Source organism: Tenrec ecaudatus, chromosome X (genome assembly GCF_050624435.1).
Source record: "Tenrec ecaudatus isolate mTenEca1 chromosome X, mTenEca1.hap1, whole genome shotgun sequence".
In the NCBI taxonomy this organism is placed as follows: Eukaryota; Metazoa; Chordata; class Mammalia; order Afrosoricida; family Tenrecidae; genus Tenrec; species Tenrec ecaudatus.
The window spans coordinates 115,086,301-115,158,389 of NC_134548.1; positions in this window are offsets into that span (position 1 = coordinate 115,086,301).

The following is a 72,089-nucleotide window of genomic DNA, read 5'->3' on the forward strand; positions in this document are numbered from 1 at the left end:
AATGTTTCTATCACCAATTCTCCAATCTATTTTCCAATTATGAATCCTTCCTCTTCTTTTCTGGCTTTTTAAATCCTAATAACCAGTAATTTCCAATTCATCTTCAACATGTTTGATAAATTTCATACTAAAATGATAGAATTAATTAATTTACTCATCATTGACTTTAGGACTTGTAGCACTTTTGATAATAGACAAAAGTTTAAAACAATCCAAATATTTATAAACAGATGATCAGATTTGTAACATATATATATGATGAAATAATGTTCAACCATAAAGAAAAGGTTTTAATGCATGCTCAAAATGGATATACTTTGAAATCATATTGAATGAAATAATTCAGGCACAAAAGGACACATATTGTATGATTCCACATATCTGAAATATTTTTAATTAATAAATCTATTTATTGGGGCTCATACAACTCTTATCACAATCCATACATACATCAGTTGAGCAAAGCACCCTTATACATTCGTTTCACTCGTCATTCTCAAAATTCACCTTCCACTTGGGTTCCTGGAATTTAGCTCGGTTTCCCTTTTTTCCCCCTCCCCCTCTCCCCGCTACACCCTTCCCCCTGGTCCCTTAATCGTTTATAAATAATTATTTTATCTTACCTTACACTGCCCGGCGTCTCCCCTTACCCACCTTCCCATTGCCCATCTCCCAGAGAGGAGGTTATGCATAGATCTCCGAGATCGGTTCTCCCTTTCTACACCCCCTTCCCTCCTGGTGTCGCCACTTCCACTGCTGGTGTTGAGGGGGTTGTCCATCCTAGATTCCCTGTGTTTCCAGATCCCTACTGCACCGCTGTACATCCTCTGGTCTAACCAGGTCCGCAAGGTAGAATTGGGGTCATGATAATTAGGAGGGGAGGAAGCGTTCAGGAACTAGAGGACGGTTTTGAGTTTCATTGCTGCTACACTGAACCTTGAGTGACTCATCTCCTCCCCACTACCCCTCTGGAAGGGATGTCCAGCTGTCTACAGAAGAGCATTGGGTCCACATCACGCACTCCCCCTCATTCACGGTGATGCGATTCCCACCCCACCCCCCATCCCCCGCCTTTGTTGTTTGAGACCTGATCCCCTCTGCCCTTCACAATCACCCATGTTGGTGTGCTGCTTCCGTGTGGGCTTGGTTGCTTCTGGGCTCGATGGCCGCTTGTTTGCTTTCAAGCCTTTAAGTCCCAGACGCTATATCTCTCTTAAATAGATGAATGACTAGAAGTCAAAGTTTGTTAGAATTTACCACTTAGGGATGGTAGAGGAAGGGAAAGTTATTACGTAAGGAAAACTAAAGGGTGATGAAAAAATGGGAATAGATAGCGGTGATGATTGCATAAGAATGTCAGTGTAAGTAATGGTACTGAATTGTCCACATAAATTTGTATTGATGGAAAATTTTGTTATGTATACTTTACCGTGAAACAAAGAATAAACTGATAGATATTTCTCCTTTTTTGGATGAAATTACATAATAAAAGGTGCCTTAAGACTTGAAGTGAGAGCTCTTCTCTTTTTATTTTTATTGTAATGAAATAATGCACAAAACATTAGCCAATTTAGTTTCTATTTGTAGAATTCAGTGACATTATGAATTGTTGTGCAGGTCCATCATTAACTTAAAAAATTTTTAATACTATTAACATAAAATCAATGCTCTCCCATCCCCCAAGCAATAACTTACCTGTTCTTCCATTCCTGGTAACCACTAATAATCTTTGTTTTTCATATATAAGCTTATTTCATATAATTGAATCATCAAGTATATTTCCCTTTTAATAATAGATTTATTTTACTCCATATAATGCCTTCCAGGTTCCTACATACTGTGGCATGTGTCCAAATTTCATTCTCTTCATGGTGAGTTGTGTTCCATTGCTCCTCCATACTACATTTGATTTGTCCTTTCATCCGTGGATGAAAATTTTGACTGTTACCACTGTCTGGCCATTGTGAGCAGGGCTGCAATGAACACTGATGTACTGTTTGTGTCTCCCTTTTCACTTCTGGTAGCTTTTTACCTCATTGCGGAATAGGTGGGCCATATGGTAATTCTATGGCCAAACTTCAATTTCTCTACATCCTCTCCAACACTTAACATTCCATAATTTTTGCAGTCATTGTGATGGAGGTGAAGTATTATCTTATTGAGGTTTTGATTTTCATCTCCATGATACCTAATGACATTGACCCTCTTTTTCTTGTGCTCTTGGGTTATTTGAATATACTTTTGGTGAGATATCTGTTCATGTCCCTTGTTGATTTGTTGTTGTTGTTGTTGTTGGATTGTTTGTCTTCCCCACCCCACCCCCTGAAATGTAGCAGTCATTTTACATGTTGTGGATAAAAGAACCCTTTAAAGGGAGTTTCTGAGTAGCACAAATGCTTGATCATTTGACTACTAGTAAAAAAAAAATGGTGGCTCAAACCAATCCAGAAATACCACTGAGCAGTCCTGGTGATCTGTGATTCCAAAGGGTCACCACCTTAAAAGCTCTATAAACCATGGTGCTCCTGTGAAACACATGGATCACCACAGTCAGAGTAGACTTACAAGCCATTGATGGCAAAGACAACCCCTATCGAATATATGGTTCCTAAATATTTTCTGCCAAATCTCTAAGTTGTCTCTTCATTTTGTTAATAAATTACTGTGATGAACAAAATTATTGAGTTTTGTGAGATTTCAATGTTCCTCCTGCTTTTGTTGTCATGTGCGACAATCCATTGTTAAAAACTGGGTTGTACAATCACATTCCTATATTGTCTCCTAAGAATTTTAGTGTTTAAATGTTCACATTTAGATCTTTATTCCACTTAAAAATAGTTATTGTGTAAAGGTATGAGGCAAAAGGTACTGTTTCATTCTTCTGTATATGGATATTCAATGTGACTAGCATCATTTATTTAAGAGAAACTTCTTGAGAATTGTCTTTCTTCATTGAATGGATTTAGAACCATTGTTGAAAATAAATTAACCATAGGTGTTTGGACTAATTTCTGTACTCTCAATCTTATTCCACGGATCTTAGGGTCTAATATTACACCAAGGTCAGGCTATTTTTAGTCCTGTAGCTTTAGATTACAATTTGAAACCAGGAAATATGAACCCTTCGCCATTCCCTGCTTTATTCTCCTTCTTTAAGATTGTTTTAAGCATTTGAGGTCCCTGACCCAAGGCCAGCATTTCAAACCCCATAGCCTCACCATGGGAGTATCTGCTCCTGCAAAACTTTACAGTTTTGGAAAGGGTACTAGGAGTTGAAAGCCATTCAATGGAAGTGTGTTTTGCCCTTCCTTATGAATTGGAAGATCTACTTCTCCATTTCTACTGTGAATCCTAAACCCTGTACGTGCGTTTGTAATCTCATTTGGGAATAGGATTATCTTTGCTATGCTAATGAGGTCATTTCTGTCTAGAATGTGCCCTAAGTCTATCACTTTAGATGTATGAACGAATTGTATTAGACCAAGAAGCAAGCATGGATACACAAAAATATACAAGTATGCCTTTCCACAGGAAGATTGCCAAGGAACCTAGAAACTGAATCAGAAAAGACAACAGAGAGCGAATAGCCTTCCCCTGTAGGTAATCCCTGAATTTGAACTTCTGACCATCTAAACTATGAAAAAAACTCTTCATTAAAACATCCCACTTGTGGTGTTTCTGTTCCAGTAGAAGTAAGAATCTAGAGCTAGGGCTATTGAAATTTAATAGGAAGTGCTTTGAATTTACAGATTGCTTTGGGTAACATGGGTTTTTAAACTATAATCTAGTTTCTATCAGTTATATTTTATAGTTTTCTGTTCACTTTCCTGATTATATTTATTCCTAAGTGACTTATAATTTTAGTGGCTATTGTAATAGAGTAATGTTTCCTTAAATTCTTTTTTGGCATGTTCAATGATGTATAGGAATTTTTTTGTGATGTGTTATTCTCATTATTGATGCATGCCAAGTAGGAGTTTAGGGTCCACTTTCAGACTGGTTTTATTACTGATAGAGTTAAAGTTTATTTTGCCAACTTGGCCAATAAACACATGTGGAGCTAATTGAAGGGCAGAGAGATAAATGGCTCAGTAAGCCTCACCTTTCTAGTTCTCGGGTCTCTTGCTTTCTGATGGTCGGACAAGGATGCAGCTGCCTTAGTCAGTTTCCTGCTTCATCTGGCAAGGCTCACTTTCTGCAAGACATCCCTGAGGAGAAGCCGCATGGACCTACCCCGATGCAGCGCTGGGTGCTGGAGTAGCTGTGTGGAGACCCCCACCAGTGCTGAGATACTTACACATTCACTGACTCGGCTTTCCTCCTACAGTTGGCATCATGGCATGTGTTTTGTGAGATGGAGGAGGACTTTGTGGATTGGTGCCAGACATATGAGCTAATGTTGGGCTTGTGGGCTTGGATAGCACTGGATTGGGATGTTTTCTTGATGTGCATTTACCTTTTAAAACTCTCCCTCATACATATCAGTTTCTGTGGACTTGTTTCTCTAATGTACCCAGACTATCACAATTATAAACACCAAAAGCCTCTGATTTTAGACTCGCATCCATAACAGAATACTTTTTCATCTATACCCCTGGAAATTCAACATGTATTTATTTTGTGTTCACTAAAGTCCTAAATTGCTAATGTTGTACGCTTCATATTTAGATAGGAGTAGCTGGATATGAGCTTGATGAAAAGACAGTCATCCTTCTACTGACTAAAATGTATTTCCACCTTCAAGAGGAACTTATCTTCTTCCAAAGTATTTTGCACTTCACATTCTTCGTATAGAAAGTTTCCCTGATATCAATAGGCTGTTCAGAAATTCATCGCCACATTAAATTTTAGCATTGAAAATTACCGAAGGAAGTAATAAGTCTCTTAGTTTCCCACCAACAGGATTTTGAGCTGATAGCTTCCTAGTCAATGTCATCTTAAAAATGAATTGTGAGGAAGATTTTGCATTACATTGCTTCTCCTTAGAATGTGAGAAATGGATTATTACTGAAACACCACATAAAGTCTATCTGAAGGCCAAGAAACCAGAGCTGCCACTTTGAGTTATGCTGAAGCAAATGAATATTGCAACATCAGCCGAAGTTTATGGGCATAGAATTCACTTCTAATTTTACATGTTCTCTGCCTCAAGGATTATAAGGCAAAACCTTCGTTTTATAGTGTTCATTTCAATAAACCAACTAGTCTAGTTCCTGTCATCTCAGCTATTATAGCCCACTTTGTCTGGGTGAAATCATGTACTTTGATTTTAACCTATCGAAATCCAAGTTACTTGGGAGTCATCCTTTTTAGTGGGAAGTATTTTGGGGTCTTATTGCTTTTTTGACAACACACACAGCTAATTCATATAAATATAATGTATTTGTTATATTTCTCTGACTGTAGCTTTGCACACAAACCAATAACAGAAAAAAGCAAAGCATCTTTTAGAACCTCTTGAGGGCAGGAAATTAATATTATTTAGTGTTCATTCTCAGTGCCTAATATAGTACCTGACGCATGAGAATTCAAGAAATACATGTTTATTAAGTATATGTATTTATAACGATGAAGCCCTTGAATTTAACTGATGTTCCCACTCTGGTGTGTGTGTGTGTGTGTGTGTGTGTGTGTGTGTGTGTGTGTTTGAGAGAGGGAGAGAAAGAGATCAAAGATTTACAGAAAAAACTATAGTCTCAACTCTAACTATTACTACTGTTCTATTAAAATTCAACCAGTTGAAAACATAACTGAAGTGTTCTATACAATTTACATCTTTATCTCTGGAGAAACAATAATCATTTCCTTAAATCAAGCATGTAGTGGCAGTATTGTTTCCCAGTTACTTCCACACATTGAAAACATAACTCCATCTACTGCCACTGTTGTATCATTTCCCAAGCACTTCTTTCCTGTCACCACATCTATAGACACTCTTCGTGCTCTGCTTGCAAGATTCCGTGGCTACCACTTTCATTCGGATTTTCTTTGGCCTTCTGCCTGCTCTGCACAGTGTGATGAAATGGCCAGCACTAAACCTGGTGTATTTTCTTTCTTTCTGTTGACCTCATTTCACCTCTTTTTTGTGTTTTTGATATTGTCATAGTTTCTTATTATGCTATAGGATGTTCACATATTTTCCTTTTATATTCACTATTAGAAAAAATATGAAACAGAACAGGAGATGTACATATATGTGTTTATTTCACAATTGATTAGGAATATTGGCCCATTGGGATAGCAAACTCATTTTACAAATTCACCATACTGAAAGTGCATTACGAGCCTCTATTTATCTACTTCCCTAACTGATGTGTGTAGTTGTTGTTGTTAGTTGAGTCGGTTCTAACTCAAAGCAACCATATGTACAACAGAATGAAACATCCCTGGTCCTGCACCATCCTCACAATTGTTCTTCTGTTTGAGTCCATTGTTGCATCCACTATGTCCATCCATCTCCTTGAGAGTTTTCTTGTTTTTACTGCCCCTCTATCAAATATATTGTCCTTCTCCTGAGACATGAAATTAGTTTGCTCTCAGAGACTGGTTTTTCCAAAAGTCTTGAAGTTTTAAAAATCTATCTGGATCAAGATTGAAAAAAAATATATGTACAAAAGAATGAAAATTATTTATAAATCATATGATCACATTTGTCAAATTAATTCCAATATATATTAGATAGGAAGCATTTTAAACAGAAGCAACACAATAAGGTTAAGTTTTGACTTTGCCTGTGGTAAACTGATGTTAGGCTAGTTGCCTGGTGGTGGTGGTGGTGCCATCTAGTCAATTCTAACTCATAGCATCATATGTCCAACAGAAGAAAATATTGCCTAGTCCTGGGCTTTCCTCACTCACAATAGTTGCTATATTCTTGCAGTCACTGTTACCCATTTCATTGAGGGTGTTCTCTTTTTCATGAACAGTCTATGAACTACAATGTCCTTTTCAAGAGACTGGTCTCTCCTGATAATGTGTCTAAATCAAAGAATCTTCAGCCACTTATCTAAGAAGCAATTTAATTGTACTTCTTCCAAGATTCGTTTGTTTTCCTGGAAGACCATGGTACTTTCCATAATCTTCATCATCATTCAACTGCCTAATTTCTTCCTTATTCACTGTCCAGCTTTCCCATGCATATGATGTGATTAGAAATAGCATGGCTTGGTTCAAGGGTACCAAAACGACATCTTTGCTCTTTAATACTATAAACATTTCTTGTTTCAGATTTGTCCAGTGGCATGTGTCTTTTGATTTCTTGACTGGTGCTTCCATAAGCATTGATTTTGATTTCAAGTAAAATGAATTCTGTGACAACTTCAATTATTATCTCCCTTCATTATGATGGTACCAATTGGTCCAGTTGTTTTCTTTATAATGAGTTATAAACCACATTTAAGGCTACAGTATTTGACCTTCATCAACAGGTGCTACAATTCCTCCTCAATTTTAGGAAACAAGGTTGTGTCATATAACAGATTGTTAATAAGCCTTCCTCCTGTCTTGATACTAAATTGTTCTTCATATAATCCATCTTCCCTGATATTTTCACAGCGTGCAGACTGTAAGTATGGTGAAAGGCTGCAACTCTGATGCCCACCTTTCATGATTTTTAAAACATGCGGTATTTTCTTATTCTTTTGGATAGCTGCCTCTTTGACTAGGTACAGGTTTCTCATGAGCACAATGAAGTGTTCAGGAATTCCCATTCTTCTAAATGTTATTCACAGAGATTCCATAGAGTCAAGCTCTTGTGGATAATAAATAAAGCACAAGGAAACATTTTTCCGGTATTCCTTGTATTCATCCAAGTTCCCTCTGAAGTCAGTAATGATATGCTTCCATTCCATGTCCTGTCTTGAATTTGGCTTGAATTCCGGCAACTCCCTGTCAGTGTACTGTACTTGGGAGATGATTTTGTTGTGTTTTTAAAATTTCCTTTTAATTTAATTTTTAAAATCATTTTACAGGAGGCTCTTACAAGTCTTATAATATTTCATACATCAAGTATATCAAGCATATCTGTACATATGTTGCCATCATCATGTGGGTTTATTTGCTTCCCAGCTAGATGGCTGCTTGTTTCACTTTAAGCCTTTAAGACCCCAGATGTTATTTTTTTTGATAGCTGAGCACCATCCACTCTCTTCACCACATTTCCTTATGCATCTATTTTGTCTTCAGAGATCATGTCGGGAAGGTGAGTATCAAAGAGTACCAGGTTATCAGAATAAAGTTTTCTTATGATAAGAGAGGCCTTGAGTAGAGGCCCCAAATCCATCCACTATCTTAATACTTAACATATAAATATTTGTACGTTTCCCTCTATCCTTTTAATTATAAATTAATATATTTACATATATACATGCCTATAGCTATAAAAAGCTTTTGTCTCTTATTTCTTTCCTCTATTTCCTTTCACCCATCTCCTATCCCACTATCATGCTCACCCTCCATTCGGCTCTCAATAATTCCTCTCTGATACATTGCACTTGATTAAATCGTACCAGGCTTTATATGCCCTTTTGAAGATTTTTAAAAATTGGTTAGAATCACTATATGTGCATTAGTCTTGCTTTTGCTATTTTCTGATAATATCTTGGCTTCAATATGCTCCTATAATAAAATGAGACCATAGTAATTTTATCCTCACCAAGTTTTAGTATGGAAATAGTGAGATAATGAATGTGAACATGTCTTGTGGCCATAAAATGCCATGTTTATGCAAGGAAATATTCTTTTATCGGAAAGTATTCTTGTACAACGATTTTCTTCAGTGGAAAAAAACAATCATTTTTCAAAAGTTTCACTTGATTCTTTGACACTTTTTCTAATGAAGTGTTTGGTCAAGGGTAGTGTGTTTGGCTAAGTTTTCTAGAGAAACTAAATCAGTGACATTCGTATACCTATAAAAAAGCATTGTATATCAAGGAAAAATATATATCAAGGAATAGACCAATTGAAGTCCAAGGGTCAAAGGCTAGTTGGAGGTCTTTTAGACTCATGCGTCAGCCAAAATATAAAGCAGGAATGTTCAGTGTGAAGCTGTGAAGTCATAGGCCAGTGGGTGCCGAGTTCAGTGGCTCCAGAATCCAAAGGAACATGGCAGGGTGTCAACTGCTCTCATGGTCCGGAGGTCTCACATGCATCTTAAGAGGTTTCTTTCTTTCTTTCTTTCTTTCTTTCTTTCTTTCTTTCTTTCTTTCTTTCTTTCTTTCTTTCTTTCTTTCTTTCTTCTTTCTTTCTTTTTTTTACCAGCATAGTATTATGTTGTTGTTAGGCACCATTGAGTTGCTTCCCATTCAGAGTGACCCTGCACTTAGTAGAAGAAACACTATCCTGTACTGTGTGATTCTCGTTGAGCCTATTGTTGCAGTCACTGTGTCAATCCATGTCATTGAGGGCCTTCCTCTTTTTCGCTGCCTCTCTACTTTCCCAAACATGATGACCTTCTCCAGGAAACCGGTCTCAACCTTTAAAGACATTTAGGTGGGGAACAGATTTTCTAGATCTATGTCAGGCCATATCATGCTTTATTGTCATACATCAAATATTTCACAAATTTATTTCTCAAATATGATCCTTAAAGTAATTGTTTACTGGGAATATATATGTATATATATATAAATAAAATTCAAGCATTCTATAAGTATGATGAAGTAGAAGTAAATCAGGCATTGAAAACTGGAAATATTTTCAAAAGGGACTTCTGATATGTTCACAATGATTATCTAAGTTATGAAACCCATCATCCATAAGTTTTTTAAACTAGTTTTATTTTTAATCTTTAAAAATCATTTTATTAGGGGCTCATACAACTCTTATTACAATCCATACATACATCAATTGTGCAAAGCACATTTGTGCATTTGTTGCCCTCATCATTCTCAAAACATTTCTCTCCACTTAAGCTCCTGGCATCAACTCCTCATTTTCCACCTCCCTTGCCACTCCCCCCTGCCTCATGAACCCTTGATAATTTATAAATTATTATTTTGTCATATCTTACACAGTCCAACGTCTTCCTTCACCCACTTTTCTGTTGTCTGTCCCCCAGAGAGGAGGTTATATATAGATCCCTGTAATATGTTTGCCCTTTCCACCCCACCCTCCCGGTATTGTCACTCTCACCAATGGTCCTGAAGGGATCATCCACCTTGGATTCCCTGTGTTTCCAGTTCCTATCTGTACCAGTTTGCATCCTTTGGTCTAGCAGGATTTGTAAGGTAGAATTGGGATCATGATTGTGGGGGGTGGTGGAAGCATTTAGTAATTAGAGGAAAGTTGTATGTTTCATCACTGCTACATTGCTCCCTGACTGGCTCAATCTTATCCTCGCAACCCTTCCATAAGCTGATGTCCAATTGCCTACAGATGGACTTTGGGTCTCCACTCCACACTCCCCCTTATTCACAATGATATGATTTTTTGCTCTGATGGTGCCTGATCCCTTCAACACCTCATGATTGCACTGGCTGGTGTGCTTCTTCCATGTGGGCTTTGTTGCTTCTGAGCTGGATGGCCGCTTGTTTACCTTCAAGCCTTTAAGACCCCAGACACTATAGCTTTTGATAACCGGGCACCATCAGCTTTCTTCACCACCTTTAAATAGTTTTTAAAGGACGAATAAATTAAAAGCAAAGAAGAGGAAGACCCTCAATGGGATGGATTGACACTGTGGCTGCAACAATGGACTCAAAAATAACACCAATTTTCAGGATGGTGCAGGACTGAGCAGGATTTTGCTCTGTTGGACCTAGGGTTGCTATGAGTTAGATCCAACTTAGGGACACCTAACAACGACCAAAACAGCATTGTTTGGGTTGAAAACCCAAGTATTAAAATATGAAAGTCTGTGAAGCATTCAATTGGGGAGTTGGAGCTGAAATTCTTGCATAAAGATAGAGCCCTCAGAGCCTTCCCTATAAGTACAATAAGAAATTAAATTTAAAAATTGATTATAGCAAGAGAGTGTGTTGCTACCCAGAGCTGTAGATTAAAAATAAGGAGATTTTTTAAAAAGTTTTCCATGACAATTAAGTATTTTGGTACTACTCCGTCTTTTGTGTCAAAGCTCAATTTGACAGTCTTTTTAAGTCACAGGAGCCTTGCAGGTGCTGTTGACTATGTGTTGGCCTGCTATTAGCGAGGTTGGTTGGCCACCCTTTCCATGAGAAAACAATTAAGCTATTTGTTTCCATAAAGATTGACAGTCCAGGAACCATATATAGTCTGTGAGTAGGAATCAAATTGATGGCAGTGGGTTTGGTTTGGCTTGGCTTGTATTATCCAGGAATCTAAGTCTTAGCATATATGATCTGATCCACTGATAGTTTTAAAGTACTTGATAGAAGTGCATAAAAAGCTACTCTAGTGATACTCTCAAATTGATTTCCCTGGAGGAACTTAATCCCATATAAGATGGGGTTTTTTTTATTACAAAGCACACAATAAAATAGCCTATGTTTCTTGTGTCTACTCAAAGTCTGAGATAAAAGAATAATTTGGGAAAAACTCTAACACAGATTTTGTATATACCAAGATTCAAATGTAACCTTAAAGGAAAAATCGACACCAATAATGAATAGTCAAAAATATGCAATCAAGCTGCATTGATAATTACAGGTGTTTGGAATGTAAAAGCTCCAAACAAAGAGGAAATATTAGTAGAAAATATAACCTTGGTGATTAAAAGTTAATCAGAATGTCTATCTTAATACAGGGATTTTGTAAAACCAATGACTTCTTTATGACAAAACCACTTTCAACAGCATGAAGGACATGTTGACCTCGCCAATGGAATATACAAGAATCACATTGACTACATCTGTGGTAAGAGAAGAGTCTTAGTGATGTACTGGTTATGCACTAGATTTTGAACTGCTAGGTCAGCAGTTCAAAACCATTAGCTGCTTCTCAGAAGAAAGACAAAGCTTTATACTCCTTTAGAGACTTAATTGGATTAATGGTTTCTTGGCGGTGTGAAAGGGAAGGTTGGGGGAAGTGGAGAGCTAATAACAGAGTACAAGAAAGAAAAAATGTTTTAAAATTAATTGTGGTAATAATTGTACAACTTTTCTTGATATGATTGGACTATTGAAGTAAGTGTATGATGTGTGGGTTATATGACAATAAAACTTCTTTTTTTTTTAAGTTACAGCCTCAAAAACTCACTGGGACATTTCTATTCTCTCCTATATGGTCCCTATGAATCAGAATTGATTCTGTAGCAGTGAGTTTGGTTTTGGTGGACACAATGGAGAACCTCAATATCATCAGCCAAAACGAGGCCATGGACTGACTGTTAACAGAACAATTACTCATATTTCAGTTCAGGTTGGAGCTAAAGAGAATTAAAACAAACCTACAGGAACCAAAATGCAATCTTGAGTATATCCCACCTGAATGGAGAGACCATCTGGAAAAGATCAAAGTGGATATAAAAAGAGACTCTAAAACTTCCTCTTGATCATAAACTCACTTTTAAAGCAAAAAGAAGTGGTGAAGTAAAATATGTGAATAGAAAAGTTCAAAGGAAAACTCAAGAAAAAAGTGTTCTAACAACAATGCGTAAAAGAAAGAAGAAAATGTTCTAAAATTTATTGTGTTGAAGATTGCACAACTCTTTTTGAATATGATTGCACTACTGAATTGTATAATCTGTGGACTATATGTCATTTTAGCTGTTAAGCATAAAATTAAAAATGGACAAAATATTATAATGTAATGTTCAAAGACCTGAAGTTAGAAAGCCAAAGAGGAAGAGCACACATAGCATATTTCAAGCTGAAAAAAACTGTGGAAAAATTCCTGAAATTTCATTATTCAGGAATTCTATGCACACAATATTGAACAATGCATAAAGCATAAAAAGAAGATGGGTGAATACACAGTCATTGCACGAAAAAGAATTGCTCCACATTCAACCATTTCAAGAGGTAGCATATGGTAAAGAAACAATGGTATTGAATGAAGTGCAAGCTTCAATAAAAGGCATTAGCAAATACCAAAGCTCCAGGAGTTGACAGAATACTAATTGAAATGTTTCAACAAACTTAAAGTATTGGAGCAATCACTTGCCTGTGCCAAGAAATTTAGAAGGCAAGTACCTGATTGTGGTGGAGTGAGATTTCTTAAGATGGCTCTCCTGTTGCCACCAAATGATTGGATGGGACTAGGCAAATAGGGTTGTGTAACACTAGTAGAGGGGATTGGTCAACTTTTGTTACCACCCTCCACCCCACCCTATTCACCCCCTCAACGCCCCACCCCCAACCCCCACTATAAAGAGGAGCCACCATTGAAGTAGGAGCAGAGAGAGAAAGCCAGAACCATTGGAAGAGCATCTTCTGTATCTCTGTCTGAAGGAGCACAGCCCAAGACCAAAGACACCAGAGAGTGGCATGGAGACTCTGAGAAATATTGTAGAGACTGTGAGGTAATTTTTCATCTAGCCCAAGACTATTGAACTGTGAGACAGAATGCAGGCAGGTTGGATTCCTGGCCAACACAGGCAGAGGACAAGGAATCATGTGGCTGAGAGGCTGGGATCAGAGACAGAGTTGGTTGCTGGCTGAAGAGAGGTGGTGCTGTGGACCAATTATTATATTCTTACTGCTGACTCCTCTTGACTTGTGGTAACCTATTAACTTCCCTAATAATCCCACATAATTGTGAGTATTGTCTGTGAGTGTTGTGTGAACATTTCAATGCATTCTTGAACCCAGCATAGAAGAAGAGTGCCTTATGATGAAAGGTTGGTGTTAGGATACAGAAGGATGGAATGTGAAGACAATCTGACCCCTGCTTCTTGACAAAAGAGAAGCCAGGGTTGGCATCTGTGAACTGCACTGCCCATCCTACTGGAAGAGATCCATATTTTTGTGCATTACAAAAAAAGGTGACACAACAGAATGAGAACATTATTGAATAATATAATTAATATCACATGCAGTAATATTTTGCTGAGGCTAATACAAACAGTTTCAGCAGGAAATCCGCAGGGAGCTTCCAGAAATGCAAGGCTGATTATTAAGAAGAAATAGAATGAGGGGCTTCATTGTTGACATCAGAGAGATCTTGGCTCAGTGTAGAAAATACCAGAAAGTGGTTTACTTGTGCTTTTATTGACTATGCAAAAGTATTTGACTATGTGAATCATAACAAGCTGTAGCTAACATCGAGAAGAATGAGAATTCCAGGATACTTCACTGTGCTCATGCGCATCCTGCACATAGATCAAGGGGCAGTTGTTATGTCAAAATGAAAGAATTTTGCATTGAGGCTGTACTTGAATAGAGGCCCAATGTCCATCTGCTACCATAATACTTAACATATAAATATATGTACATAGATCGATTTCCCTATCATAATATATTTACATATGTACGTGCCTGTATTTAGACCGCTATAAATGTCCCTTTCCTCCAAGATCTTTCCTCTATTTCCTTTTACTTTCCTCTTGTCCCACTATCATGTTTGACCATTCGCCTTTCATTAATTTCTCTTGGCTACATTGCACTTGATCAATCCCCACCAGGTATCCTACACCCTCCTCACCATTAATTTTAGATCACTTGTTGTTACTTTGGCCCTGGGTTTTTTGGGTCCCTCCTTCCTTTCTCCCATCTCTTCCTCTTCTGTGTCCCCACAGAACTGTCGGTTCCATTGTTTTCCCATCTGGATTGTCTATTCTGCCTACACAATTGCTGAAGACAAAATGGGTGCATAAGCAAATGTGGTGAAAAAGCTGAATGGTGCCGGCTATCAAAAGATAAAGCATCTGGAGTCTTAAAGGCTTGAAGATAAATAAGTGGTCATCAAGCTGAAAAGCAACAAAGCCTACATGGAAGAAGCACACCAGCCTGTGTGATCATGAGGTGTTGATGGCACCAGGTGTCAAAGACCCAGAACAAAAAACAATATTGATGTGAATGAGGGGGAGGGTGGAGTGGAGACCCAAAGGCCATCTGTAGACAATTGAGACAATTGGATATGCCCTCACAGAAGGGTCACAAGGAAGAGATGAGCCAGTCCGGGTGCAGTATAGCATTGATGAAACATACGTTCATCTAGTTCCTTAATGCTTCCTCCCCCACACTATTATGATCCCAATTCTACCTTACAAATCCAGCTAGACCACAGCATTTACAGAAAATAAATCTCAACACAGGAAATCCAGGACAGATAAACCCCTCAGGACCAATAATAAGAGTAGAGATACCAGGAGGGTAGGGGGAAGGTAGAGGGAGAAAGGGGGAACCAAGCACAATGATTGACAAATACCGCCCCCCTAAGGGGATGGACAACAGAAAAGTAGGTGAAGAGAGACAGTGGTCAGTGTAAGACATTAAAAAAATGATTTATATATTATCAAGTGTTCATGAGAGAGGGAGGGAGGAAAATGAAAAGGAAGAGTTGATACCAAGGGCTCAAGTAGAAAGAAAATGTTCTGAAAATGACGATGGCAACATACGTACAAATGTGCTTGACATTTGACATGTGTATGTATGTATGTATGCATGGATTGTAAGAAGAGATGTAAGAGCCCCCAATAAAATGATTGCTTTAAAAAAATGAGGGAATGTTATATGGTTTGCAATCAAGAAAGGTGTGCCTCCAGGTTGTATCCTTTTATCATATTTATCCAATCTGCATGCTGAGAAAATAATCAAAGAAGCTGGTCTATATGAAGAAAAGCATCAAGAAACGTATCAAGGATATCTCCATAAAAGTGACATTCTGATAAGTTTTACATTGTTGTCTTTAGGTGCAGTCCAGTTTGTTGTGCTTCGTAGCAACCCTATGTACCACAGAGCAAAACACTGGCTCTAGGCCTGCGCCATCCTGCTATGTCAATGAATCTCATTAAAGGTCTTCTGTTTTTGCTAATCCTCTAAGTTCCTCTGCAATGTGTCTGTTTCCAGGGAGCAGTTTCTCCTGATAACATATCCAATGCATATAACACAAAGTCTCTATACTTGCTTCTAAATAGCACCTTATAACAATAAAAAAGTAGAAATTACATTCCAATGTGATTTGACACAACTTTTGAAAATTTTTTGCATCAGTACACCATCCTGCCTTGACCTAATAAACCCACTCTCGTGAAGTAGATTCATAAGGACTTAATATTAAACTGTAAATCGTTATGGGAGCAGAAAGCCTCATCTTTCACCCTTGATGTGGCTGGTATGTTTGAACTACCAGTGCTTGGGTTAGCAGCCCATCACCTAGACCGCAACACCAGCAAGGCTAGTGCACATGCCTCTACAGAAGTGCCTGAGCTTCCTAGTGCTGATGCGACATAAATACTGCAAGAGTGTAGCCTTAAAGCACAGAAATTCATTTTCTCACATTTCTGGAGGTTAAAAGTCTAAATCAATGACTTGGCTATGTCAATTCCTTTTTTGTTGATAGTCTTGAGTTTTCTTTGGTTTCCTCATTTGTAAATGTCCCTCACTTAACACTTGCCTTCCCTAGTTTGTGCTTGCCTCTTCCTCAATCTTTTCTTTAAAACTCTCAGACGTGATTAAGTTCAGGGCACTCTTTGACCTGATATGACCCCATTAACATAACAAAACCCCATTTCCAAGTGTAACTGCGCCCACATTGGTGAAGATCCCAATATATATTTTAGGGGGGGGGCATAATCCAGTCCACAATATGAAAGGCTTGTATAAAGCTTTGCTTAAAATGTATTCATTGAACTGCTTCATAGAGACTTAAAGTGACTGGTGGAGAGTAAGAAGATATATGACATAGATTTGTTTGGTAAAAATGTAGAACTCTAGATACAGATTTAGATTCATCTTGGTTGATTGATTTCTTCTTATACATTACACACATCAAACTTTATAGTTCTGAATGAGAGTATATTGATCACTGAAATCCTACTTCAGTAGCTTTGTTACAGGACTTAAATGCTAAACACTCTTTTCATTAATATTCAGATGAGGCATAGCTTTTCAGGTTACAAATGTTCACTTAATTCTTGAGATTTTTTATATCATTAATCAAAAAAGAAAAGTGTACTTTTTGTTTATATAGTTTAAATCCACAGGAAACATAAATCCAGATTTTTAAAAGTTTTTTGAATATAATTAGTTTTAATGTTCTCTCAGGTTTTGGCTTTCTTCCATAGAAATCCAATGAATTCTAAATGACTAACAATAATGCACTGTCGACATATGGAGGATGAGTGGAAATCAGATAAAATAAAAATGCATAATCCATTAATTAATTATGCACAAACTTATTTCCAAAGTTATATATATCCATGTATTTATCTCTATCATCTCTGTATATATCTCCATTCCATGATTTATTTATCAGTTACTGAAAGAGATTTATGTGTTTGGTTATTATGAGTTTGAACTTGGACTGCAATCTCTCTGAGTTCAATTGGGACATCCTGAAAAGGTAATCACCCACCTACGAATAGGCCCACAAACTACTAGCAAGGATTTAGCCCATAAACATGAAAAAGGTAAAAATTGTGAGCAAAACAAACAAACAGGAGATTGATTTTAAGAGCTGAAATTTTACCTCTCTGGCAATGCAGGCTATTTTAAAATAAGATTTTAAGTAATAAAACCCAGCTCATTGTTGAGGTGATTCTGACTTATGGAAACTTTATAGGGCATAGTAGAACTTAACTCATTGTTTTCTGAGACTATAATTCTTTATAGGATTAGAAAGCCTCATCTTTCTCCCAAGGAGCAGTTTGATGATTTCAAACTGCTGACCTTGATCATAGCTCAATGTGTAACCACTATGTCACTAGGGATAATGAAAAGAGACCAATTGGCTTTTTTGTGTTTTTAAATAATGAAGTGAAAACTAGCACTTTCTTTTTTTATGATGTGCCTGTAAATAATTGTTCTCTAGAGAACTTTATAATTTAACAAGCCATGTTAGTTTTCTTTAAAAACTTGAAGATACTGATTCACTTCATTTATTGCTTTGATTGTTTTATTGCACTATCTGTGGTAAGTTTTGTTAGCCAGTCAGAACAGGGCAATGGAGTAAAAGGATGTCAATGAAAAGAATCCTAACACAAAAGGAGCCAAACTGCCCCCATGGCAGATAAGACACCAATGAAAATGACAGAAATAGTGAAAGGTATGGGTGGGAAAGACAGGATGTCCAGATTATCCCCACAATGGTTGAATTGACCCTGAGTTTGGGGGGCTGGTGGCAAGGACACAGCATGGTCTCCAGTGTAGGGGCACCTGCACCTGGAAAGGGTAGGAACCTAGAGGAAGGCAGCCAATAGCAGAAGACCCACTGGAAAGTCAGTCAATTGTGGAAGGACCACCATTAGCAGGATTAAATTCTACCTCTTCTTTCTACATGACCCTAGGATTAGCTGGGGGCTCTTTGGTGTTTCACACCAAATTGTCTCTTTAATATACATACTCATTCTGTTGAAACCTTTTCTCTCCATCTGGTCTGAATTTTGTCCCTTGTCTGAATTCTTTCTTGGGAGTAGGACAAGATGAGAGAAGAGAGGCTTGAAACCCTCAGCTGCCTCCCAGTAACAGCGTAGTAGTCGATCTTTTATAGGAAATCTGTCTTTAAGACTTTAATGATTTTATGACGTTGTCTTTTATGTTCTTTAATTTTATTTTGATGTAATTAGGCTTGAATGAAGTAAGAATAATTGCATAAATATCCGTCTTATTTTGTTGAGAAGGATTGAAAAAAATTACAATTTTACAACAAAACTTAGATATGTTCATTTAAAGACAGTTGTTGAAAAGGCCATTTGGAATTAGAGCAATAATAGTGGTCAATGATGTATATTTCAAATTTATGACAATCTTGTTCCTTTAAATATTTTGAAAATATATCACTCCTGATTTCCAGATGACAATGTATTAATTAGCATTTCCCATGATTTTCTTGGCTATTATTTAAACATCAACAAAATAAGAGAAAGACAGAAATTAACATTTTGTTTGAACTTTAAATATAGAAAACCTTGGAGGGGGAAGGGAAAATGCTTGGAATGAGCTTTAAAAATGAAATCATAGTTAGGTTCAGAAACCAAAAGAAAAAATATTGTGCTGAAAATCATAGACAGTGCTGTAAAATATCAATTCTCAAATGTATGGTAGATGCCTTGCAGTGTGAAATTAAAGCTTCTCATTTTCAACAGTAAAAAAGAATGTACTCTCTTTCTGGAGGAGTTTCTGTATATCTAGTTTGCTTTTGAGAAACAGAAGAAGTAACTGTAAACAAGGAGTCACTCAAAAAAATTCCTGTTTTTAGGAAACAGCAGGATTTATGACATTGTTCTCTTTTATTGTGAAACATTCAACTACTTCCTGTAGCTAGAAAAATTTCAAAGACAAACTCTAGCACAGAATCCTCAAGAACAAATAAATATGGTAGCTTCAAAAAGTGTCCTATATCCTCTAAGACAATTGCTTTCAAATAATAGTTTAACTAAAAACAAGCATGTAATCCTAAGATAAGCACGAATAAACCACAATACCATGAGGCAATGGTAAGCATGGAAGAAAGGGACCGTCTAAAATGAGGCAAACAAATGAAAAACCCCTTACCACAGACAATATCACAGCAGAAGAAATAAAATCACAATAATTTAATTTACCATGAAATAAAAATATAAACAAATCGGTATCCTCGTTAAGTAAGATGACAAAGAAAAGCTGTAAGAGCATACTATATGGTGAGGCAATAAAAGGTGACCTTGAAAAGTTGGGGGGTGAATACAGGAAAATAATCACCCAAATGAAGACAGAATTACCACAAGGAAAAATGAATATTTACCAAAAAAAAAAATGAAGGAAAAACAACAACCCAAAACACAGTGATTTACAAATGGGGCAGAAAACAAATAGAATTTAGGTGGGGAAAAGGTGTTGCAAAAAGGAAAGACAACGTGTTATAGAAATACCGTGCATTAAACTATTTTTGGCTCTTCTTTGCTACTCTCACCAAAGAACCCTTCCAGGTGTCTGAGTAAGAAGGTAGGGGAAGGTACTGATTAGTTTATGTGATTCAGCTGTGAGTGGTTGTTCACAGGGTTAATTGGGATGAACATCCTGCTGGGTATCAAATGAGCCATCTAAAAAGCAGGTATGGGATCTCATTACCAGCAAGAGAGGATAACTGGATGTGGTGAGCATCCTTTGGACCCTGCATCTGATTTGCCTCACTTGGTCTAAACTTTGGGTCTTGGAACTTAGGTTGTGGCCTGATTTCACCAGCCTCAGCAGCCTTGTGGATAAGAAGGATCCTCCAGACTGTTTAATCAAAGTTTTATAAATAAGAACTTCCAAATCTGGAGAGAATGCTATCAGAGCTTAAGTTGAGAACACCTGGTTTGCAGAAGGCTATAGATGGCAGTGGAAGCCCAAATCAAATTTGGTTGTACACAGATGGATTCCCCTTCAAAAGTCATTGGGGATGTGAATAGCCTTGCTATCAGCAGAGAGCATTGTAAAGTGGACTATGGCAGATATATTTAGGTTAAAATGTAAATTGATCTTACCATTTGATCTCCCTTTTGATCCATTTTAGCATGTAGTTTTTAATATTTTCTGCTTACTTTTCAATTTAGGTTTTTCTCTCCTTTTAAAATTATTATCATTCATGTTGTTTTCTCTTTTTTCTGTTTTTCTGTATATGAAATCCAAAATAGGTAAATACATAGAGATGGAAAATGAATGAATGGTTTCTTGGGCATATGAAAGGAGGGGGGATGGGGAACTGATAACAATGAATACAAGATAGAAAAATGAATACAATGAATACAAGATAGAAACTTGTTCTAAATGTTCTAAAATTTATTGTGGTTGTGATTGAATAACTCTTTTTAACATGAATATTGATTTTTATGATATGTGAATTCTATGTGTCAACAAAACTATTTTTTATAAAGGAAGAGTCCTTTAGGCATTCAGGCAGAATTATCAAATGACTTAGAGGGGTATAATAATAAGAATGGTTTCACAGCAGCTGTCAATGTTATAAGACGATATAGACTATTTTAATAAAATAATTATTTTAATAAAATAAAGTAATTAGTTAATAAAATAACTGTTGTTTATTAGAACAGTATGATTAAAATTAAAACCAATAAGGAGATTCTGTTACCGGAAGAGAACATAAATGTCAGTCCGTGTGGACCACAGAAACAAATCCAGCAAGACGCATATGTGTAGAAGAGAAAGAGTTTTACATCAAAGAGTTATTGTATATTAAGAAAACATCCCAGCCCAGTCCATATCAAGTCCATAAGTCCGATATTAGCCCATATGTCTGATACCAATCTACACATTCCTCTTCAGAATCACACAATATATACATTGACGCCTATTGCAGGAAAATCACAGGCAGTGGGTGGGAAAGTCTTTTGGATCCAGTGGTGGTAGAAATATCTCAGCGCTGGTGTGGGTCTCCATGTGACTCCTCCAGCTCCAGGGCTCTGGCTCTATCAGCATAGCTCCATGTGTACTGTCACCAGGGATGTTTCACAGGGAGAGTGTGTGTGTTCTGCCTCCAGTGACCTATTTATCCCCTTAGCGCCTCCATATGAGATCATTAAGCTGTGACTTGATTGTCAGGCTAAACTCCACTCGTTCACTCTTAAGAGTCTCAAGTTAACAGCAGATTATGTAATTATCACATAACCTTTGACTGAAAAATTTGAAAGGGTTTCAGAAGTGGGAGCTTGTACGTGTTGATTTCTTTACTTCTTACATTCAAGGTAAACATATTCGTATTAATATATAAAGTATAATTGTGTATTATTGATCAGCATGGTGTTAAACACTAGGAAAGATGGCAAAATGAGCTATTTTAGGGGGTAGATTATAGCATTAAAAATGAGGATACTAATTATGCTCTCCTTATATGGTTATTGTGCAGATTAAAGAGTCAATATGAACAAATCACTTATATAGTGCCATGTCAGTTTAACCATTAAATTGTTTATACAAATAACTTAAGTCTGTTTCATTAGCAATTGGGAGCCCTGATGGCATCATGGTTAAGCATTGGGCTGCAGTACGTATGGTCAGCAGTTTGAAGCTACCAGTAGCTCTGCAGGACAAAACCTGGGCTTTCTACTCCTGTAAACAGTTAACAGTCACAGTTAAACTCACAGTGGGTCACTATGAGTCAGTGATGGCTGTGATTTTAGGGTTGTTTTTTTTCTTGTCGGTTTATTAGTAATCAACTCCTATCATCAATATGTATGTTAGGGTTAGTCAGGTATTTTTTGAAAAGGCACTTATATTTTAAGAAAAAAGGATTTTAGTAGAGGAATTTGTGTTTTTATTGCCATTGCCACCTTGTTCACAGTATCCTTTGGATTGCAAGGATGAATTAGGGACCCATTTCTCCCACCCAGAATTCCTTTCCCTGTCTGCTTTCCAAATGAAATCATTCCAAAGAAAGGTACTTAAGAGAAACATGAAGGCAGAATAAGGTCACGTGGCAACTAGAGGTGAGCAATGAGTAACAGTTGAGAGCAGTTATATCAGCCTGTGGCAGAAGGAAATTCGGCAGTGGCTTCCGATTATCTCTGTTTTTAAAAAATACCATTTATGTGTGCTACATTGCAAGTTTGGCTCTCATTTAACAATGACTGCACAAATTGTTCAGTGGAATTGGGTACATCTTTCCTGTCAACATTCTCCTTGATTCCATTCTAGATGCTTTGTTGCAAGTAGTCAAGTCTCCTGTTCCCTATCCTTTCTGTTTGGCTTTTGAGTCTCTATTGACCTTTTAGTCCCCTATAGATTATTTTTGAAAGGTGAGCAGTACTTATGGGTGTTATTCTTTATTTTACGACCCAATCTGTTATTTATCTAAAAGGTAAGTTCAAAGGATAGTTTCCATCGAAGATTTAAAGAATATATTGGGGTGATAGTCCTAGGGAACCCCTGAGTCTCAATCAGTCTAATCTGGACTTTTTAAATAACTGTGGTTTTATTCCACATTTTTTTCTTATACTATCAAGATCCATCTGCTTTGCCCCTAATCAGAACCATAGAGAATGAATTATTTCTTCTGTTCTGAGTATAAATGAAGCTATGGTTCCTATAGACAGATTTCTTCTTTGGGTGTTTGGTGTCCTCTATGTTTTGCTCCAAATGAGTAGAGACAAATAGTTGTATCTTAGAAGGTTGTTCTTCAATTACTTCTGGAAAATATTTTCTAAAAACCATGTAGCTGAATGAGAAAAATGATGGTGGCTTTTTTTGTCTCTTCAGATTTATTAAAACGTTCAGCTTAATTTCTATAAATAATTTTCTTTAGTAATACATGAAATTGCAAGTCATGTGAACTCTGTGTACTTGATACTTTTGATTTTATGGACTCCATCAGAAGCGTCCCTGACCTTCATTTCCAAAGTTTATTTTTTAAGGCCATGTGAGTCTCAAAATCCTTGCATTAAAATGCTTTTGAAGGAATTATTTCACAACATGTGTGTCAATTTATCAAACTGTGGCTGCTTTCATGTTGCCTAAATGCTGAAGGCTATGCTATCAGTATTTCAAATATTAGCAGTGTCATTCACAATGGCAGTTTCAGCCACCATTCCAGACTAAAACAAAGAATAAAGACCTAGACCACAGCAGAATTGCTAGAACACTGTGCTAGAAGAGGAGCACCTTAGACTGAAACAAGCCCAAAATGCACAGTGCCTGCGTGAGTAGACTCAAACACACCAATGATCATGAGTGTAGCATATGACTGGGCAACATTGTTTTCTATTGTATTTGCTTGCAAAAAATTGGAGCTGACTTGTTAGCAGCTAACAATAACAACAGAATTTTAGCTGCTTTGCTGACCAACCCTGAGAGGAATATATTAATATGTGCAATGTAAAGACAGAAATACTATTAAATAACATGAGAATATATATGCGATAAAAAAGTAAATCCCAAAACATTACTCCAATGTTTTGCAGTAAGAGTTTTATGACTTCAGTTCATAAATATAGGTTATTATGATGCACTTTGAGTTAACGTCTGTATGTGGCATGAGATATGGGTCCCTGTTATACTTTTGTCTGTGTTAATCCATGTGTTTTACTACAATCTATTTGAGAGGTGATTATTTTCTATTGAATGGATTTAGTACTCTTATCACAATGTAATTGACCATAGATGTACCAGGTGCTCTGTGCAAAGAGGTACATAAGAAGCCCTCGCAGTGCTGTCAGGAAAGCCTGGACTGCTAACTGTAGAAAGCAGTCAAAATTGACTTAATGGCAGTGTTGTGGATTTTTTTTTCCAAACATATTTATGGAATCTCAATTCCATATCATTGGTCTATATATCTATCATTATACAATTGGCAGGCTGTTATGATCACTGCAGCTCTATAGTATGATTCGATATAAAGAAGTGAGTCCTCCTACATTGATCTTCTTAAAAATTGCTTGGGATATTCATGGTTCCTTGCCATTCCATAAATAAATATTTGAGGATTTGCTTTCCAATTTTCCATTGCAAAGAAGACTGCTGGAATTTTGAAAGAGATTAAATTATCTATAGATTTCTTTGGTTAGTATTAACATTTTAATCATATTATTAACCAATTCTCATAATTTATGAACATAGAATGTATGCCATTTATTTAAATCTTCTTTAATTTCTTTCTGTAATATTTTATAGTTTTCACTGTATGTCTTTCATTAAATTTATTTCTAGATATTTTATTCTTTGAGATGCTGTTGTAAATGAAATAGTTACCTTAATTACCTTTTAAGAATATATATTACTGTTCAATAGAAACTCAGCAAATTTTTATGTCTTGGGCTTATACTCTATCACTTTGAGGAATTGTTAGTTCTAGTAGCTTTCATGTGAATTATTTATGAATTTTTAGTTTTAGGTTCTTGACATTTATGAAAACTATAGTCATGCCCAAAAGACCTTTACTTATGTTTTATTGATTAAGCAAAAGTAGTTGATTGTGTGATCATAACCAACTATGGATATCTTTCAGAAGAATGGGAATTCCAGAACACTTCATTGTGCTCATGCAAACTTGTACATGGATCAAGAAGCAGTTGTTGAAACAGAAGTACATACTGCAGGTTTTAAAACCAGGAACGGTGTGTGTCAGTGTTGTATCCTCTTCCTATACTTATTCAATCTGTATGCTGAGCAAATCATCAGAAAAGGGGGATTATATTTTAAAAATGTGTCATCAGGATTGGACATGACACAACCTTGCTTGCTGAAAGTGAAGAGGACTTAAAACACTGGCTGTTAAATATCAGGGATTGCAGCCTTTAGTATGGATTACTACTCAATGTAAAGAAGACCACAATTTTCACCGCTGGACCAAGAGGTAGCATCATGATAAATGGAGAAAAGGTTGAAGTTGTCAAGAATTTTGTCCTGCTTGGATCCATAATCAATGTTCATGGAAGCAGCAGCCGAGAGCTCAAAAGGTGAGTTGCATCAGGTGAATGTGCTGCACAAGAACTCTTTAGAGTTTTGAAAAGCAGGATGTCACTTGGAGGACTAAGGTTGTTTTCAATTGTTTCATATGCATTTGAAAGTTGGACACTGAATACAGATCAAAGAAGAGCCAACACATTTGAATTGTGGTACTGGAAACAAATATTGAAAATACCATGGACTGCTGAAAGGAAAAATTGATCTGTGTTAGAAGAAACACAGCCAGAGTGCTACTTAGAGGCAAGGATGGCAGGAGTTTGTCATGCATACTTTGGATGTGTGGAGAATTATATGATGCTTCCTTAAAATGTTGGGAATAAAAATACCATAAAATCCAATGATCCCTTTACTTGATATATATTCTAGTGAAATAAGAGCTGTGACACAAATAGATATGTTCACATTGTGGCAGTTACATAATGTGTCAACTTGTGAAGGGGTGGAGTTTAACCTGTCAATCAGTTCGCAGCTTATTGACCTCATTTGGAAGTGCTATGGAGATAAATAGCTCACTGGAGGCCAGACCCAGGCTTCCTGACAAGCCACGTGGCAGTCAGAACCTTGGAACTGAAAGCTACATGGAGACCAACACAAGCATTAAAATCTTTCCACTGCCACTGGATCCACAAAACTTTTAACCCCCTGACCTGTAATCTTCTTTTACTCAGCGTCATTGCATATGTTGTGTGAGTCTGAAGAGGAATTTAGTGACTAATATCAAACATATGGGCTAATATTAGACTTATGGACTTGATCTGGACTGGGCTGAGATATTTTAATATACAATTACTCTTTAATATCAAGCTATCTTGTACATGTATATGAATGTCTATGAATTTGTTTTTCCGGTCCACTCAGACTAACACAACACTCATACTCGTCACAGCACTGTTCACAATGGTAAAAAAGATGGAAAACTAAATGGCAATCAATGGAAGAAGGGATAATCAAGCTACAGCATATACATACAATGGAATCCTATGCAATGTTGAAGAATAATGATGAATAGAGAAACACCTCCTAACACAGATAAACCTGGGCCTGAGACCAGTATTTCCAAATGACAATAAAAGTTTTCAAATGATAAGAAACACTCCTTGATAATTACTAGGGGTGGGAGGGTAATGGGCATAAATCATTGGCTAGAGCAGCGGTTCTCAATCTGGGAGTTGTGACCCCATTTGGGGTCGAAGGACCCTTTCACAGTAGTCACCTGATTCATTATACTACCAAAATTACAGTTATGAAATATCATCGAAATTAATTTTATGGTTGAGGGTTCACCACAACATGAGGAACTGTATTAAAGGGTCGCAGTATCAGGAAGGTTGAGAACCACTGGACTAGAGTATATGACAAGGTACCCAGAGAAAAACCCGAATTGCATTGGGAGAGCAGAGCTTTTGGAGTATGCAATTTTCCCACCAGGCTAGCATTGAACATCTAGCTCTGAGTTAGTGCACCCAGTGGCATTGCCTGGGAAGATTCTCGCTGGTCACAGTGAATTTTTTATGTAAAAACAATTTCACACAAACCTCAAGTATTGTGATGTCCAATTTAAGAGAATAGTGTATAGCGGTGGTATTTTGTTTCCTGCTTGGGAAAAAAGTGGTACAGAAACTGTTGTGATTTTGAACAGAGTTTACAAGGACAGTGCTATGGGAAAAACTCTAGTGTACCAGTGGTTTTCTCATTACAAAAAAAGGTGAAATGTTGATCGAGGATAAACTTCATTCTGGATGTCCCTCAACTTCCCGAACGGATGCGAATGCTGACTAGTAGTGCATTTGGAGTTTGTTCCATCAGGTGAGACTGTTCATCAAGCTTTCTATTTAGAGGGTCTGAAAAGATTGCATAATAGCGTGTGACAAAAAAAGGCCTAATTTGTGGCAGGAGCTGGAGGAGCCACATGAAGATGCCACCAGATCCACAAAACTTTCCACCTACCGGCCTGAGTCTAAAGGAATTCCTGAACTAGTATTGGACATATGGGCTAATATCGAATTTTGGGCTTGATCTGGTCTGGGTTGAGACGTTTTCTCAATATACAGTTGCTCTTTGATATAAACCTCTCTTACACACATGAGTGTCTCTGGTTTTGTTTCTCTGGTCAACCCAGATTAACACAAGCGATTACAGCTTAATATGTAATTTGAAATTCTAGTTGAGATTAATTCACGTATCGACTACAGATATTCATACGTAATATTTATCTAAGAGAAATACCAGCTCTTCAATGAGAAGGTGACAACACAACCTCTCTAATGGATGTGGAGAAGCTCAATTATATGTAACTGAGCAACTGTCTTTCAGGACCTTTCATTTTACTCTTCCATTCAGATCCTGCTATGCCGTCTAAATGCAAAGTAATGATTTCCAGTTTATTGTGTAGTTTCCAGTGAGCCCTGGTGTCATACTGGGTTACAAGTTGGGCTGCTAAGTGCAGGGTCAGCAATTTGAACCCAACAGCTACTCCATGGGAGAAGGAAAGTATTTTCTGCTCCCATCAAGATTTATAGCCACAGAAACCCAGAGGAGAAGTTCTACTCTGTCCGATAAGGTTACTGTGAGCTAGAATTGACTCAATAGCAGGTTTTTGTGTCGTTTCTTGTTTTTATAGTTTTTGAGTTTTTTATCCGCTCCTTCCCTATTCAAACAATATAGTCCTTTACTTTTTCAAAATTTCTAGGCCAGTTAGAGGTTGGAGAATGTAAGGCTTCTTAAACTGAGGAATGGGATTGGATTCATGATTTTAGCAACATATTGAGTATGAATGTGTTCTTAGTTTACATTAGCTTGACAATTAATTAGCTTTACTTTCTCTTGGATAGATAATTAATTGTTCTCCAATAGCTATCATGCTTTCAGATGATTCTACTTTATATTTTATTTTTGCTGAGCCATCTGTTTTATTAGAGATTTTGGTTAAACAAGAAAAAACAGGCATTCCTGTAGTATTATTTGTAAATGTCAGCTGCTACTTTCCAACCAGCACATTTTGCTCTAATTCAGACAAAATGAATCCTTATTTATTAATGAAGACTAAAATATTTATCAAATTGTATCCTGAAAAAGTCTTTTGTTAAATGATACATGCCTTAGGTTTTTAATGCATAGTATCTAAATACAACTTTATTTTTTTGCTTAAGAAAGTTAAGCTGAATATGTGTTTTAGAAGTCATTTGAATCTTTAAAACTTAAAACATTATATTTTAAATAGTAATGAAAATAAAATTTCTGTTAAGTAGTAACTTTGGTCTTCTTAAACATTTGGTTTTTCAACATTATCCACTGCATGTAATTATCATCTTATTGTCAAAATTATTTTGACCATGATTTAGTTTTTAACTCGGTAATTTAAGAAAGAGTTACAATAATTCTATCTACATGTGTCTTACTTGTTACTGTTCTCTAACTCTCTAGTAACATTATTTGTAACATGATTGAATGACTGCAATTCTTAATTATGGTAAACATTAATAGATAATTTCAATTCTTTCCATGCTGATTACTAAGCAGTTCTTGCATATGCACCTGTGCCAACTAATTGCTCCTAGTGCATGCTCTTCTAAGTTGCTAAAGCATAGTGTATTCACCCCAGATTCCTAAAAGAAATGCCAGCTCTTCAAACACAAGGCAACAAGACTCTAACCTTTTTGATGGATAGAGAGAAGCTTAATTGCATACAAGTGAGCAAACTTTCTTCTGGGCCGTTTCATTCTACTGTTCCATTCAGATCCTGTTGTGTTGTATGAAAAGGATGAAGGACATCATTGTCTAAGTGGACGTGAAGGAGGCAAGTGAAGCTGTTTCCTGGGTTACAGAATTGTTACATTATTAGCTAGTATCTGGTACACATAGGGAGACTTAACCATTCCGTGTTTCTAGGTACAGGCCTGCACAATATCTCCATTTTGGAGATAACTCCTGAGAAGTTTGAAACTTCGCCAAAAGCCTCTAAAAATGTGTTCCCTCCTTGTAAAAGGAAAGAATCCTTTAGTGATGTCGTGGTTATGGCTGCAAACCACCAAGTCAGAAGTTGGAAACCACCAGGTTTCTCCTGGGGAGAGAGATGAAGTTTTCTAATCGTGTACAGATTTACGGTATTTAGGACCTCAGATGCTATATCTTTAAATAGCCAGGCACCATCAACTTTCTTCACCACATTTTCTTATGCACACATTTGTCTTCACTGATCTTATCTGGAAGGTGGGCACACAATAGTAAGATTTTTGCTTTTTGATGCCTGATCCCTGATCCCTTTGACACCTCATAGTCACGCAGGCTGGTGTGCTTCTTCCATGTGGGCTTTGTTGCTTCTGAACTAGATGGCCACTTGTTTATCTTCGAGCCTCCAAGACCCCAGACACTAAATCTTTAGATAGCCGGGAATCATCAGCTTTTTCCCCACATTTGCTCATGCATACATTTGTTTTCATTGATCGTATCAGGAAGGTAGACATTCACTGATATGATTTTTAGTTCTTTGATGTCTAATAACTGATCCCTTCTACACCTTGTGGTCAAACAGGCTGGCGTGCTTCCTCCATGTGGGCTTTGATGCTTCACACCTGGATGACCGCTTGTTTATCTTCAAGCCTTTAAGGCCCCAGACGCTATATCTTTTGACTATCAGGCACCATCAACTTTCTTCACCACATTTGCTTATGCACACGTTTGTCTTCAGTGATCATATCAGGAAGGTGGGCACCCACTGATATGATTTTTAGTTCTTTGATGTCTGATAACTGGTCCCTTCTACACCTCGTGGTCCGACAGGCTGGTGTGCGTCTTCCATGTGGGCTCTTATTCTCAGCTAGATGGCTGCTTGTTTATCTTCAAGTCTTAAAGACCCCAGATGCTATATCTTTTGATAGCTGGGTATCATCAGCTTTCTTCACCACATTTTCTTATGCACACATTTTTCTTCAGCAATCGTGTCGAGAAGGTGTGGATCCTGGAATGCCAATTTAATAGAACAACGTGTTCTTGCATTAAGTGCTAGAGTGGAGGCCCAAAGTCCATCCGCGGCCCCAATACTAGACCTATAAATATATGCACATAGAACTGTTTCCCCAAACTCTTATATAAATATATTTACATATGTACATTCCAGTCTTTAGACCCCTGTAAATACTCTTAGTCACCCAGTTCTTTCCTCTATTTCCTTCCACTCTCCTCTTGTTTCACTATCATGCTCAGCCTTCATTTGGGTTTCAGTAATTTCTCTTGGGTACCTTTGCCTTGCTGAATCCCTAACAGGCCTCTCACATCCCCCTTGCCGCTGATTTTGGATCACTTGTTCCAACCCTGTCCCTGGGTTTGTCAGCACCACCTCCTTACCCCCTCTGCCCCCTCTCCAGTGTCCCCTCAGAACCATTGGTCTGGTTGTTTCCTTCTCCAGACTGTTCATCCAGCCTATCTTATCTGGATAGATTGGTAGAGATAATAATATGCACCAGAAATCAAGCCATAGCAAGATAGGCGATGGGTGAGAACACAGTGATGACAACAAAAAAGGAAACCAATTACCCATAGAAGAATAAATTAATTGAAAGAAAACAAAATTAGAAAGAAAGAAAAACCTATAAATAGACCAAGGTCTGATTTTTTATCTGTAGGCGTGTCCTTCAGTCAGGTCCCATTGGGTACCATGCTTTGGGCCCAGTGTCTGTCCTTTGTATTCCCTCAGGGGCTCCCTGCCCTGCTCCCACCGTTGCTCTGCCATACGTTTTTAGTGGTTTGCCTCAGTGTCAGAGGGTCAGTCCAGGCCAGTCCTGACACTGAGTCTCCAGTGTTGTCCCTCTTAGGGGTCTAGGACATCAAGGGACGGTGTCTCATAGGGGGATCAGCCATATTGTCCACTATGTCCATTGGCTGTTAAGAGCAGGGATATCATCCTCGAGGCTTGATAGGCCAGGATGTGCTCCATTCTCTCTTCCTCCCCCTTCATTTGCTCCCATTTGCTCTGATCAGACATGCCCCTGTCCCCTAGGTGCAGCTTCAGTGCCATCCTCTCAAGTAAATTCTTCTGGGGTGAGGGACAGTTGTCCACGTAGCTGGTATGGGGGGCCGAGCCCTCAGGCCCCTCCACTGGCTCCCCACTACTTGCTGGTGCACTGCATTCATCTGGCACTGGCTTTATATCTGGTCCCTCTTTCCCTGTGGAGATACAAACAATAACCTCCCCTTGGGTGGGTCAGTGCCCCATTCCCCATCACACATCTTTTTTTTTCTTTCACTTTTCCTCCCTCTACCCCCTTTTTAGTTGGCTACCATGTGTATCCCTGGATTTGGTCTGGCTCCTGTCATACTACCTGGAACTCACCCTGGAGGGTTTGTATACAATAGCTTTTCCCCTGTACCCTTTTGCACTTACCTTTATGCTCTCTCTTTTATATATGTATATGTATGTATGTATGTATATATATATATATATGTGTGTGTGTGTATATATATATATATATATATATATATACTTACCTTAGCAGACTCATGTTATACTGGTCCTTTTGTGCTTAGCTTACTTCATTTAGCATAATTTTCTCCAGTTCTTTCCATGCGGTGATATGCTTCATGCGTTCATCACTGCTTTTTAGTGATGCATAGTACTCCATTGTATGTATGTACCACAGTTTTTTAATCCATTCGTCTGTTGATGGTAATTTGGGTTGTTTACAACTCATTGCGATTGTGAACTGTGCCACAATGAACATTGGAGCACAGATGTCTGGCCGTGGTTTGTTTCTTGCCTCTTCTGGGTATATGCCCAGTAGAGGGATTGCTGGGTCGTATGGTAACTCAATTTCCATCCTTTGAGAAATCGCCAAATTGATTTCCATAGTGGTTGTACATACCTACAAGTCCACCAGCAGTGGATGAGAGTTCCTATCTCATCACAGCCCCTCCAAAACTTGCTCCTTTCGGATTTGTTGAATTGGGCTACTTTGAGGGTGTTAGGTGGTATCTCATAGTTGTTTTGATTTGCATTTCTCTTATGACTAATAATCTAGAATATTTTCTCATGTTTCTTGGCCATTCGGATTTCAGACTCTGAAAGTTCTGTTCATGTCCTTTGCCCACCTCATCAGTGGGCAATTAGTTTTTTCTTTTATTGTAAGCTTGTATTGTACATTTTAGTAATAAGGCCTTTGTCTGATGTGTCATTGCTAAAGATGTTTTCCCAGTCAGTGGACTCTTACTACTCTTTTGGTGAATTCTTTCAATGTACACAGGTGTCTTATCTTCAGTATATCCCACTTGTCTATTTGTGACTCCTCTGTATTAGTATCCTTCCCTATTTCTAATAACCTATGTATTCCCAGTGCCAAGGTTCCCAATTTTGTCGCAGTTCCCTCATTAATGGCCCTAATTGTTTGGGGTTTTATCTCAAGGTCTGTGATCCACCTTGAGTTCATTCTTGTGCATGTAGTGAGGTAAGGGTCTTCCTTCATTTTTTCTGCAGGTAGATATCCATTTTTTCCAGCACCATTTATTGAAGATGGCATCTGATTCCCATTTAATATTTTTGGGTCCTTATCAAAGAATAGTTGATTGTATGCTGATGTTTTTATTTCTGGGTCTGCAGCTCTTTTCCATTGGTCTAAACATCTGTCATTATGCCAGTACCACACTGTTTTGACTACTGTGGCCGTATAGTACGTGCTAAAATCAGGTAGAGCAAGCCCTCCCACTGTGTGCTTCTTCTTGAGGAGTTCTTTGTTAATTCTCGGCTTCTTCACCCTCCATAAGAAGTTGGTCATCTCTTTTTCCAATTCTTTGAACAAGGAGGGTTGCATTTGTACCAGGATAGCATTGAACTCATATCATGCCTTGGGCAGAACTGACATCTTTACTATATTCAGTCTGCCAATCCACGAGCATGGGATATCCTTCCAATTATTGAGGTCATTCTTGATTTCTTGAAGTAGTGTTTTATAATTTTTCTCATACAAATCTTTCATTTTTTAAGTCAGGTATATCCCTAGGTATTTCAATTTGTGCTTGGCTATTTTAAAGGGTACTATTCTTTTAATCATCTCTTTTGTGGTCTTGTCTGATGTGTAGAGCACTCCAATAGACTTCTGTTTGTTGATTTTGTATCCTGCCACTCTGCCATATTCCTCTTTTGCTTCCAACACTCCGCTTGTGGAGTTTAAGGGATCTTCAATATATAGAAACATATTGTCTGCAAGTTATGATAATTTCTCCTTTTCCTTCCCCAGCTGAATACCTTCAATATCTTTGCTTTGTCTTATGTTGTTAGTTAGGACCTCCAGTACAATCTTAAATAGGAGTGGGAACAAGGGGCATCCTTGTCTGGTCCCCGTTTTCAGTGGAATTGTTTTAGTCTTTTCTCCATTAACTACCACATTAGCTGTTGGTTTTTCATATATGGCTTGTATTATACTGAGGAATTTATCTTCTACTCCTATCTTCATAACTGTCTTAAAAAGGAATGCGTGTTGGATGTTGTTGAAAGTTTTCTGTGCCTACCGATATTATTACGTGGTTCTTACCATTTTGCTTGCCAATGTGGTGAGTAATGATGATGGTCTTTCATATGTTGAACCATCCCTGCATCCCTGTTATGAATTTCACTTGACCATGGTGACTTATTTTTTTAATATGCTTTTGTATTCTATTGGCCAGTAATTTGTTAACGATTTTTTGCATCGATCTTCATTAGGGATATTGGTGTATAGTTCTCAATTCTTGTGGCATCTTTGCCTGCTTTAGGTATCAAAGTTATACTAGCTTCATAGAAAGAGTTTGGGAGTTTTCTGTCTGCTTCTATGTTCTGGAGGGGTTTGTATAGGATTGGTGTCAGTTCTATCCTGAATGCTTGGTAGAATTCTCCTGTGAAGCCATCTGGCCTGGGGATTTTTTGTTGGAAATCCCTTGATTACGTTGTCTATTTCTTCCATTGCTATGGGTCTGTTGAGGTTGTTGACATCCATCTGGGATAGTAGAGGGATGGATTGTGTTTCCCAATATGTGTCCATGCTTTCCAAAATGTTGAATTCCTTAGAATATAGACCTTCATAGTACTGTGTAATTATCCTTTTGATTTCATTTGGGTATCCCTTGTTTCATTCCTCATCCTTGCAATTGTTGTTGGTTCCTTCCTTTCTTTGGTTAGGTTTGCCAGAGGTCTGTCAATTCTGTTAATTCTTTCGAAGGATTAAGCTTTTTAAAAATCTTTTTATTGGGGCTCATAAAGCTCTTATACAATCTGTACATACATCAATTGAGCAAAGCGCCCTTATACATTCGTTGCACTCGTCATTCTCATAATTCACCTTCCACTTGGGTTCCTGGAATCAGCTCGGTTTCCCCTTTCCCCCCCTTCCCCTCCCTCCCCAATCCCACCCCTGGTCCCTTGATAGTTTATAAATAATTATTATATCTTATCTTACAATCCCCGGCGTCTCCCCTCACCTGCATCCCCATTGCCCATCTCCCAGAGAGGAGGTTACACATAGATCTCCGAGATCGGTTCTCCCTTTCTACACCCCCTTCCCTCCCGGTGTCGCCACTCCTACTGCGGGTGTTGAGGGGTTCGTCTGTCCTAGATTCCCTGTGTTTCCAGATCCCTACTGCACCGCTGTACATCCTCTGGTATAACCAGGCCCGCAAGGTAGAATTGGGGTCATGATAATTGGGAGGGGAGGAAGCGTTCAGGAACTAGAGGAAGATTTTGAGTTTCATTGTTGCTACACTGAACCCTGAGTGACTCATCTCCTCCCCACTACCCCTCTGGAAGGGGTGTCCAGCTGTCTACAGATGGGCATTGGGTCCCCATCATGTACTCCCCCTCTTTCATGATGATGTGATTCTCACCACCACCCCACCTTTGTTGTTTGAGATCTGGTCTCCTCTGCCCTTCACGATCACCTATTTTGGTGTGCTGCTTCCGTGTGGGCTTTGTTGCTTCTGGGCTAGATGGCCGCTTGTTTGCTTTCAAGCCTTTAAGTCCCCAGACGCTATATCTCTCAGTAGCCGGGCACCATCAGCCTTCTTCACCACACTTGCTTATGCACACTTTCGTCTTCAGCGATTATGTGAGGAAGGTGATCACACAATGATTGTTTTTGTTCCTTGGTGTCTGCTACATGGTCCATTCAACACCTTGTATTCGCTTAGGCCATGTGCTTCTTCTCTGTGGGCTTTGTTGCTTTTGAGCTAGATGGCCATTTGTTTGCCTTCAAGCCTTTAAGACCCCAGAGGTTATATCTTTATGATAGCCGGGCACCATCAGCTTTCTTCACCACGTTTGCTTATACACACGTCTGTCTTCGGTAATCATGTCGGGAAGGTGGGTATCCTGCAATGACTGTTTAGCAGGGCGAGGTGCTATTGTATTGGGGGATTACGCATGAGGAGGCCCAATGTCCATCTGCTACCCTACGACTGAGCCTATAAATATATGCACATAAGTCTATTGCCCCCATAATCATAAATATATTTACATATGTACAAGTCTGTATTTAGGCTTCTCTGTATGCACTTTTTCTCCTACTCCTTTCCTCTATTTCCTTTCACTTTCCTCCCGTTCCATTACCATGTTTAGCCTTTATTCTGATTTCAGTAATTCCTCTCAGTTACCTTGCTCTTGGTCACTCCCTACCAGTCCTCCCCTCCCCTCCCTCCTCTGGTTTTGAACCACTCGCTGTTCCCTTGTCCCTGTGGTGGGCGACACCTCCTCTCTTCCCCTACCTCCCACGCTTTCATGTCCCTCCAGGACCGTTGGTCCTGTTATTTTCTTCTCTCATTATTTGTCCAGCCTATCTTGTCTAGGTGGACCTGCTGATATAGTAATATGTGCATACTAATGCAGGTGACTTTGATAGCGCCCAAATGGCACATAAGAACATGGCTTTGACAGAAGCAATATCAAAGGATCAACTTTTAGTGGCATTAATTTTTCTATAGTTTTCTTGTTTTCCCTCTCCTGTATCTTGGATATAATAAAAATCAGAGCTTGCTATCAGTGGGGTTATTCGTTTGACTCTGCTCTAATTGGTGTAAGTTTTTGTGTCAGTATATCATCCATGAGTTTATCTTCTTTTTTAATGTGTGCATTTATTGCTATCAGCCTTCCTCTGATAAATGCCTTTGCTGTATCCCACAGGTTTTGGTACGTCATATTTTCATTATCATTGGTTTCTAGAAACTTCCTGATTTCATCTTTGATCTGGGTCAATACCCATTCCTTTTGCAATAGGACATTGTTAAACCTCCAATTGTTTACCCTTTTTTTCTTCACTGTCCTTCTGTTAATTTCCAACTTTATGGCATAGTGATCAGAGAGAGATGTCTGTATAACCTCTATGTGCTTGAATTTACTCAGGTTCATCTTGTGTCCCAGCATGTGATTTATTTTCTAATCTGTGCCATGTAAGCTTGAAAAGAAAGTGAATTTCTTTTGCATGTGGATGGAAAGCTCTGAAAATATCTATCAATGCAAGTCGTCCAATAGTGCAATTTGATCTGTGCCTCCTTGTTGAGTTTCTTTCCCAATGATCTGGCCTTTTCAGAGAGTAGTGTATTAAAGTCACCAACTATAATTGTTGAACCTTTGGTCTCTTTTCATCTTTTGGAGTGTTTCATTTACGAATTTCGCAGGTCTCTCATTAGGTACATATATGTTTATTATCCTCACTGGTTCTTGGTCTAATGTTCCCTTGAGCATTGTATAGTGCCTCTCCTTGTCTCTTGTTATTGCCTGTATCTTGAGGTCAATTTGGTCAGATATTAAGATCGCTACCCTTGCTTTTTTGGCATTACCATTTGATTGCTTGGTATATTTTTCTCCAGCCTTTAATTCTCAACCTCTTTTTGTCTGTAAGCTTCAAATGAGCCTCCTGGAGGCAGCAGATCGATGGGTTATGTTGCCTGAGCAAGTCTGTTGGCCTCTGCCTTTTAATGCCTGAGTTCAGGCCATTGATAGTCAGTGTTATTATATCTATCTATGGACTCTGATATCATCTTGTACATTTTGTGTTGGATATTTCCCTTTCTACCTATCTTATCCTCTTGTTTTGTGTGTGGTTTATGTTTGCCTTCTTTCCACTATTGAGCTGATGCTATCCTGGGGGCTGTATCCTATTTGTCGTCCTATGGGTGGAGTTGTTCTATGCGATGGTCTCTTATTTGCCCTCGGTCAGTGTTGATCTTCTGCCTATACCGAATCGGCAAGGATCTTTTTTGGGCCGGTTTTCTTTTTATGTATTCTTTGAGGTTGTCCATGTCTGGGAAGACTCTTACTTCTCCATCTATCTTAATAGATATTTTGGCTCGGTAAACTATTCTTGGGTGTGACTTATTTTCCTTCTCTTTTTGGAGTATGTTGCTCCATTCCCTCCTCTTCTTCATAGTTTCTGCTGATAGATTTGAAATACTCTCATCGGAGTACCTTTATACGTGACTGTTTGCTTTTCCCCAGCTGCTTTTATGATCTTCTTTTTCCTCATAGTTGGATAATTTGACAATTACGTGTGTTGGTGACTTCTTGGGATTCAGTCTGGCTGGTGTTCTTTCAGCCTGTTGAATGGTTATATGATTTTCATTTATTAAGCTGGGGGTGTTTTCCTCTAAGAATTCCCTTGTTATTTTTGCTGTTGACTTTTTTGTTGTGTCTTGTTCCGGTAGTCCAATTATTCTAATATTGTTCCTTTTCATAACGTCAGATATGGCTCTTAGGTTTTCTTCAGTTTTTATAATTGTCTTATTTAACTTATTTTCCCGTTTATTGAGGTCTGCTTGGTTATCCTCTAGGTCACTGGTGTGATTATCTACCTCAAGCCTATTGGCAAGGTCTGTCAATTTGTCACTGTATTTTGTTATTTCATCACTTTACTCTTCTATTTCTCTTTGGTGCGTTGCCTTTACCTCCTCTATCATTTTATCATTTTTCTGCATTGCTTCCCTCATATCCTTCATGACATTAAGCAGCACTTTCAAAATTTCTTTCTGTGGTGGGTCAATATCTGCTTATTCTATGCCCATCATTAGGTTCATGATTTCTTCCGACATTGTCTTCTGTTTCTCCTGCTTTTTTGTTGCAGCTGTTAGAACTAGTTGCTGTCTATGTGTTGTTTTAGAGGAACCTGGAGACATATTCCTGAGCCAAAGAGCTCTGGCCTCCCTCTTGGAGGCTTCGTGTTAGTACTTCTATGAACTACCTGCCCACGGAGGGCAGGCTGGAGTTTTTCCTGCTATTTGAGTTGATTTGCCCTAAGCGGAGGGTAGTGACTGGAAGCCAGTAGTGGCATATGATAGGAGAGAGTGGGAGAGAAGAGGGGAGAGAGGGAAAAAGTAAAAAGAGAGAAAAAGAAGAAAGAGAGAGGAAAAAAAAACCAACATGAACCTCAGCTCGTTGAGACTGATTGCGGTGGGAAAGACAGTATGGCTTGTGAATAGATAGACAAGAAACAGAGAAGTGGGTAAGGAGATAACTGAGACTTGATCACCTGCCCATGAGGATGCCAACACTTCCTCCAGGTAGCAGGATGGTGTACCCATTTGATATCTGGTTCCACAGATGCTGTGTGGGATTACTTCAAAGGCAAGGTCAAATCCCGTGGCCAGGCGTCAGTTGAGTGCTGGAGTTCCTGGTTTACCTGCCTTGGGCTGTATGTAGCACTGCCGCAGGGGCAGAGGAGGGGGGCTGGTGTGTTCCCACAGCCAAGTCTAGGGCCCCAGGTCAGGCAGGGCCTCCCCAGCTATGTGTAGAATCACTGAGAGTGATGCTGGGCTTATTGTCCTATCTAGTCTCCTGGTGCTTACTAGATCAGAGGATTTTATTTTTATTTTTATCCCCCTGGCCAGCTCGAATAAAATCAAATGAAATTGTCTCCCAAAGTCTCTGGACTGCAGCTCAGTGCTGTTTAAAGCTGACACTTGCTACAGTGGGTCTTTCTTATGCAACAAGCCACCATGCCCTGTAGCTGAGTTCTCCCATTCCTTAGATAGGTTTCTTCTTATGCTAATTTACGTTAAGGGATTCCCCACTGTTAGCTCCTTGGAGCTGAGCAACCAGACTTGGGCTTGAGTTTTCAACCAATAATATATATTTCACCCTTTTCAAAAAAAAATTCTGCTTGTGATGTGCTCTGATTTGGGGGCTGTCAGGGTGACCCCCAGAGGGGAATATCCAGCTTATCAGTGGGATTGTTTCCTTCTCGACAAATTGGAACTAAATTTGCTCCCTAGACTCCCAACTTTCCACCTATTTTCTCCCACACCACAATCTATGTGAGGTAAATATCTGATATTTCTTCCACTCTAAATTATGGCTACCCGCCACCACCCCCCTCCCCCAGGCTAAAGGCAAGTCAAGGCAGTCAACCATGTGGAGAACTCTCCTGTGGGGTTCCCCTTGTGTCTGGGATTCTGTCCCCTCTGGGGTGTCTGCCTGCAGAAATCGCTGCTGCCTGGGGGCTTGCCAAAGCTAGAGCACTTTAGAGAGTTCTTGGTTTGCTTTGTGAGTGGAAATGTCACACCAAAAGCTGTTCTGGAGTGACACTGGTATCATAGTTCTAATTTCAGGACTCAACTTCCCTGTTTCCTTTGCCATACCTCTCAATTTTCTGGTCTGGCAGCAGGAGCTCCTGACACGTGAGTCCTGTCAGGTCGCCATTTTCCCCCAACTTTCTATATATATATATATATATTCTCTCATTTTCCCTCTTTCTCTTTTCTTTCTACCTCCCCCACCATCATGGTTACCCATTGCTCACTTCTCAGTATTTCATCTTAGATACATTTCAATTGGCCAAACACTATACTCTGCTCACCATAAATATTAGAACCCTTGCTTTTCTCCTGTCCCTGTTGTTACTGGCTCACTGCTCACCTCTCCCCAACTCCTCCTCTCTTGTATCCCCCAGGAACTATCAGTCAGTCTTGCCACTGTCTACTTGGGATTGCTTATTCTGCTTATCATATTGATAAACAAGGGAGAGAGAGAGAGAGAGAGAGAGAGAGAGAGAGAGAGAGAGAGAGAGAATACAAATTGTTCCAAGTTTAGCTGGTATCCTGTCTCAGAGCAGATGAATATCTCTGTTAATTAGTGAGCAGGGCCTGTTATAATCCATCAGTCCAATCCCCTTTTCTTTCAGGGTTACATATCCTAGGACCACTTACTTAACAGTACTTATACCCTTTTAGTCCTCAGCATTCATGTCCAATACACGCACATCCGACAAGCCCCCATTGCTCTTCAGTAGTCAGGGATGGAATGGACTAGTGCTCCCCCTCCACCCCCTACCCAACCAGGTTACACTTTTAAACTTTCTGTATGGCCACCTTGTGAATAACACGCAACCAGTTCAGATGCTGTGTCAAGTGTTATCCACCCCAAATCAGAATTCTACAATCAGGATTCCTCAGGGAATTCATGGCTCGCTCCTATTGCTGCTCTTTTGCACTCCCCTCTTGATTTGTCCCTATGTAAGCCACTCAGACCAGCTGCTCTCCCTGCAATGTATCTTCAGGGTGGTCCTCCACAGCACTGCATATGACCCTTTATTGAAGCAAAATATTCAAATACTTACACTTTAAATGAGAAAACATAATCACTCTTAAAATGAGGGTGGAAGTTTAATCATTCCACCGTTTGGCTATTTTTTTATCCCTGTTCCTCTCTCTAAGTCCTAGAGTCTACAGTATCTTAAATGGTTATCTCAAAGCAGTAAATAGTGCTAAATGAATTGCAATGTCATCAGTTCAATTTTTAGAGTGTTCATCTGGTTCTCAGAAGGCCACAGATGACAGTGGAAGTCCAAAACCCATCTGTAGGGTCCACTATGTGGACAAGGCCACTGGTAACTCCCCTTTTACTAGGGACCAGAGATGGGAAGGCCAGCGTACATTGCAGGGTGGATGACTGCAGTTGTAGTTTGGCCAAATGTGACACCTTGTCAGTGATCTCCCTCTTGACTCAATGTATAATTGTGCCAGTACATGACAGGAGAAGCTGGCAGGAAATGAGGAGCTAACAACAATGAGCACAAAGAAGAAGAAATGTGCTGAAATTAATTATAGTGATGGCTACACAATTCCTATGAAGGTGATTGAACTAGTGAAATAAGTGATATATGAATTGTATCTCGGAGAAATTGTTAAAAACAAACAAACAGATTCTTAAAGTAAACAAAGTTACAGCATTTTAAAGTATTCAGAATGTAATTTCTGCTATGGTATTTGGTATAAATTACTATTCCAGTCAATAACTTAGTTCCAAAAGTAAAGGCCACACTTGGACTGTTTAATATACTGTGTAATTCTACAAATGCCTTCACTGTTCCTTGGTATTTCAAAGTACTTGGCAAATCCACATTATCCCTTAATCCTCTCAAATTGCTTTGAAATACATTGACATCATTTAAAAACTAATTTCAAACTGATGAACCTTTCACTGTCCTCATACTTTAAATCTAAAGAAGCTGGGACCTAAATTACTTGTACATTCAATCATCCTTGTATATGTAGTTTTCTCACAAATACCAAGGTTAGTAAAAATGTATTGTTACAATAACAGAAAATTTTACTGATATAATAAAAATGAAGTTATTATTTCTTGAAATATTTTCCAAGTACATCTACACATTATAAAGGTGGTATTTCCATCTCTCTAACTTTTCCCTTACAAAATCCTAAGCTCTTATATTTATGCCATGCCAAAACAGCAGTTTTGGGTATTTACCAAATAGACTAGGAAAAGAATCTGTTTTGGAAGAAGTATAGCCAGAATGCTTCTTAGAGCAGTGGTTTTCAACCTTCCTACTGTCAGAACTCTTTAATACAGTTCCTCATGTGGTGGTGCCCCCCAACTATAAAATTATTGTCATTGCTACTTTATAACTGTAATTTTGCTACTGTTATGAAGAGGGCAACCCCTGTGAAAGAGTCATTTGACTCCCTAAGGGGTTGGCACCCACAGGTTGAGAACTGCCGCCTTAGAGGCAAGGATGGAGAGACTTGGGCTCACACACTTAGGACATGTGGTCAGGAAGGAAAACATGGAGAAGAACATCATGTTTGGTAAAATAGAGGGTCAGTAAAAAAGAGGAAGGCCCTTGACAAGATGGATTGATACAGTGGCTGCAGCAACAGCTCACACATAAGAACAATTGTGAGGATGGTGCAGGACCTGGCGGTGTTTTGTTTGAAAGTCCATAGGGTTGCTATGAGTTGGAATCAACTTGATGGCACTTAACAATGGATACAATTTTGTTTCTCCCATGTTCTTACAGTTTGGGGAAGCAAAAAGAAATATAAAGCAAAAAGAAATATAAAGGGTTCAGACAAGGGCCTTCAGTAGTTTGGACAAGAAATTATTTTCTTTGCTACTCTCAATGAATGAGCAAGTGCATTTTTGTGATAGGGTAAAACAAGCAAACAAACTCCTCTGTGCAATTTTTCTGGTCTTTTACTTACCGATGCATTTTTCAATTTTCTTAAAACTTCAAAAAAATTGAAAACAGATTGTCCTCCATCCTTCAAGAAGTTCTATGACGATGATCTCTGGAGAATCCCAGAACACAGTTGACTTCTGAGCTATCCCCTATGCCTTGAGCTTAACTGGTTTCTCAGAAGCCATTATTATGATTGGGTGTCCTTCTTTGAAGACACCCAAAGGAAACTAAGTGTATTACTAAGATAACCTGGCTCCAACCATCCAGTGATCACCAAAACATGTTTAAACCTATTTTGTCTGATTTAAATCTTTGTCTCTATGAACTCGAACCCGATTCGCAATATTTTTAACTTACCCTTGTTCACAGGCCACATAACTTATTTGGTTTCCAATATCTTATTGACTTCTTAGTCAAATATGTATTCATAATCTAAAAAAGTTATGCATGCTTGCAACAGTTTTCGAGTCAAACAGATGGTGACAAAATCAGCACATAATAATAGTTAACACATGGACTCCAGAAACCCACTGTCTGGATTTGATCCTGTTTCTACTGCCTAACAAGGAGCCCTCATGGCAATGGCTAAGGGCTCTCTGGGTAAATGAAAGATAGTTACTTCAAACTCCTCCAGTGGCTCTGCAGGAGAAAGGTTTGCTCCCATAAAAATTGTGACTGTTGTTAGGTGCTTTCAAGTCAGTTCTGACTCATAGCAACCCAACGAAAGTGAATGCTGCTCAGTCCCACGCCATTCTCACAATCATTTCTATGTTTGAATCTATTATTGAAGGTACTGTGCCAATCCATCTCATTGAGGGTCTGCCTTTTGTTCTATAGCTACTTTACTCAGCACATTATTCCTCTCCAGGGACTGGTGACTCCTGACAATATATTCAAAGTATGCCAGATGAAGTCTTGACATCCTTCCAGCTGAGAAAAATTCTGGTTATACTACTTCCAAGACAGATTTGTTAATTCTTCTGGCAATCCATGGTATTTTCAATATAGTTTGTCAATACTGTAGAATGCATCTGCTCGCCCTTGGTCCTCTTTATTCATTGTCCAGCTATTACATTTGTATGAGATGATTGAGATATCATGTAACAACTTTCAAGGTTACAACCTAGAAAATTCAGTTCTAATCTGTCACACAGTGTCCTTATTTGTTGAAACAAACTCCACAAAACCTAACAGTAGTTGTGCCACATTTGGTGATCAGATAACTCCTCTGGACCTCAATATTTTAAACTGTTAAATAGGGATAATAATATTGATTCCAACTTCATAAGATTGCTACTAGCAATTATTTAGCTGGGCAAATATTTACAAAATAATTAGAAAAACACACACAATAAATACCATACATAAAGTTAGATGAATTATCTGCCTTTCTTGTCAAACATTATGTTACATCTATATTTCCCTAGAAACTTGGTGTGTTCTCATCTGGGCTAACTGATCATTACTTTTATATATTTAAAAGTTTTTTTATGCTACTGTTATGAATCGGGAGACAGCTGTGAAAGGGTCATTTGACCCCCAAAGGGGTCGTGACTTACAGATTGAGAACCGCTGATGTTTATTGTTGCATGAAGTAGTGTTGGCTTTTCAATGCTATTCCATTGTATACATTTTCAGTAAATAAAGTAATTATTTGTGGGAGAAAGACAGGGCTTTCTACTCCTGTATAAAGTTTGTCTCAGAAGCTCACAGGGATCCTTCTACCCTGTCCTGTAGGGTCATTGACTCGATGGTAGTGAGTTATTAGGTTAATGTGATTATTGTATTACTGAAATGTTTTGTTTATAATTTTCATTAGTATAAATAAATTTCAACAAGACTTTTTACATGTCTTGGTGTAAATATGAACCTATTTTTATTGTTAGCAACTGAATTGTTTACCCTCAAAATATATATTGTAAAATCCCAACTTTATGATTATAATTCCATTTATGATGGGCTTTTCTTTATTATGTTAATGAGGCATGATTCATGTAAAATGTGTATTGAGTCCATCTCTTTTGAGATACAAGAAAGATTGAACCAACAAGCAAGCAAAGAGTAGAAGATGAAGACAAAGCCATATGGAGATCTTTAGGGGACAAGTCAGGAGACAGAAACTAAAAAGACACGGACTTTCCCCAGGAACAGTAAAAGAATGTAAGCGGTGAGAAAACTAATTTCTGTTTGTTAATGGCGCTCACATTTCTGTTGTAGCAGCATTAAATAACTAAGACCTAAGTTTATACTACAAAGTGGAATTTTGGAATCAGAGCAATGCACACATTCACACATAGACACTTAATGTGGTTTCAGTAGAGCTTCTAAATTAAGATAGACTAAGAAGAAGGAATAGGTGGTTCATTTCTGATATATTAGCCACTGAAGACATATGAACAGTAGTAGAACATTGTTTTATTGGGGTTTTTGCCACAAAAACTTTTTTATTTTAAAAAAATTCATTTTATTGGGAGCGCATACAACTCTTATCAAAATCCATACATACATCAATTGTGTAAAGCACATTTCTGCATTCGTTGCTCTGATCAGTCTCAAAACCTTTGCTCTCTACTTTAGCCCTTGACATCACCTTCTCATTTTCCCCCTCCCTCCCCACTTCGCCATCCCTCATGAAACCTTGATAATTTATAAATTATTATTTTGTCATATCTTGCCCTGTCCGACGTCTCCCTTCACCCACTTTTCTGTTGTCCGTCCCCTAGGGAGGAGGTTATATGTAGATACTGGTAATTGGTTTCCCCTTTCCACCCACGTTCCGCTCCCCCTCCTGGTAGCACCACTTGTCCTGAGGGGAGCATTATGGGACAATGTATAAGTGCTTGAAAAATAAGCCCTCGGGTTGGAAGGCATTCAAGAGAAGAGTTGTCTCTTCAAATAAGCATGATATGGATGAAACAAAACTTTTGAAACTTTTATTTGTTGATAGTGTACAAGTAAAAATGATATGAAGCAGCTATAAATATCCATCAATTAGACAACAGAACTTACCATTTATGAACCTAGATAAATTAGAAGTCATCTAAAATTTATCAGAATGCCAGCGATCTATTTTCTAGGCAGTAGTGAACAAAAGTGAGCCAATATTGTCTATTTTAAATCAAACAGTCATATCGTTTACTATGCCAGTAATGACAAGTTCAAGAAAAATGGGATCTCATTCATCATCAAAAGGAACATTTCAAGATCTATCATGAAATATAATGCTTTCTGTGATCATATGATATTTTTATGCCTACAAGGAAATCTAGTTATTCTTGAATAAGTATTATTCAAATTTATACACCAACCAAAAAAGCTAGTGATGAAGAAATTGAAGAATTTCATCAATGCCTTCATTCTGAAATTGATTAAACATGCGATCAAAATGCATTGATAATTACTGGTGTTTGAAATACAAAAGTTAGAAACAAAGAGGAAGGATCTATAGTTGGAAAATATGGCCTTATAATAGAAATGATGAACATATAATATAATTTTGCCAGAACAACGACTTCTTCATTTCAAATACCTTTTCCTGGAAACATCAACAGTGACTTTACACATAGTTCTGGTCAGATGGAATACCCAAAAACAAACTGACTACACCTGTAAAAAGAAATGCTGGAACGTTCAGTATCACCCGGCAAAACAAGGCCATAAATTACTCATTTGTGAATTCAGGTTGAAACTGAAAAACATTAAAACAAATTCATGAGAGCTAAAACAGGACCATGCATAAATCCCATCTGAATTTAGAAATTATCTCAAGAACCCATTTGACACCTAAACACCAAATGACCAAAGATCAGGAGCGTCATGGAATGGTATCAAAAGCATCATACATCAAGGAAGCAAAAGGTTATTTAAAAGATTGCAAAGAAAGAAAAGACCAAAATAGATGTCAGAAGAGACTCAAACTTGCTCTTCAACAACAAACTTGCTCAAGCAAATGGAAGAAATGATGTAGTTAAAGAGTTGAGCAGAAAATTTCAAAGGACACCTTGAGAAGACAAAGTTTTTACAGTAAAATGTGAAAATAAAAAGGTAAGAACACTTAAAGAACTGAAGAAAAAAATCAAGTCTCAAGATGTAAATTGAAAGATTCTGTTGAATGATGTAGGAAACATCAAATGAAGGTGGAAGGAAGACACAGTCCCTTACCAAAAGGAATTGGTTGACATTCAATCATTTCAAAAGATAGCATGTGAACAAGGACCACTAATATATTAAAGGAACAAATCCGAGCTGCAATGAAGGTGTTGACAAAAAACAGGACTCCAAGAATTGACCTAAGAACAGTTGAAATATTTCAACACATTGAGGATGGGCTGAAAGCATTAGCCTAGGGCGAGAAATTTAAAAGACGGCTATCTGGCCATCCGTGTATGTGCACATTCCAAACAAAGGAAATCTAACAGAATGAGAAAATTAACAAATATCTTTACTATGATATGCAAGTAAAATTTTACTGAATATAGTTTATAAATGATTGCAGCGGTGCTTAATGGTGATGTACCAGAAATCTAAGCCAGATTTAGAAGGGGATGTGGAACAAAGATATCATTGTTGACATCAGACAGATTTTGGTTGAAAGCAGAAAATAACAGAAAAATGCTTACTTTTGTTTTATTGACTATGCAAAGGCACTCAACTGAGTGAATTATAGCAAGCTCTGGATACCATTGAGAAGAATTGGAATTCCAGAACACTTCGTTGTATACTTATGGAAACTGTACATGGACCAAGATCCATTTGTTCTAACAGAAAAAAGGAATACTACATGGTTTACAACCAGGAATGTTTTATTCGTTCATGCTACTTATGCAATGCACATGCTGAACACGTATTCTGAGATGTCGGGTAATATGGAGAAGAATGTGGCATCAGCATAGAAGTCAGCGGCATTAACAACCTGCAATATGTAGAAGACACAGCATGGCTTGCTGAAAACCTAGAAGACTTGAAACAACACTTACTGATGAAGGTTAAAGAACAGCCTTCAGTCTGGATTACAATTCACTGTAAAGAAAACCCAAATCCTCAAACTTAGAGTAATAGACATCTTGATAAATGGAGAAAAGATCGAAGTTATGAAGTTTCTTGTTTTACTTGTATCCTCAATCAACCCTCGCAGAAGCAGCATGAAAAATTAAAAAAAAAAGAAATGATGGGTTTAATTAGACAAATCAGCTACAAAAGATTTCTTTAAAATGTTAACGAGCAACAATATCACTTTAAGGACCAGGGTACTCCTGACCCAAGCCATAGTGTTTTTAAGTACCCTATATGCATTTGAAAGCAGGACAATAAATATGGAAGATTGATGAAGAATGGATGCATTTGAATTATGGTGTTGGGGGAGAATATTGAATTTACTTAAAAACACAAATAAGGTCACTGGTATTAGCGAGTTATTTCTGACTCATAATAACCTTATTGAACATGGTAGACCTCTACCTGTGAGTTTCCAAGACTCCAACTCTTTGCAGGTGTGAAAAGCCTTTCCCGGTGATTTTGAACTGCCCTGACTCTTGATATTAGGAAGACCTCTCAGGGGGTCAAAGCAATCTGCCCTGGAATAACTATGGCTAGAATACTCCTTAGGAGTCATGATGGCAAGACTTTGTCTCATATACCTTGGACACATTATCAGGAGGGACTGGTCTCTGGAAAAGGACATAATGGTTGGTAAAGTAGAGGGTCTGTGAACAAGAGGTAGATGAATTGACATCATGGAAGACACACATGAATTGACACAGAGGAAGGTACTCAACAAAATAATTTGTTACCATGAGCTCAAACATAGCATTTGTGAGGACAGTGCATGACCTGGCAGTATTTCACTCCATTGGACATAGGGTAAATGTGCGATGGAACTGACCGGAAGGCATCTAATAACAATAACATTTTTTGGATAGTACTTTGTATATTTAAAACCTCTCCCATGTCTTTTATCTCATTTATAATATACAGTTCCTCTTTTTAATAGCCCTGAGAGAGATCATTACGTGTATTAGACTGATAAAGAAAATTATATGGATCGATCATGTAGAAAACAGCTTGTTGGATGAGAAAAGAGGCTGAATAAGGAAAAAATACACGCTCTCATTCCTTAGCAACCACTAAGTAGTTGCATAATTTTGTACAGTTTTTTTGCTTGATTACAGCCTTTTTCCAAGTGATGATAAAATGTGTTATGTATACCTATAGGAGTCGTTGTGAGGCAAAATAGCAAAATAGATAAGACTGTTTGAAAAGCATAAGGACTAAATACATTTGAAGGTTTTTGGTCTTTTTTTAAAGTGTTCTTTATTACTTGCTCACAGTTTCATGATAAAATCATGGGAAACCAAGCCTCGTGAGCAACCCAGTGCTATTCTATAATATTAAGATTTGAGAAAATAGCACAAATATAGATTTTCAAAGAGCTTCCAGTTTTATTTTATTTTATACCTGCCTCAGAATATTCAGAGCAAACATTATAAAATGTAAAAAAAAATTCATGGTGCCCTTTTCCTACCTAAAGTTGGTTGATGACTTCTTATTGCACTTATAAGAATATCCATGGTATTTTCCATGACCTTCAAGGCTAGGCCTGATATGGTCGATGCCTATCTTGTGAACCACTATTTACTATTCCTGGTATTTACTACCCTCCAGACCCATTTATTATATTTCCTTGAATTCTCTAAGATTTTGCTATCTCTGGGCTTTTGAACATACTCTTGCCTTGGCTTGAAATAGCCCCCATGTCCATTCCACCTTCATCTGGCTAATAACTACCCAAATTAAATGCCCCTTCCTCAAAGAGACCATCATATTTCATATCCCTCATGTCACTTTCCCTCATAACACACATAGTTTACATCACAGTCTTTACACAGTTTTTATTCAATAAAAAGTAAAATATTGGTTCTGTTGCTATTTTTAATGCTTGTTTTTTTCCTCTGGATTCTGAACCTCATGAGAGCAGGGACCTTGTGTATTTTATTTATCAGGTAACATGCAATGATTGTTAGAGTGACTGACATGTAATAGTCATTTAATAAGTGAATGTCGAGTTAATAGCTTGGGTGCATGCTGCATTTTATCAAAAGCTGTATACAATGTTTTCTTGATAAACACAGCTGAAAACTTCCCTGAAGTGTGGGAATTACGCATTTATTTTGAAATCATGTTAGATTTATTGTTGAAATAATGTCAGATTTATTGTTGTTATATGCCATTGAGTTTGGCCCTAGAGTCGCGGGGAGTCCACAACTGATAAAGGAAGCAGATCTCCACAAAGGAGATGAAAATTCTACCGTGGAACCATCCATGTCTCTGAGATTATATTGCCTACTATTAAGCCTAAAATTCCCATCTGAATGCCAGCATTTCTCATCCCAGGTCAGTGGCAGTCACCATTCCTTTTGCCTTTGACGCCCATTCCCAAATCTTTGGTTTCACATAAACTTTTGGAGACAAATAATAATATAGAACCTCCAGACAGATGGGCAAGAGAGCCGAATCACTTCTATTGAAAGGATATGCTCATTGCAGTGTATAAACAATATTCTATTTTAAAAGAGATTCTTTGGTTGTGTTTGTTGCCATACAGTCAGCTTCAAATCATATATAACAGAAATATTGTCCAGTCGTATGCATTAAATAAATGTTTCTCTTAGCCATATAATTTCAGCAATTATTTGAAAGGAAGAGAAAAATTAGTTGTTTGTGTTTAAATTTTTATTATAAATAGCACCAAAAGACAATAATCAAATACTGAGGCATCAGGTGGAATTTCATTGTATTCCTTTCTCTCCCCTCATGCCCCAAAGGACCACTCCTGCTCACCAAATATTTGAGTCTGAATTAAACAAATGGCTTATAGACCATGTTGTTGCTGGGATTTCTTGCAAAGAACTATAAGTTTTGTGAATCTTTAAGCCTATGTGTGACCTTCCTGTGTCAGCTGTAGAAACACTGTATAAAAAATTTACTATTTTTGATGCCTCTGAAATCCCATTAATCAATGGATCTGGTGCTTTGACTATGGCATAAGATCTTCTGCAAGTAAGAAGAAAAAATACAAAATACACCCTTTTCAATGTTATTTTTTCCTTCCTTTTCTTTATTAATACATCATTGCCACTTGCAACAGTTCAGTTTAATTTCAGGTCTCTTTATTTATTCCTTCCTGCATTCATTCATTTACTCATGAATTCATTTATATTATAATATTTTATACATAATACAAAAACTTCTTTTGTACCCCTTTATCTGCTTCCTCCAACAATTGGCATTGATATAAACTATTAATGTATCTACATTATTTATTCAGATTGCAACTACTTTTGCAAGCACTCATTTCCTGGTGAGTAAATCTGGGAAATATTATCACATATAAAGGCACATATAATCCCCATGATAATCAGAATCCTGAGCTCTTCTCTCATCCTAAGGAAACTGCCTCACAACATCCCTATATACTAACATAATGCCAGCATCCCTGTCCCCAGAAACCACTGATAAAGTCAACATTCATCACTATAAACTCAAAGAAATGACCATCAACTGCCTCCGAATCATTGTGCCCCTCTAGGACAGTGTAGAACTGCCTCGGTGGGATTCTGAGACTGTGACTCTATAGGAATAGAAAGCCTCATTCTTTCTCCCTCATAGTGCCGATGGTTTCAAACTGTTGTGCTTGTGGTTGACAGCCCAACATTTAACCAATAAGCCACCAGGGCTATACTATCCATCACTACAGTTTTGTGATTTTGAAAATCTTAAAGAGATAGAAACATAAAGTAGGTAAATTCAGAAACTCTTTTTTTCTCACATATTTGTCCTGCAATCCATTGAAGTTGTTTGTATAGCAATAGCACTATCTATTTTAATGCTTAGTGGTTTTCATCACAATTCATTCACCATTTATAAAGCATTTAGTTTATATTTGCTCAGAGCAAATAACGGTGCTATGAACATTTCTATGTAGGACGCTATATAAACATATGTCTGTGTTTCTCTAAGTAAAGCACAGACGATTGAGATTGCTGGGCCATGTAGTTAAGTGTATGTGTAACTTTGTAAGAACTGTTCAAATAATGTCCAGAGTTACTGTACGATTTTTTTATACCCACTGTCAATGTATGTAATCTATCCCCCCACCCCCCGCGATTCTTACAAGCATTTGGTACTGTCAGTATATTTATATTAGTAATTCAGAGAAATGCGTAGTGCTATCACAAAGTAGCTTTAATTTGATTCTTCCCAATGGTTAATGAAGTTGAACATCTTTTCAAGTGCTTTTTTTGTTATCTATGTATCCTCTATGGTAAAATGTCTTTTCTTATCCTTTGCCTTTGGGGCTACTGACTGAAAAGTTAGCCAGCTAAAAACCTCCAGATGAGGCCTGGTAGAGCTTGATCAAGGCTAATATAACAGAGGAATTACTGAAACCCAAATGAAGGCTGAGCATGATAGTGGGACAAGGGGAAACAAAAGGAAATAGAGGAACGAACTAGGAGGCAAAGGGCATTTATAGAGGTCTAAATACAGGCATGTACATATGTAAATATATTTATATATGATATTGGAGAAATAGATCTAAGTGCATATATTTATAGGTTTAGTATAAAGGTAACAGATGGACATTGGGCCTCCACTCAAGTACTCCTTCAATGCAAGAATACTTTGTTCTATTAAATTGGCATTCCATTATGCTCATCTTTCCAACACGATATCTGAAGACAAAGTGGGTGCATAAGCAAATGTGGTGAAGAAAGCTGATGGATCCTGGCTATCAAAAAATATAGCATCTAGGGTCTTAAAGACTTGAAGGAAAACAAGCGGCCATCTAGCTCAGAAGCAACAAAGTCCACATGGAAGAAGCACACCAGCCTGTGTGATCATGAGGTGCTGAAGGGATCAGGTAACAGGCATCAAAGAACAACAACAAAAAAAACCAAATTCATTGTGAATGATGGGAAGTGCAGATTGGGGACCCAAGACCCATCTGTAGGCAACTGGACGTCGCATTACAGAAGGGTTACAGGGATGAGATGAGCCAGTAAGGGTGCAGTGTAGCACCGATGAAGCGTTCAACTTTCTTCTAGTTCCTAAATGCTTCCTCCTGCCCTACCCCCCACTATCATGATCCCAATACTACCTTCCAAATCTGGCTAGACCAGAGGATGTGCACTGGTACAGATAGGAACTGGAAACACAGGGAATCCAGGACAGATGATCCCTTCAGGACCAGTGCTGAGAGTGGCAATACCAGAAAGGTGGAGGGAGGGTGGGGTTTAAAGGGGGAAACGATTACAAGGATCTACATATAACCTCCTCCTTGTGGGGATGGACAACAGAAAAGTGGGTGAAGGGAGATATCGCACAGTGTAAGATATGCCAAAATAATAATAATTTATAAATTATTAAGGGATCATGAGAGAGGGAGCAGGCAGGGAGGGGAAAAATGAAGAGCTGATACCAAGAGGTCAAGTAGAAAGCAAATATTTTGAATTTGATGATGGCAACAAATGTACAAATATGCTCAACACACAATGGATGTATGTATGGATTGTGATAAGACTTCTATGAGCCGCTAATAAAATGATTAAACTAAAAAAACAAAACAAAACCAAAAAACCTCCAAATGTTCTGAAGGGGAAAGATAATGTTTTCTTTTCCAGTAAAAATTTACTGTCTTAGAAACCCATAAAGGCAGTTCTACTCTGTCTACAGGTGTCAGAAACAACTCAGTGGGTGTCAGAACTGGGTGTCAGAAACAACTCAGCAATGAAAGGGTGTTTCTTTGTTTGTTTTTCAACCTTTGTCCATTATCTAATAGATTTGATATTCCACCCTTGATTTTGTTATTTATTATGTTTTGGGTGCAACTCTTTGTTTCATATATGCTTTACATGTAATTGTTTCTCCCTTTGTGGCTTGCCTTTGCTTTTATTTGATAATTTTGCATAATGCACAGGTTTTAATTTTAATGAAACAGAATTTCCCTAAACATTTTACTGGTTTACAATTTATATTTACAACTGTAATCCATTTTGAATTAAGTGTCATATAAGATGTGACGTTTAGGTTGCAATTTTTATTTCTGTCCATTTCTTTTTTAAGCCTATGCATATGCAGTTAGTGAACATCCTGTATTTTCTCCCTTTGACTTGCTTTTACTTTTTAGTAAAAAAAATCAATTGTCAAAATTATTTGGGTCTTATTTTGTATTCTTCATTCTGCTCCAATAATCTTGTTTCTATCTACCCACAAATACCACACTATATTGATTCCCCCTTCAGAAGGCTAATACTGAGCTGAAGTATGTTGATTGAAAAAGCTACCATTCTCCATTTGAGGATTACTAAATAGCATTTTGTACATCTGGGGGGTTTCTACTATAGCTCACAATCATTTAGAATGAGTGAGAATCAGCATGGTTTTATAATAGTCTTTTCTAACCGGGTTAATGTTTAGTCAAAAACTCCACAATACAGATCTCTTCGTTGTCTCTTCTGAATGATTACTGAACTATTCCCATGCTCTTCTGGTTGCCAGAATGGGATAAGTTTTAGTCTGCACTATTTTTTATTAGCCATTATTACTTCCAAAACTGCCTTTATTCAAATCCCTGTCTTATTTCTGTCTGGATCTATGTTAGATATTTTTACTTAAATATTTGTTTCTAAACAGTTTTATTGGCATATAATTCACCTATCATGCAATTCAATAGTTTAGTCACACCTAGAAGAGTTTTACAATCAATTATAGGACATTTTCTTCATTCTTATACTCATCCTTACTAGCTCCCCATTTACCCTTAACCTCCCCTGTTATACCCCTAAGGAACTAATAGTTCAGCTACTGTCTCAATAGATTTACCTATCCTGGATTTCATATATAGAAAAACATACCAAAAATAAAAATAACAACCAAGAGACTGACGATAATATCAAAGTAAAACAGAGAAAATCCTCAATCAAAAAGAAAGCAGAAAATATTAACAACTAGAAGAAATTAAAATGGATGAAAAGGGAGTTCAAATGACAATGCGTTAAATTTTAACCTAACTGCATTTGCAATAATCCACTTTGCCATATATTCTTCATGATAACAAAGCTATTCACATCCCTGCTCAAAGGGATATGGTCAAAGGGGTATGTGGTCAAAGGGAATTCACCAGAGACTTAATTAATTTAGGTATATTTCCCCCTTCACCCTTTTTGAACTGAAACAACTTTAAAATGGTTCCAAAGGGAGAAAAATGATAAGCTATTACTTTTTAACCTGACTACATCTGCCATAATCAACTTAACAATGCTCTCTGTCCAATAGAAAGACTCTTCATGTCGCTCCACTTTGATCAGGGGGGATCGCTGGAGGGTTACTCCATGCATGTGGGTTCCCTGTACTTGGATCTGGGGCTCCCACTGTCCTCCATTGCCTGCAGTCTGCCCTATTTTTAAAGATAAGAGATCTTTGTAAGTCAGATGAACTGAAAAAAAAAACCACTTAGCAACTATGCTTATTAATATAGAAATAACTTGCTTTTATAGTCTTAATTTTAAATGAGTTTGTAGACAAAATTCTACTGTTAGTTCACATAGCTCACATACTCCTGAGACAAAGTCAATGAAAAGAACAACCAAAGTGGATAGAACTGATGCTAATGTTAAAATTGGGACAGGGAAATTGGTATACAACAAGTAATATTTGATGTATTTCTATGATGAATATCTTTTGATGGGCAGATATTTTATTCAAAATAGCACCCTTACTGAAAACAATATAAGTTTAATTGAAGTCAAGTATAAAGCTACAATGTAGCTAACAATAGCACACTTATTGTTAACATTAGTTGTTAAGGTTTTAAAAAATATTATTATCTTGCTTCCTTTAAATTGCAATATCCTGACACAAAATACCAATAACCCTACCCTAATTCTATTTCTACCTTTAAATCAAAATATAGGGAAATATTTGTTAATTAGAACAAGTTATTGTCTTATCTAAACTGGACCAGAAAGGAAAAGATCAGATTTTAATTTTTTTACATGGACAAAAAAATAAAGTATTCAGCTGGGGGTCAACATACTTTCACCTCAATTTCCTCACTCTACTGCCTCCATGTATAATGTTCTGTATAATGAGAATAACTCTTCAATCAATATGATAGCCTTCAAGTCTTCTTGAATTATAAAATCAGGAAGTTCAAAGAGAGATAGGGAAGGAGGAAAGACTTTCTTATTCCAGTATTAAAATTAAATGGTATTTTATATTAATGTTCACTTTATCCAGAAGTGCAAATAAGCACTGGGTTTTCTGAACCAGTTAATCTCTCTCTCTCCACCCCCACATTCCCTCCCTTCTCTCCCTCTGTATTTCAAGTCTAAATGATAAATTACCAGCTTTCTGTGCTTTCAGTATGATTCCTACATCAACTGAGGCTGATAGAGCATTCTACTAAAGACTTGTGAAGCTGTAAGGCATGTGGCAGTGATTAATACATTTCGCTGACAGTAATAGAGACACGTCAACACTTAGATATTGAATTTCATTCAGCCAACACTCATATGAGACAAAGCTTCTAAACCATTTCTTTCATGCAGCTTAGTTTTTCTACCAGCCAAGAAAAAGTATTCTGGATATTTTGAGATCCTTCATCAACAGATACAGAAAACCATCCTGCCTGCACACTTAGGGGTCAGTTTTAGAAATCATAATCCTGATATTTTATTCTTGCCCTGCTAGATAACTATGTCTTCCGGTTTTTGTCTTTCTTCTGCTATATCCTTGCTGGTCATGTTAGCTGCCATCCAATCTACCTCATGTACAACAAAAAAATGTGTGTCCCCATACTCAGTTGCAGATTGGACCATTGTAGTACGTAGGGTTTTCTTTAGCTGATTATCAGAAGTAGATCCCCAGCTTGTCAGTCTGGAAGCTCCAATGAAACCTGTTTAGCATCCCAACAGCAGGCGAGCTTGCACTAACAGCTGTGCTTGAGCTTCCCTAGCAAGAAATGAAACCCTGGTCTCCTGCCACAGATAACTAGAATTCTACTAGTGAACTACCAACGCTGCATGTAGCTGGCATTAGCTCATAAGGACTCTATGTACAACAGAACAAAACACTGCTGTGTCCTGTATCACCTTTGTAATTGTTGTTATGATTGAACCTACTGCTGCATTCGCCTTGTCGATACTTTGAGGGTCATTCACCCTCCACGTTGCCAAGCATAATGCCCCTTTCCAGGGGCTGTCTCCTTGTGATAACAAGCCCTAAGTATGTTGTACAAAAAGACTCACAGACCTGCCTTATCAGGAGCATTCTGGTGATACTTCTTCCAACTTAGACGTGTTTATTCTTCTTGTTTAAGATTTTTCATCATTGCCATAATGCAATGCCATCAGTTCTTCTTTGGTCTTTCTTATTCATTGGTTAGCTTTTGTATTCATGTGAGGCAATCAAAAATACTTGGGTCGGATATACCTTAGTCCTCAAAGTGATATCTTTGCTTTTAAATATGTTAGGCTGTTTGGTTTGCAGCACATTTGACAAGTGCAATACTTTGATTTCCTGGCTGTTGCTTCCATGGGCATTGATGACATTTTTTAAAAGCGAGGCTTTCAGACTGATAGCAGGTTTTCAGAATGTTCACATTTGAATAACCAAAAGACACAGAAAATGGGAGATTCTTAATAAAAACAAGGAGAATGATAAGAAGTCAAAATGCTATTTGAGAAGACATTTGGTTGAGATAGACTAAGCCATAAAATAATTCCTGATTTTCTTCCTTGAAATATTATTATGTACAAAATATTTGCCATGTAATTCGTTTTAAAAGTGTCAATCATGTATTGGTTCAGATAAGAGCTCTCCACACAGGGAATCCAGGAAAAATAAACCTTGCAGACACAGTGGGAGTAGCGATACTATGAGGGTAGGGGGATGAAGGGGACAGGGTAGGGGGAAAGGGGGAACCCATCACAGGGTTGTATATATAGCACCACCCCTAAAGGGGGATGAATAACAGAAAGGTGGGTGAAGGGAGACAATGGACCGTCTGTGACACGAAATAACAACAATAATATATAATGGATCAAGGGTTCATAAGGGGGGAGGGGAAAAGGGAGAGCTGATACCAAGGGTTCAAGTAGAAATCATTTTGGAAATGTGATGGCAACATATGTACAAATGTGCTTAATACTATTAAATGGATTATGGATAGTTATAGGATTTGTAAGATCTCCCCCAAAAATTATTAATTAAAAAAGTGTCAATCAAGAAATTGATTATGGCTAAAAATATTGTTTCAATCTTAAATCCAGGATAATTTATATAGTAGCTATATTAAGCAAGTTAAGACTTTTGTTCAGTATCTTTTGAAAGTATGAACAAGAAAAAGAAAACAAATATTAAGCTAATGCATGAACCCTGTAGCTATAATGACTTAAGAAAAAAGGAAACTAAGTATATTTTCCAATATTACCAGACACATTTTCAAATCTTTGGGGAAGAAGCTCTCCTACTATATAACTGAGAATACCAGCTTTGAAAATATAATTATTTTTTCACCTTGGCTGAGTACTGATCCTGCGCCAAATCCAGGATATAAAGTAAGGTAATCATCTTGTGCAAAAGGCAGAACTTAAAAATGAGAAACAACAAATTCATTCAATCATCTATACCCTTAAGAAAATATCAGCTTGAGCCAAAATGACTCCAGTTCTCTGGACTTCATGGTACTCTGTCTACAACAAGGTACTGAATATGATGCAACTCTTTAGCCTTGGTGGGAGAGTGGTTAAAGTACCAGTCAATAGGCCAGTGGTTTAGATTCACCAACTGCTGTGTGAGAAAGATATGGCAGTTGACATCTATCAAGACTGAAACTTTGGAAAACTTATGAGGCAGTTCTACTCTCTCCTTTAGGGCGAGTATGAGTCAAAATCAACCCTATGGCAGTGGATTTGGCAGTTGGTCACCAATTGATTTATAATTTTTATTGTACACGCAGTCATGGCAGTTCTTCTGTGTAATAGGTATTGTCCCTGGAACTATATTGGCTCTCAAAGATAAGTAGGACCTTGGCCCTGCCCTTTAGGAATGTAATGTTTGAAAGTGCATACGGTTTTTAACAATGATAGTAAGCAATATTGAGAAGAATGTAAATATAGTAAAGAAGAAAACTTTGGAATCAGGCAGGCCCAGGTTTGAAGTCCAGATTTGCCACTAACCTACATTTACTCTCTATGCCACTGTGTGTGTGTGTTGATCTTACAGAATGAATTGTGTCACAAAACATTTATATTGAAGTCATCACTCCTGGTACTTGTGAAAGTGACACTATTTGGGTATAGAGTCATGCATACTCATTAACATCAATTCATATAGCACTAGGATGAACCTTAACTCAACATGATGGTAGAAGTACCCCTCCGGGTTTCTGAAACTATAACTCTTTATGAGAGTAGAAAGATATATTTCTCCTGTGAAATGACTGCTAGCTTTGAACTGCTGGCCTTGTGGTTAGCAGCCCAGCTCATCTCCACTCTGCCACTAAGGCTCCTCAAATCCAATTTGAGCAGAGTCCTAAAAAAGAAAAGTAGAGGCACAGAAAGACAGCCAGTGAGGAAAAAAGCCATATGAAACTGCACCTGCAAGCTAAGGAAAGCTGAAGGCCAGCAAAAACTGTGAAACAGTGAGAGAAAGCGTTCTTCTGGAACTTTTGGAGAGAGTATGGCCTCACAGAAACCCTGATTTTGTCCAAATAGCCTTCAGCACTGATAAGATAATAAGTTTCTCACCCCGTTTGTCATATTTGGTTATGTCAACTCTACACATAACTGCAGGTTTCAAAATGGAGACCATTCCTTTAGTTCTTGAACGAGAGGAGCCCTTGAAGGACGCAGATTGCATTAGGATCCACAGGCCACAGACCTTGCCCAAGAGGAGAGGAGTAATATTGAGCTACATGTAGACGAATGAATGTGAACCATTCAGATACAAGAAACAGCACATACAAATGCCTTGAGGCATGAACAAGCACAATATATCCAGTGGAACTGAGAGCATTTCCCCTCAAGTCCTTCATGATTGTAAGAGCCTACATAACACAACCTGTGGCCATATCAATAGTCATTTTATGTGGCTACAATACTAGTAATACATGGCAGTAGGAGGAAGATGGAGCTGGAAATGTAGGATGGTTGAAATAGTGAGGGTTCTAGAAGTACATCCTTAGAAAAGTTTAGACTTCATCCTCTGTGTAATGGAGAGCTACTCACATTACAAGGATATATCTGTGACAGGTGGATTAGTAAGAAATCGAACAAAACTCACTGCCATCCAGTGGATGCTGGCTCAGAGCTACCCAATCTGACATTCTCAAACTATAATTCTCCATGGGAGTAGAACGCCCCATGGAAAGCCCCGTGTTTCACCCATACAGCGACTGCTCGTTTCAAACTGCTGACCTTGCAATTAGCCTCCCAGAGTATAACCACTTTGTCACCAGGGGTCACTAAGAGGGATTCTGTATTTGGTAAATCTAACAATCAGTACGCCTATCATGTTCTAGTTATTTAGACAGGAATGGAGCCTTACGAAGATGATTAAAAACAACAGGAATAGAGTTAGGTGAGTAATAACAAAAGTTTAAGTCACTCTGGAGTCTTAGTATGAAGAAATTGACTGCCTCACAGATGCAGTTTATGCCCCTTTATATAGTAAAATATATTGAACATGGACACCCATTACCTTAACAGAAAACTCATTATCTTAACTTAATTGACTTAAACACACTTTAGGCATGAATTTTTAATGCTAGGTTTAGGTGGTTTAATTTGCCTTAATTTCATAGCTCCATGTATTGCCTAGTGTCACATATTGCAGCTAATTCTTATACTAAACAGTGTAAGAAAATCTCACAATAGAGCATCAGTGGGGTACTTAGACTATGTGTAAATTGTCTCACACAATTTTTAATATCTTCAACTACATCAAGTAGCAATTCATGGAAAAACAATAATCTGGCAACACTTGAAAACACTTTGCACATTTTCCCACTTATGCAAGAGAGGCTAGTGTATAAGGGGGGAATGTACACATTTTTGTTCATGTTTTAAATATTAAATACAAAGAATCTTTGCTTTCTGGATATTAGTGATGCTTTTATTAAACTAATGAAAAACTGCAGAAAGTGTCCCCCACCCTTCTGTCTTTGTAATCTCACATAGAATCTTTGGTGAATGATAGTGGAAAATTACTGCTGGTTTATATATATATATATATATATATATATATATATATATATATATAAAATCATCCTTTTGCCTTATCTCTGATCCTGTGCAAAAGTGGAATATGATTTATATGCTTTTAAATCACACAAAAATGGGCAAGCAGCAAGCAACCTGAGAAAACAGAAGAGGGTCTCTTTATACCTAGACAGGCTAGAGCATTGTTCGTTAACACCAGTCCTCCAGCAACATGTGTCAACTGTTTGTTAGCAGGCGACATGAACTGCTAGTAAATGTATATAATGCAGACTTTAGTGTCAATTCTTCCGTCAAGTATAAAGACCAAACCCACTGTTGTCAATTTAGTTCCACCTCAGAGGCACTCATGAGTTAAGGGAGAAAATTGCTCTGCAGAGTTTTCTTTGTTGTAATTTTTAAATTAGCTTGCCAGGCTTTCCTTCCATGGACCCACTGTATGGGTTTTCACCCTAACCTTCAGGTTAATAATCAAACACAAACTGTTAGGACTACGCAAGGATTATTTCCATAAATCATAATCTCAGTAATAAATATATATCATGATCAGTGATTAATCATGCCACCTTTTTGAAAATCTGTAAATGATTGGTGATTGGACACTATGAATCTTGTATTCAGTCTATACACTGACAGAAAAGCATTTATTTGTGTTGTCTCATTGTTTCCCATTAATAAATCCACATGTCATTTTACAAAAAATTAATAATCAAAAGAATAGTTGGCAATAAATATGGAAATTCAAGAAAGAAGTGAGAAGAGACAACACTGAAACCAAATTTTAAAGCAATCATTCATTAATTTCCAGAAGAAATGGCTGACTGTGAGAATGCTAACACTGCTGCTATTCCACAAATTCCCAACATGCAGCTAAGGATCCAATGATGGCACATTTATGACCTCAGTGAGAAAAGTGGTTGTGATGCAGAGTGAACAGCAAACACATAAAACCAGTGCCAAAACGTTTCTCTTTAAAGAAACCTCGAAGATCCTTCATGTCACTGTAAATACAAAGGATAACATGCTGGAAGCTTATCAAACAGACAAAGGGATATGGCAGGTTTGAAAGGGCAAGAAAAGTTAGCGAAGCCAGCACTGTTCAAGCTACCCTTGATAGCGTTGGAGCAACGAAATATTTTCATTTTCAAACGTCTCTAATGTTTTAACTGACAACATACTAAACAAATGTCTGTTTGATCTTATTTTATTTTCTCGATATATTTATAACCATGAGTAAGACATTTTAAAAATACTTTGACAAAACCTTTAAGGGTCACGGGAAAGTCCTTTTTCCCCATTGATTGTGAACACTGCTTTGCTTGGTTTTAGCTTGCGTGGTCATTCTTAGCGTCCTGTGAAAACAGGTCCTGACTCTGGCTATGGCCCATAACTCAAACACTCCAGCACTGCCGCTACTGCTGGGCAATGCATCACTCCCAGCTAGGACAGTTAATTAGTGCGTTTGAGGCGGGCAGCAGCAACTGCAAACCCAGCTAATTATGCCCACAATACAGCCTAGTCTAAACAGCAGATAGTACGCGTTCACTAATGAAATGAGAATCCCCAAAATGTGTCTGCTCGTGGCCTCGTCTGTCTCTAATAGCAAGTGATTATCGTGTACTATAAACCTGAATTATGTCCCTTTGAGAAGGTGGGGAGACAGGAGAGATGAGATTTGTCATCCGAGTTCCATGAAGCACATGAAAACCCTGGATAGTGACATGCTTCTTACGAATCCTGGTGCCGGGCGCACACTAAATGTGCTTCCGTTCTGATTTTCTGAGGGTTGAGCTGGGGAGCTGCATCCCTCAGGCTTGTGCGATGGCAAATGACAAAAGGTAATCTATTGGCAGGCATTTGTGCTCTTTACTTTGATAAGTGTGTGTCTACTTATCTTTACGCCGAAAGGGCAGGATATCCCACTCTGTGATCCCTTTGCACTGGTCTCTCTAGCGTCCTGCCCGTGGGTGCTACTTAGTTGCCATCCTGGGTTAATTTTTATGAGAACTTTAATATCTCTCAAATTTTTGAACCTTTTCTATTTAATTATATCCAGGGATCTGAACTGAGAAAAATCAGATCCAAGAACTCATCTAGAAGCGGAGATAGTCTTTGGTATGTTGATTTGGTTTGGAGGTAGTGGGAGGAGATTTAAACTGAATTTTAATTTAGTGGGACTTAAAGGTGATAAACATAGTTAGCAACCTAGTTTGCCTTATGCATTTCTTTCTCATGACTCTGGAAGTTGATAGGGATTATGAAAAACCACCCCTTTCCATCATTTCTATTTTAAAACATAGAAAATCTTATTGCAAACTCTTGATTGACAGTAGCAAGAGATTTATGTGACTGAATATGATAGACTATATTTTAAAAATAATTCATTTAATTCTCCCCTTACCTCTTGCTTCAGTCATTTTTGTCATATAATTGACCAAAGTTAAATTCACTGAACATAAATGTCGAATGTGGACTCTAGAATCTATACTAAACAGAGACTTCAAACAAATGTTTTAGATTAAAAAGAGTCAAACAGGGAGTTGTGGGAAAGATTAGAAATCATTTTAAAATCCCCTGTCTTTCAGAAAGGCATCTGCGTCTTTGTCAGACACTCTAAGGGGGAATAGCCAAACAGAGGTGATGGCAGAAATTGTGTCTGCGCTCATTAATCTGGACAGAAACAGATTTCAGCAATTGAATTCAACGTGTGCGTCCCATAATCCTGCAAACACATCGCCAAGTGCTGTGCTTATATTGCACTTCCAAGGTTGTTGAAGAGAAAATATGCTTGCCCTGCTTCAGAATTGGCGCAGTCAATGTTTTCCAAAAGAGACTTAATCCCTTGCATTTTTCCTAAGCTGATTACAGTGTTGTCCTTCCCTTCCAAGTGTCACTTTTAAACCAGAATACTTCTGTAATTTTATCCTCACTCTATGACAGTTGCCATGTTTTGAGGCAGCCATATTTTGAATATTTTGTACATAAACACGTCATAAATAATTTCCTTTCTTTATTTTTAGGGTGAAGTTATTAAGCACCTAGCTTCATTAAACTTGCTGTCATTATGTTAGACATGATAAAGAATTTAAATTCAAGGTGATATGCCTAACAGTCACTAAATAAACACACCGACACTCATTTATTTCAGGTGAGGGGCCATATATTTTTAAATTATTTCTAATAAATTACAAGAAGGAAAAAATTAGTCTGCTCTAGGTGAATTATTTTAAAGAAGCTTAGTTATATTAGAAGAATACTTTGAAAATGAATGAATTGCAGAAATAATTTTCAGCCCAAATGACAAAATATGGTCTAAAGCTTATTATCTCCCTTGCTTATTTCTTCAGAAAAGCATAGCAATTACATGAAAAGTATCCTATAGATGGGGGAGAGAAAATAAAGAGAGTGAGAGACATCAGTAGTAATGTATGGAATATTGAAATTTTCTATAATGGTGATTACTATATATTTATGATATTAACAATAAACCATGAGGTTGAATCTCTCTTTTAAATTAGGGAGACATATAAAAACATGTGTCCTCAAAAATACCCTGCCTATTCTTTCTCAAATAACCACGGAGAAATGCCTTGCTGCCCGCGAAATACCCTTTCAGGGAAAAAAATCAATTTATATAAACCCACTCTAGTAGGAAGAAAAATTACTCTTCTTTTCCTCAGTCGTAAGTTTGCTTAGAGTGGGACTCAGGGGGGTTGCCCATTGGTACTCCAGGGCTACTTTTCAGTATTCTCGTGCTGTCAAATAAATAAATTAATATGATAAATTGATGTCTTCTGTAGCCTAAAACGTTACAGCTCCCTATGCTTTCTGTCCTTTGACTGGACATCAAAATCATACTCTAACACAGCAACAAAACCAACTTAAAAAAGAAAACTAACATGAAGAGTAAACTTGACATTAATGCTACTTTGGGAATCAGGAAGAACTTTTGGACAAGAGACCTCCTAGGCCTCATGAAACCGTAATATCATACTCCTGTCTCCATAAGTTAGTGAGAGCAATTCTTTACCTGCTGACTAATTTTGCGACTCACTTCATATGTGGTGGCTCTGATAATGAGGAAAGCTGAAACTCAAGAATAGATATCTAGATAAACTACCTGCACACATATAACAATATTATGAGTACATGTGGATTAGATTAAATATAAATTAACACACACATATATGTTATATAATATATATTGAAGTAGATGATTTCTAAGGTTCTCTCCAGTTTTAGCATCTCTACATTCTGTAACACTATCCATGTCATTCCTGTTAGGCAAAATTGTCAGGATATAAATTTGTATTATATATATATATATATATATATATATATATATATATATATATATACCTATATCTCCTTGTATATAAACTTCAAAACTATCGTGAAAATTATATTTTAATTTTCCACGCACACTCGAAAGCCCCTTGTGTGTGTATGTACAGTGTATAATGTGTATGTATATATATAAAATACATATATATATATACAATTTGTATTATATATATGTTGTTGTTAGGTGCTGTTGAGTCAGTTCCTAACTATTGCGACTCCATGCACCACAGAACAAAACACTGCTTGATCCTGCTGTGTAACCCTCACAATTGTTTTTATGCCGATTCCATTGTTGCAGCCACTGTATCAACCCATCTTCTAGAGGGCCTTCCTTTTTTTGGTTACCTTTCTACTTTACAAAACGTGATGTCCTCTTCCAGGGACTGGTTTTCCTAACAACATGTCCCAAAGTATGTAGGACAAACTCTCCCCTTCCTTGCCTCTAAGGAGCACTATGGTCATACTTCTAAAACCGATCGGTTTGTCCTATTAGCAGTCCAGGGTACTTCCAATATTCTTCACCAGCCCCACATTCAAATGCATTCCTTTTTCTTTGGTCTTCCTTATTCAATGGCCAACTTTCACACAATAGAAAATAACATTTAGTCAAGGTGTACCTTATTCCTCAAGGTAACATCTCTGTTTTTTAATACTCTAAAGAATTTATATGCAGATTTACCTAATGCATCTTTTTGATTGCTGTTTCCATGAGCAATGATTATTCAAGCAAGACAAAATCCTTGACAACTTCAACCTTTTCTGCATTTATCATAATGTTGCCTATTGGTCCAGTTGTCAAGATTTTGGTCTTCTTGACATTGAGTTATGACCCATAATGACAGCTGAATATCTTGCTCCTCCTCACTTCCAGCAAGCAAGTTTGTGTCATCTGCATTTTTCAGGTTGTGAATAAGCCTGCCTCCAATCCAGATACCACATTCTCCCTCATATAGTCCAACTTCTCTGATTATTTGCTAAGCATACAGATTGAATAAGTACCGTGAGAGAATACAATGTGTATTCCCTTATTTTGTTTGCACAACTGCCTCTTGATCCATGCACGAGTTCTGCATGAGCACAGTGAAGTGTTCTGGAATTCCCATTCTTCTCAAATTTATCCCTAAGTGGTTGCGATCCACACATTCGGGTGCCTTGGCATAGTCAATAAAATACAAATAGACATCTTTTGGGTATTCTCTGCTTTCAGCTAAGTTCAATTTAACATCATCAATGATATCCCTTGCTTCACATCCTCTTCTGAATCCACCCTGAACCTCTGGCAGTCCCCTTTCAATGTACTGATGCAACAGTTTTGGGGTGATATTCAGTAAAATTGTACTTGTATCTGATTTAAATGATATGGATATATAGTTGAACATTATTTTGTGTTACCTTTTTTTGGAATGGGTACAAATATGGAGTTCTTCCAGTTAGTGGCCCAAGTAGCTGTCTTCCAAAATTCCTAGTATTGACAAATAAATGTTTCCAGTGTTTCATCAGCTTGTTGAAACATTTCAATTCATTCATATCCTGGAGTCTTGTTAGGGGTTAATACTTTCAGTGTAGCTTGAATTTCCTTGTTCAGCACTATTGATTCTTGCTCATATGCTACTTCCTGAAATGACTGATTATCAACCTGTTCTTTTTGGTACAGTGACTCTGTGTATTCATTCTATCTTCTTTTGATGCTTCCGACATCATTCAATATTTAGCCCACAGAGTCTTTCAATATTGCAATTTAGGTTTGAAAATCTTCTTGGGTTCTTTCAGTTTCAGATATGCAGAGCATGTTCTTCCTTCTTGGTTTTAGAATTCTAGGTGCACATTTCATTATAATATTTGACTTTGTCTTCTCAAGCTACCCTTTGAAAATTTCTGCTCTGCTCTTTGACTTCATCACTTCTTAAATGTACCTGTACTAGTCTTCTATTGAGAGCAAGTTTCAGAGTCTCATGTGGCATCCATTGTGGTACTTTTTTCTTTCTCGTCTTTTAATGACATTTTACTTTCTTCACAAATGATGTTCTTGACGTCCTTCCACAGCTCCTCAGGGTTTCTGCCTTGAGTGTTCAAAGCATCAAATATGTTCTTGAGATGCTCTCAAAATTCCGGTGAGATAGACTCAAGGTTATATTTTGGCTTTCATGGACTTGTTCTAATTTTCTTCAGCTTCCACCTGATCAGTTGATGGTCTTTTCCACAGTCTGTCCCTGGTCTGTATTTACCTGCTAAAAATGAGCTTCTGCCTCATTTCATCTCACATATGTAGTCAATTTGATTTCTGTGTATTCTGTCTGGAGAAGTCTATGTATATAGTCTGTATAGTCATGTGATCGGTAGGTTTATTGTGCCAACCTGGCCAATAGGAACATGTGAGATCTAAAAGGTCACAGTTTTATTGGAGGGCAAGAGATAAATGGCTCGGCAAGGCCCATCCCTCTTTCTCTTGCTGTCTGGTGATTGGACCAGTATATGGCTGCTTTAGCTAATTTTGTGCCTCAACTTGTGAGCTACACTACCTGTGGGACAGCCAACCTGTGGCTTGTGAGGCTACAGCTTGAGGTTCCTTCGAGGCTTACTTCACTACACTGCTGGTGTGCATATCACATCATCTTGAGGCTGGTGGATCCTGTCATCTTGCATTGCTTGGGTTCGATATCCCATCCAGGTCTGTTTCACTAAGATCCTGAGCTGCTGGCTGTTGGTAACCCCCTCTGCTATTTACTGCCAGTGGGCAGACTGCCTGCATTGCCAGAGGGAAGACTCAGCTGTCTGCTTGCTGACCTTGGACCTAGCAACTCTCGTGAGTTGAAGGACTTCCAGTATATTAACAGTTCCACGGAAGTGAGTTGAGCTGAGCCATCTGTACTGCTGTGTGAACTAATTAGTTGCTATATTCCTTCATGCTGTATATATATATATACATATATATATATATATATTCATAAGTGTCCTCAGAGAACCTTGTTAACACAAGTCACCATTTGAGTTGTTGAAAAAGAGATATTTTCTATGAAAAAGTTGTTGGTCTTGCAAAACTCTATCATGCAATCCCCAGTTTCCTTTCTATAACCAAGTCCATATTTGCTAACTATTGTTCCTTCCTATTGGTTTCTATCTTTTGCATTCCACTCATCAATGAATATCAATGCATCTTGATTGCATGTTTTATCAATTTCAGACTGAAGTCTGGTAGAATTCTTTAAGTTTATCATCACTAGGTTTTATGGCTGGTGCATATACCTGACTAATGGGTGTATTGATTACACTTCCTTGAAGGTAGATAAACACAATCCTATCACAGACAGCATTGTACTTGAAGATTGATTTTGAAATGTCATTTTTGACAATGAATGAACTATTCCTCTTGATTATTATTCCTGGCATAAATAAATCATATAATTTTCTGATTCAAAATGGCCACTACCGTTCCACTTACTAATGCGTAGGATATGGATCTTTAACACATTCCATTTCATTTTTGACAACTTCTAATTTTACTAGATTCATTTGTCATACATTCGAGTTCTGATCATTAGCACATTTGTTGCAGCTATTTCTTCTTACCTTGCGTTGTGCCCCATCAGCAAATGTAAATCCCAAAGGCTCCAATCCCACAGGTTTTACTCCTCTTACGTCTCCATGGCCAACTCCAGTCCAAGAAAGCAGTTCCTCCTCAGTCATATTGCAAGTGCCCTCAAACCTGAGGGGCCCATCCTCTGGCACTATCTCCAACAATGCTCTGCTTCTATTCCTCAGGCCTTCCATATCTCACAATGTCTCAAAATTATGCATGAGGCTTTGGGAGGTTTTCCACTGAAATGGGCAGCTGAGTTCTTCTTTGTGGTTTGTTCTTTGCCTGAAAAGTCCGCAGAAACTTGTTCACTTTGGGTGACCCTGCTGGTGTTTGAATTACCAGGGACACAGCTACCAGAACCACAGCAACACATAAGCCACCACATTTGACAAACTGACAGACAAGTGGTGGCTATAGACAGATAGATAGATAAAGCAAGAGTGGGATAAAGAAATTGAGATTTAGAGCAGGGTAGGGATTATACAGAATCACTCTGCTACTCTGTTGCAGAACCTAGATTGGAACTTTTAGCTCAAGATTCCTAGTTTGATAAAATGTCCCACACAACCAGAGGAGCCCTGGTGAATTAACAGGTTACCAGGAGGTTAGAAGTTTGAAACCAGCAGTAGCTCTGGAGGAGAAAAATATATATTTTCGATATATATTTAGCTATAGTCTGTATATCTATAAAGATGTAGGCTCTCAGAAACCCACAGGGGAAGTTCTCCTCTGTTCTATAAAGAGTTGACTCAATAGCAGCAAATGAATCAGAGTTTCTCCTCTTATGGTGGTACTGATTATTTAAATATGATAGGAACTCTGGCTTATGGAATATGTAGTCTTTCTCTTAAAGGTAAAAGGGTCAATTTTTCAAGAAAAGGGAGAACCATAACTTTTCCCTAATAGCTTTTTCTGACCATTTTATTTCCATATTCTAGACTAATTGAATTGAATAAACCTTGATATTTAATGTTAAAGTGTTTTCCCATTATTCAACTATTGATTTAAGATTTCTTAATGGTATATATTTTTTATTCCAAAGCACTTTGACCATGAACTCCCAGAAGCAACAATATTAAATTCTATAAATAGGAAATATTTAAAATGCATAATCTGCCAAACTCTAATACCAGGGAAATATAGATTTTTTGTGTAGTTGTTCCTAACATGCCTGTAAATATATACTATTAAAATTTTTAAAAGTCTCCTTTCAGTCCTGTTTGCATTTTAATGAAGATCACAATTTTAAATTTCTAAATATTCTTACTTTCTTGTACTGTTGTTTATTGTTTATACTTCTCTTTAAGGAGCTTTTGTGGAGCTGTGGTTAGATGTTGGGCTGTTAACTACAGGGTCACCTGTTGAAACTCACCAACCTCTATTCAGTTGAAAGACAAGACTGTCTGCTCCTGTAAAGACTCACAGACAGGGAATCCTTAGACAGGGCTGTTAGAATTAACTCATTGTCCATGGGTTTGGGTTATGCTTCCTTTCTCTGCAAGTAGACTATAAGCTTCTCTAGTATAGAAATCACTTCTTCAAACCTTTCTTGTATTCATCCCTGCTAGCAATACAAAACTTGAAATTTAATTTTCCATAGTTTTTTACACACTTATTTCTAGAATGAAACCGGTTTAACACTTATGTGCAAGATAATGGCAATATAGGTGGCATTTTTTAATTTGTTTTGTGCTTTTTTATTTTAAGAGCACCAGATTGAAAGACAGGTAGTTAGTTTAGAGTATGAAATTAGAAATGAATTTTCCAGCTGTGGGATCCTACAGAAATTACTTGACAAAGCTGGCATTCAGTTCTCATCTGTACATTGAAAAAATACTAATTAATATAATTACCCCCATGAATTTATTGGGTAATGTCTAGCATATTGCTTGCCCAACACAATAGACATAAACAATAAATATTCATTCCCCTTTTCACCAATGCTTGCTGTTTAATTAGAACTAACTAATTACATAAATGATCTGGAAATGCCCTACAGAAGAAAACAAAGCAAAAACAAAAAATACAAGGCCACGGAATAACATGAAATAGGGTAATGAGTGTACTGTTTATAAAATAAAGATAATATTGTCTTCACATAATTACAGTAAGAACAATTTAAATAAAACAATTTTAACAATTCCTGGTTTAAAATAGATGATCAGCAAGTAAGAGAGTTTTTTAATAACCACAAAAACAGTGGTTTGAATCTAACAGCAGACACTCTGAAGAAAGATCAGGCATTTTGCTCCCTTAAAAATTTAGGCTCAGCAGTGGACGGACATCAAAGGGATCCAAATGGGAGAGGAGGAAGTGAGCCTATCAGTATTTTCAGACGACATGATCCTGTAGATTGAAAACCCCAAAAGCTCCACAGCTGGAGTACTTATACTGATAGAGGAATATGGAGGAGTGGCAGGGTAAAAGATCAATAAACAGAAGTCAGTAGGTTTTCTATACACATGGGACAGGACCATGGAAAAGGGCATTAAGAAGCCTTCGCAGTAGCTAAGAACAAACTGAAATACCTACAAATATATTTAACAAAAAATACTAAAGATCTATACAAAGAAAATTATAAGCCCCTACTACAGGACACCAAAAGAGACCTCCAAAAATGGAAGAACATCCCCTGCTTGTGGATTGGAAGGCTTAACATAGTAAAGATGACCATCCTACCTAAAGCACTTTACAAGTTCAATGATATCCCAATACAAATACCATGAACCTTCTTCAAAGAATTGGAAAAACTGACCACCAATTTCATATGGAGAGGGAAGAAATCCAGAATTAGAAGAGAACTCCTCAAAAAGAGAGATACAGTTGGAGGACTCACCTTACCCGATTTTGATGCCTATTACACAGCTATAGTGGTCAAAATAGCATGGTACTGGCACAACGACAGACACTCAGACCAGTGGGAAAGAATAGAAAGCCCAAGAATAAAACCATCAGCATATAGACAAGTGGTGCTGGAAACAATGGATATCTACATGGAGAAAGATGAAACAAG